Source organism: Lytechinus pictus, chromosome 17 (genome assembly GCF_037042905.1).
Source record: "Lytechinus pictus isolate F3 Inbred chromosome 17, Lp3.0, whole genome shotgun sequence".
In the NCBI taxonomy this organism is placed as follows: Eukaryota; Metazoa; Echinodermata; class Echinoidea; order Temnopleuroida; family Toxopneustidae; genus Lytechinus; species Lytechinus pictus.
In genome coordinates, this window is record NC_087261.1 from 16,072,011 (window position 1) to 16,144,099 (window position 72,089).

At 36.6% G+C, this 72,089-nt stretch overlaps 2 protein-coding genes across 2 annotated transcripts; one reads left to right on the forward strand and one right to left on the reverse strand.

The window, feature by feature from the left end:
* The first annotated feature begins 16,210 nt into the window (after positions 1–16,210).
* LOC129279785 (neurocalcin homolog) lies at positions 16,211–40,053 on the forward strand. Its single transcript, XM_064112384.1, has 4 exons — positions 16,211–16,442; positions 27,495–27,813; positions 31,659–31,927; positions 33,582–40,053. The coding sequence occupies exons 2-4, from the start codon at positions 27,705–27,707 to the stop codon at positions 33,786–33,788; spliced, it is 585 nt and encodes a 194-aa protein (XP_063968454.1). The 5' UTR covers positions 16,211–16,442; positions 27,495–27,704; the 3' UTR covers positions 33,789–40,053.
* An 8,153-nt stretch (positions 40,054–48,206) lies between these two features.
* On the reverse strand, positions 48,207–56,441 carry LOC129280658 (patched domain-containing protein 3-like). Its single transcript, XM_054916677.2, has 4 exons — positions 55,752–56,441; positions 53,793–54,221; positions 52,970–53,273; positions 48,207–52,556 (listed from the first exon to the last, which is right to left on the reverse strand). The coding sequence occupies exons 1-4, from the start codon at positions 56,055–56,057 to the stop codon at positions 50,827–50,829; spliced, it is 2,769 nt and encodes a 922-aa protein (XP_054772652.2). The 5' UTR covers positions 56,058–56,441; the 3' UTR covers positions 48,207–50,826.
* Positions 56,442–72,089: the final 15,648 nt, after the last annotated feature.

The following is a 72,089-nucleotide window of genomic DNA, read 5'->3' on the forward strand; positions in this document are numbered from 1 at the left end:
ATTGCTGAGAAATGAGCAAAATAAGCACAGAATTTCATCAAATGTTGGGTATTTTTCAAAGCAATATTAATACTCTGTTCCACATGCTTTTCTGTGTTAGTGATCATCAGAATTATCGGGTTTGAGCTAAAAAAAGCCTAAGATTTCATGATTTTACAAAGACAAGTTTTCATGAATGTACCAGATCTCGATGTATGATAATATTTTGATAATTAACCTTGATTTAAAAGACTTTCTCATGAAATAATTGTTTGTTGCAACTACTACCTTTAAACTCCTTTACCATAATAATTCTAAGATGCATTGTATTCAGCATTTTCCGATCACTTTCAAGCCCTTTCATCCCCAGTGCAATCTCATTTTGTATTGCTTTATTGTATATCTTTACCTCAGAAGATTTGTGTGAACACAACTATTGATTGGTAAATTGGTTAATACATGGATGAAGGTCTAGGGGATTGTGCAAATGTTGAAATTGTCAAACTAGTTTATGGCATTAGGTTGCATTCAAGGGAGAATTCAATATGGTATACTGATACTACTGTAATGCAATAGTATCAGTTTTGCAGATGTACATGCCAACCTATGTGAAAGACCATCTGTTCGATTAGAATGTGAAAATAATACGTATTGACCTGTCATTAATCAAAATTATCTAGATGACCTATCAAATGCATATAGCTTCATGAACTGTGCAACAATAAAAGCAAATATGGAATATATATACATGTATATGTATCAGAAGAATTAAATAATATTGAGATATGGTCTGTCTGCAGCACAAGAAATGCGTAGCTGTTTCTTTTCAACTTTTGTTATTTTTGTTTATAGGTTTCTAAAGGGAATAAATCTTTTATAAATGTGGTAAACCTCAGATCAATAATGCAGAAATAGATTACTTTTTATGATAAAATTGACCACAGAGTATTATATATAGGCCTATACTAGTGTATTATGTGCCATATGATTCGGGGAAAAATGGGTAATTGCTCAGTATAACTTGCAACATATTTCTGTGTAGCGCTTGATAGAAATATCATTCTGATGTATCAAGCTCTGCATTCATTAGAAGCAGAATATTATTATTTGAAAGGGATTCAGTTTATATTAACTATGGGTTATTATTCCTCAGAGGTACACACAGGGCTCCACACTAACCCTTTTTTTCTACTGATCTAACCTGTTCATATCGGATCAGTAGTTACAGAGTTTTTCCATTTTTTACTGGTCCGAAACTAAAATTAAAAAAAAAACATACAAACAAACAGTACGCACACACACACACACACCCACTCACACACAAACACCCACTCACACACAAGATAATGCATGAGGGCCTTTTCTTTGTAAAGATGCCAGAGTCATTCTTAACATTTGCAAAAGAGGAGAAAATACCATGTGTAATCAATTTGATATATTTTTACCGGTCATGTCAGACCAGTTAATCTGGCTATTTCTGAAAAGGCCTGACAGCAATTTTTACTGGTCTGGGACCGTCGGACTGGCGCCAGTGTCGCATACTGCATCACGCATTTTCAGTGATTTTCGGCACTACTCGGTTTCCAGCTAGCTCTTATTTCAAATGTATGATTATATAGATAAACTTTCATAAATTCGACCATCCTGTCAAATATTCCCCCAAGTAAGTAGTCTTTTTGATCAGTGGCCCTGTAACACAAAGCTTATCAATCATCGTAGAAGAATATCTTTACAATTGATTGAATTGACTAAAACAATGTACAATCAATCATGAAAATCAGGCGTATGATCAATCGCTAATTTTTGTGTTACAGGACACTGATTACATCAGTAGTTAGCGTACGCAGGATTTTTTAAGGGGGGGTTCAAGCTGAATGAAGTGTTGACAACCACCCCCCCCCAAAAAAAAGGTCTTCACCATCAATTTTAGGTCGTTTCCTACCCCCAAAAAAATTGACAAGCAAAAAAAGGAATGAAAGGTTTTCACCAAAAATTATACGTCGTTTCGAACCTACAAAAAAAGATCTTCAAAAATTTTGTGGGGGGGGGGGGGTTGGGTATCAGAAAAGCTGAATGAAGTGTTGACACCCCCCCCCCAAAAAAAAAAAGGTCTTCACCACTAATTTTAAGTTCGTTTCCTACAAAAAAAAAAGGTTTTCACCAAAAAATATACATCGTTTGGTACCTTCCAAAAAAAATTTGACAAGAAAAAAAAGTGTCTTCAAAATTTTTTAGGGGGGTTGGGTATCAGAAAATTTAAGGGGGGTCGAACTCCTGTAACCACCCCCTTGCGTTCGCCACTGGATTACATGTAGGCATACACTTATATATATGCAAAACATTTTTTATACCCATTCTCAGTCGATATCTAAATAGATTTCTGTGATCCCATTGCTTCAGCTTTATAGGGAAAGTGATTATTTTCCCTCTATATATCTAATACAGTGTTAACTAATATGCTTATAACTCTTTAAAGTTGTCATTATTGTTGCAGCAGCTTTTAAGCCACTGATAAGCTCAGATGAATCCAGTCTGACTTATAAAGGTTTGCAATAGTGATTAGAGTATTAGCAGCAAGACAGTATTTTTAGATCCTGAATGAAGTTAAATAATACCTATAATTTATATATAAAAAAAGAATCTCTATTGAAATTATTGATCACTGCCAGTATACCTGAATTTGGCTTTAGAAAAAAACCTATGTTTTTATTTCTTTCTATTTCTTCCTGATATCAATTTCAAATTTAATTTGGTTTGCCCTTCCAGTGAAGTGTACTGTAAGTGCTACAATTGAGTGTCAAGGTGACTTTCAAGGTGGCTTACACGATGACCCTGGAGATCATGTGAAGTCCTAGAAATGGCTTTGATATACTGGCATGAAGTTTATTAGGTCTAAGGGTCCAATAATCTAATGAAATTTGGTTTGATCAGTATTGATTAGTTGATACTTATTGGATTAGATAGGTTCTCAAATGCACTTTATCCATAACTGTACTTCGGTAACGATTTTTATTTTCAACAACTTGCCATTTATCGAACTGCATTTAGATAGAAGTATGGCTATGCACTGTAAGAATACACATAAAGCTGGTGTACAGATGGGGGAGTTTGGGTGTCCATGGACCCCAAAAATGATAACGACTTAGAAAAAAAGAAAAAGAAAAGGGTGAAATAAGATATTTTCAGAGTGCTATGTCAAAATCTGACAAGAAATTAAATTTTGTATTAAGGTCAAAAATACCTTTTTGAAAGATATATTTAAGAATGGTTTTATTTTGAAATCATTTTATTGCTTATTATTTTAAGTTGATCATTTGGCAGTATAAAATTAACAAAATGAATATTGATCTTAAAATGACTGAATTATTGTACCTGTATTTATTCTTATGAGTATGAAAGTTGTGTGTGATAATGTGACACTTGTCTGTGTCATGATGACACCCTCTTTACTTTCTCATTTCCAGCATACTTTCACCCCTCATTAGTTTATTATTCGTAATACTGTAGCATAACGAGTTGTGTAACTTATTTAAGAGGGTGGTATTTTTGTTGTTATGTGAAAACTTTGAGAAGTACGTCAGTTCGCTAGGAGCTGCGATGAGGTGCTGTTGTGAATTTAGTTAGCTCTGATCACAGTAACACTTTTACCGTAATAAATAATCTAGAAATCTAGAAATAATCTTTTCCGAGGCTTATTGTTATTATTTATTACTCCAGATTTAGCTCGAGCTGCCTTTCAGCGCTCAGTGTATTTCAAGGAATTAATCCTGCTGGGTACCTATTCACCTCACCAGGGTTGAGTGCAGCACAATGTGGGTAAATTTCTTGCTGAAGGAAATCATATGACTGGGATTTGAATCACGTCCCTCTGAGTGAAAGACATTTGTGGTAACCACTAGACCACGGCGCCCCCACCATCCAAAAATCTCTCCATTTGCTAGTGCTAGTGCATGATTCTATATTTTAGAGAGATATGAGAGGAATAGAGGTGTATCACATTGCAGAATAGACTGTTGCCAGATAATCTGCCCCAAAAGAGGTACAGTACATAAGTGAAGAGAAGCGTGGACTGGGTGCTGACGACTGCAAGATGAAAGAACGATACTCCTGCATACAATAGCTTTGCCTTTTTCTTGCTATGGACTAGCTAAACTGAAGATATTGTATTCATTTGTTTTCTAGGTCTTGTCTAAACTAGACTTGGCATTTAACATGCAGTTACTATATAGTAGCTCCATGCATGTAAAAAGAAAGTGGACTTTGCTTGTTGAAAAGAAGTTCGACTCCAATATTTTAGATATTATTCATTTATTTTGTATTGTGTGTGTATATGTAAAAAATGACAAAAAAATCCTGATATCATTTTCCAGAGTCTAGAAACTGCCATTGCTTCTGAGTGTACAGAGAGAAGATAACCAATTCAGCAATATTGTTGCATTATTGTACTATACTCTAGGGAAAAATTACATGTGAAAGACTCAAAAGAGCCCTGTAAAAGTAATAGATTGCTGGAAAATCCCCATTCATTGCAGTGTTAAAGCTTTTCCAATGTTGCAGGTTTACACATTAGATTGTAAAAAGTAGCCCCCGAAAATAAAAAAAGAAAAGATTATTTGCCTGCTTATACTCTACCTCCGCTATAATACACGTCCATGTATCACATTAATAAAACATCACTGGATATCAATTATTAAAAGTAGAGCAGATATCTATGATATTATTGCCATCAACGGGGTCGTTCCTCCTTGAAAGGATTCGCAGATGAAGTACCCTCTCGCTCTTTGATGTGATTTATGGCCATGTAGTCAACAAGGCAAGAGTAATAAACCCTGCTTGAAATATGAATGTGATGAAGGAGTTTTAGGTGGCTGACGTGACCCATTATGTGTGGGACTGACACCAGGGAATGAGTAGCTGACGCACATGCAAGTATGAGGGACTGACGCCTTCTGTGGCTGAAATTCTTACGATCAGGTGGATCCTGGGGGAGGGGGCACAAGGGATGCCCCCCCCCCCTTCGAACGTAATCCATCATGTAAATAATCTATTTGTAAGAGAATCATCATCTGTGCCCCTTTTTTTCTCAAAGTTGCATGCTCTTTATAAATGCCCTCTCTGATTCAAAGTCCAGAATCTGCCACAATTACATTACAATACAAAACATGTCAGATGTCGTCATTTGGATTTTTAGTTGTAAAATTCTGAACCCTTTGGACAACTGCTGTTAATTAGGCTACATTATGTTTAATGTAATTCAAAACAATTTAAAAACTTGTGGTATTTTCCACCTTCTCTGATGTCAAGGAAGGGGAAAAAATGTACTTTTGGTTAAATTATATCAAGAAATGAGGGACAAAAATGATACATTTTCATCCATTGGACAGGGACATTCCATATACTAGATTAACATTGCGTGACTAACCGAGAGTCCTTTTTGCTCAAATAAACTACAATTATGTACAGAATGAGGGAGAAGTAGAGTAAATGTATGGTGTGCATGAACAGAAGATAAAAAGCAACTACTAGATATAATTGCACCATATATGCTGAAATAAATGTTATCCACAATTTTGAATTGGTTTTCATGTGCAACTTTCGCCATATACACTGCAAATGTGCCAATGTATTAAAGAAAAGATTACATAAGTATTCGAACAAAACCTCTTGCATGTGATATTGTACAATCCAACAAAGGAAAACAACAAAGCTAGATTACATTATTATGAAAAGCATACCATCGGTTGGTTTGGTGTCATTTTTTGTTGTTGTGACTTTATAGGATTTGTTCCAAGCCAACCAATCAATCCTGCTAATTTCATAGCACTTTGTTATGTCCGCTAAGCGAGGGCAGCACATTGGCAGAGAAGTGTGAAAAGCATGTACATACACTCTAAAGAAGGCCTTTCACCTCCGGGCATCCCTGTATGGTCACAGGTGCATATTGGTGGGAGCAATCAAGGCTTGAAATCCCCAATCATAAATAACTTCCATTAATCACTTGCAATTTCCGACAGTGCATTCAATCAAGTCTCTTTCAGGGGAAGTTCACCTGAATGTAAAGTGGGTTTTAAGAAAAACAGAAGAAGAGTGTATGTTGAGAGGTATTGTGCCTCAGTGGAAACACCTCTGGACTTTGAACCACAAGGTCTGGGGTTCAAATCCCACTGCAGTCTGCAGCACTTGTGTCATTTTGCAAAGCCCACCCACAGTGCATTTTGACCAAGATGTGTTCAATTTTTTTTCTCTCCATTTTCATGATTTCAGCTAGAAAACAATCCAAATTAATTAACGTCATTCAAATATTCAAGAATCCTTTCTACATTTGTTTCTCCTTGCAGGATTTTCTTGGAATAATAATCTTGGAATAATATTTGCTTGGACTCAGAAGAAACTTTCAACAGTGGGCAACGGTACTCCCTGCATCATCCAGTTGGTGAGTTTACATTAAAACGGCTGAAATTTAAAGGGCAAGTCTGGCCCAGCAGAAAGCTTGTTTGAATAGAAAGTGAAAATCAAATTGCTGATTGCTGTATTGCTGAAAATTCAATTAAAATTCAAAGTATTTAAAATAGTTATATGCACATCCTGGTCAATATGCAAATGAGAGAAGAGGTGATGTTAGACTGTATCCACTCACCTCCATTTGCTCAGGGCCATCTAACTTTTTAGTTCGTAAGGCCATCATTTCATAGGCAACTTTCAAGCTATAGTGTATAAATTTCAGATTTTGGGGTCACATACCCTAATCTGAATGCCCTCTCCCCTGTTATTTTGGTGTATGTCTATTAATATTTTTAGATTCAATGCGCCAGAAATCTCCCCCAGAAATCACCTTTTCTTTGAAACGCTGGTCGTTATTTTCCTGACCATACACATTGTTAATTGGCCTACACCTGCTTTGTTCTTTTTCCGTTTGGTCTAATTGCCATTTAGCCTATTTTCATTTTTTGTCTCACCTGCATAGCAGAGTGAGACTACTAGTATATGCGCCGCTTTTCCGACGGCGGAGGCGGCGTCAACATCAAATCTTAACCGAAGGTTAGGTTTTTAAATGACGGCATAGAAAGTGTATGGTCCTAGTTCATAAAAACTTGGACATAAGGTTTACTAATCAAGTATTACTGAACATCCTGCCCGAGTTTCAGGTCACATGACCAGGGTCAAAGGGCATTTAGGGTCAATGACCATGTTGGGGGAGTCAATATCGAAATCTTAACCTACTGTAAGGTAAAGTTTTTAAAATGTCATAACTTAGAAAGTATGTGGACCTAGTTCATGAAATTGGCCATAAGGGTAATCAAATATAACTTGAATATCCTGCCTGAGTTTCAAGTCACATGACTAAGGTCAAAGGTCATTGAGGGTCAATGAACTTTGGCCAAGTTGGGGGCAATAGTTGAATTACCATCATAACTTTTGAAAGTTTATGGATCTGATTCATAAAACTTGGACATCCTGTGCGAGTTTCAGGTCACGTAACCAAGGTCAAAGGTAATTTAAGCCTTAAAGGTCAATGAACTTTGGCCAAATTGGGGGTATTTGTTGAATTACATGTACCATCATAACTTTGGAAGTTTATGGATCTGATTCATAAAACTTGGACATAAGAGTAATCAAGTATCACGGAACATCCTGTGCGAGTTTCAGGTTACATGACCAAGGTCAAAGGTCATTTTAGCCTTAAAGGTCAATGAACTTTGGCCAAATTGGGGGTATTTGTTGAATTACATGTACCATCATAACTTTGGAAGTTTATGGATCTGATTCATAAAACTTGGACATAATAGTAATCAAGTATCACTGAACATCCTGTGCGAGTTTCAGGTTACATGACCAAGGTCAAAGGTCATTTTAGCCTTAAAGGTCAGTGAACTTTGGCCAAATTGGGGGTATTTGTTGTTACCATCATAACTTTGAAAGTTTATGGATCTGATTCATAAAACTTAGACAAGTAATCAAGTATCACTGAACATCCTGAGTGGAATATGCCATTGGGCTACAGCATGCACACCTTAATTGGGCTAGAGTTGTTTGGTTTGGTTTCTGTTTCTGTTCGGGTAACTCCCGTAGGAACTCGGCGAAGCATGAAAGCTGCATCAATGCCAAGCTGGTAACCAATTACCATTTTACGTCTAGGTTTTAAATCAGTCATGGTGGCTGACCGTTAAAGATGACAGAACTATTCTTGTGCCTTTTTGGCTATAGTAGAGATAACGGCAGATCTGGGATTTGAACTCACAACCTTTCAATCATGAGTCCAGTGCTCTAACCACTAGACCTCATGACCCGTTCAGACCACACTTCAAATAAAAATTAGAAAATGTGCAGTTTACACAAATGAAGTGATGGTGATAATTAATAGGGACTTTAATAGGACAAAAGTGTTGTTCTTGTTCACTAATTATGGACAAAGACCTTCCAGCTGTTCATTGTCATGATGGGCATTTTATATACATGTACATTTACTGTATACTTGAATCCGTCATGCGTCATTGAAGCGAAAAATCAGGGCTATTAAGATATAGTCTGCTGTGCAAACCCTTCACCCGAGTTACGGGTCTGAATGTGCAGCCTACTCATGCCTTGTGTACTGAAGACCCTCTTGCTCAAGTCTTGTATGTGCTAGTCTTTGCAGGGAGACGCACTTGCTGATCAAAGTTTCAATCAGGGTCTGTGCCTGCAGACTAATTAATACCCCTTTCATAGTGCCCTCTTCATTTTTCACCGGCGAACTTCGCCGGCGAACTTCTCCGCCTCGCATTCCTCACTTCCCCGGCGAAGAAAAAAATGTACCCTTTCGCACTGACATTTCTTCCCGGGCGAAAGTCAACGGGCGATTGCAGAACAAACGAAAGAAAATTGTCAACATTACTTCTAACCTATTACAAAAAGGTATCAAAAAATTAATTACAACATATTTTGGAAGTATTACGATAAAAACAAACAATATCACCTTGTTTTTATATCTTAGCGCATTTTATACATGTAAAAAGTGCTTTTTAATAAATATTGTTAGTAAAAAAAAAAAAATGTTCGAGGGTATCTACTTGGCCATAGCATTCAGCTGAGCTTGCAACTATCGCGCGCGGAATCTCGGTGCAGGGGACTTTGGGAGATAAAAAAATTGACCTCTGACGTCATTAAAGAGGATAAGTTCTCCGGTTTGCTTTCATACTGGCCTTTTCACCGGCGAACTTCACCGGTGAAACAGTTTCGCCGGCGAAGTTCTCCACCTCTAGAGGTGGAGAAGTTCACCGGCGAACTTCACCGGTGAAGTTCTCCTGTGTACCTTTCATACTGGACACTTTCCCCTTCGCTGGCGAACTTCGCCGGTGAAGTTCGCCGGTGAAAGGCGCAATATGAAAGGGGTATAAGATAAATGAGGGGGAGGAAACCAGAATCAGTAACAAGATTCAGTAGTCTACAGGTTTACGCTTTCGGCAAATTTCTTTTTGTCCAGTGGTTATACTTTCAGCTGATGTTTGCTTTGATATTTAATTTCAAATAATATTTTATCTACCCTGCATTGGACAGTTTTGCATGAAAAAAAAGCAATCACCAATGATGAAAATTATGCATTATGCTGCAAGATAAATATTGCCTTTTTATGAACAATAGACAACTAACAATTATAAATGGAATAGCTGTGAAAATATAGCTCTGCTGCGAAGAGGAGAGATGACACCCACGGGCTTGAATAAAGTTGGCTGTGCAGCCTGTGTGTGAAGTGACAGTTATCAAATTGTTTTCATTAGCAGTGCAGAGGTTGTTTAGATTGGCACCTTCACACCACCCAAATCACAAAAAATTGATAAATGTGACCTACCACCCCAAAACCACCAATAAGTCGCCAGGTAAGGTTCTCTGTCAATAGCCCAAATGATAAATCCAAAAATTAATATAATAGCTTATCTGGAAGAGCAATTGTTCTTCTTCATACTGTAAAAATTTGAAGTCGTGAAGGTGAATAAAAGAAAAGATACAAGATTTTCTTGGACTCTAATTTATCAGACTGCTTGTAAGTTTCATTGAGATTACACCGTATGCACATCTCATGCTTGAGTGAACCCCAAACTTCAAACCTTGTTTTCTCCTTATTTTTTAAGCTCTTGCTGAATTTCCTCTGCATTCAATCAAGTACTTGTAATGGTTATTGTTGGTCAATATTAACATATTATATGTCATTTTAAAGCTTAGGAAATGAATTTTCAAGCTCAATAAAAATCTCAATATTCATTTTGGTCAACTTATTGTTGGTTTTGGGTTGACAGGTCACAAATGAAAGGATTTATTGAAATCATCATGTTACTTTTTACAACCTACTATCAGAATCTGCAAGATTAGGTATAAGCTGTAACATTGCAGCGAAGTGGGATTTTCCAGGGATCTTTTTTCATTTTTACAGCGCTTTTTCTGAGCATTTCGAACCCCTACGCATTTTCCCCCTGATGAACATGAATTACAAGTAAAAAGAATCACAAGACATTAATCATTTATATAACATTTACAGACATCATGAGGTAATTTTTGCATTGCTCTCAAATTCAATATTGAAAAATAGAAAAATATCAAATGCTATGAATGAGATTTAGGTCCACCTGTCAGCTATATGTACATGTAAATGAAAAAAAAACATACACACCACAAATTTAGATATAAAGCATTTAATCAAACAAGAAAGCACTTGTTACAAGAACTTGTTTAGGACTCTAAAATCCTGACAATTATACCCCTTTCATAAACCCAATAAAACATATCCTCCAATTAGCCGCCTAAGAGTAATGCGGATAAATCAATAAAAATTGCGTTCACAAACTCCATAAATTATTTTTACGAGCGCCCGTCCTGAAAAAGGCAGATAATCGTCATGACAACTGGACACGCCCCCTCCAATGCGGTTGTGTTGGAAAAGGGTGACCTTGTGACCGCACCATGGCAATTATCCGCATTATTTGGAAATACGTTCATAAACTCAAAATCTTGTCCCGATGCCGCTATTATGCGGATAATAGCAGCATCAGAATAATGCGGATAACTCTTGTCCTCCTCTGATTTTACGACCAAATTATGCTGCTATTAGCCGCATAATTGTGTTTTATTGGGTTTATGAAAGGGGTATTACACTACGTGGACAGGTTAAAATTTTCATAGTCGTGAGTCAGGAACAAGGCCCACATTCCCATACAATTTGCATAGGATGCACAATCTTCTTAATACCTAAAACTGCATAAGTTTTTTAACTTTATCCACACTGAAGATACGACTACCATGAAAAAAATCTGTGTGGAAGTTTTTACCTTGAAAAATACCTAATTATTTTGGGGTATTTTCTTTCAGAAGTATTACTTTGCTTTACACTCCAGTTGGCAAAATATTTGGTAATTCTTGTGAGTGGATGGGTGTGAAAGCACGTGTTGACTGCGTAATGGGCAACGCATCTTCGTTGTAACATATTCTAACGTCTGGAGGGAGAAGATGCTACGAGACACGCAGTCTGACATTTCATAGCCTTCTCATGTTTCCAGCATAGCCCGATACACCGGGAATCGTGTTACCCATGTTATGACAAGCTGACAGGACAATTTTGATTTCATCGGAGCAGTTTGGACTTATGAAGTGTTCTTTTTTTCTTTATTTTCATCCTCTTCTTCCTTTTTCTTTCTCTGTTATTTTTTTCTGTTTTATGATTTTTTTTCCTTGTCCTCCTCTATTCCCCCTTTTTTTTTTCCCCAATTCTCTTTCTGTCCTTTTCTTTTTATAACATGTGCACGTGTAATTTTGATCTTCTCCTCCACTGCCTTTTTCTTCTCTTGTCCAGACTCCTTCTCGTCCTACCTGTAGTGCCGATACGGTGGACTGAGTCCTGGGCCCGTCTCACAAAGAGTTACGATCGATCCAATCAATCGTAACTCTATGGAAATCCATCAGTGTCATAATTTTTTCTACAGGAAATTTGTGAAATGTCCTTTCTAAACAAACAAGAAGACACCAAATTGTCGAGAAATCAATTACGGTAACACATTCATATCTTGAACAAATTTTGAACAAACATGCATTTTATATGTTGACTTTGCTGGCTTTCCATAGTTGCGATTGATCGGATCAATTGCAACTCCTTGTAGGGCCCCTGGTTGTAATAATACAATGTAGCTCTTGCGTCATTAGTTCGGACTATAGTCCACCGTTCCACGCCTTTTTCATGCCCAATACAATGGGTATAAGTCCTTTCTCCACTCTGTCAACCATTCATTATGTAATCAAGAAAGTTTTTGAGAATAGAATAATGAGGGTTAAAGTTATACCCAGTAAAAAGGCTGCTTGTAACTCACTGTTTACTACAGTATATGAACCATACTGTAAACAGCCATGCTTCATTTATTAAGAATTGAATATTAAAAATCAAACTTTGTTGTTAAAGATTTTAAACACTTGTGTAAACTGTTTAAACAACTACTGTAAGGTTCATAAAGTAAACAACGTTGTATAAAAATACTAAACAGTGTTTCTATAGTGTGAATACAAAAATGATTAGAAGTTTCATATTCGTAATTGAAGTTTTTCAAAGGAGTTGCATCCTTTCGTCACTCAAAAATAACCTTTCAGATTCCTCGCCCTGTTCTCATGGACCCTACTAAGAAGGGTCTATGCTGTAATGAAGGAACTTATATGCTTTTCACACTGTATTTCCTTAACCCCATACTATCTTTATTTGGATTCACACTGTCTTTCTTAATACTATTTGCTTAGCGGGGTTAACGCCTTATACCCCGGACTATCACACAGCTCATGAATATTGATGATTTTACCATACATAGCGTGACTAACTCGCTAATGCTTAGCCACACTTTTCCTTAGCCCAGTTTCGTTTCGCACTGCATCTCTTAGCACCGCAGTCATGGTGCTAGCACCACAGTAAGCCAGGTAACTCTGCTTTTTTGCAGGGCCAGATAGTACGGTACTATTTACCGTGCTAGCCAACTTTGCTAAAACGTAGTGTGAAAACGAAGTGGGCTATAAAGCTTAACCCCGTGAAATTGGTGGGGCTAAGACCCCCTTAGCCCTACCCCACCTATTTCCCGAGGTGAAGGAAAAAAAGTGCAGTGTGAAAGGCATACATAGAATTGGATTAACGATAGTTAGTATTGGACCTGCATACATTATCTTCCTGTGGGGAGAGAGAGAGATGGACAGACAAGGAAACAACCAGACAATCATTCATACGCCTGGGAATGCCAAGCATTCGTGAAATGCATATGGTCGTAATTGCCAGGCGGTGATTACTGGACGGATACCTCGTGGAATGCACCCGAGGAAGAGTCACCGAGTAGACACTCCACGGGGACGTCATTTCACGGGGGACGTCGTCCGTCACTCCGTAGGGACGTAGATTTAATTTTTGGGGTGATGTGACGGTCAAGCAAAAGTTATCTATCGGGGAAGGAGCAGATGAATGATCCATACATACATACCTGTCGTGCATAAAACTGTATGCAGAGCTTTGCAATAGTTCTCTGTACATGCCTATATATAGTGTATTAAATGTAAATTTCAGTTGTGGTAATGTCGGGCCTGAATCGTTTCGTTTATTTTGAAAAATGTTCACAAAAGGTTAGGGTTATAAGGCAGGTTTAAGAAACTTTAAAAAACCTTCCCAGAAAATTGCTGAAATTTCATATTTCACATCATTACAATGTCATGAAATGCCCTCTATTTGCCATGTTATTTCTGTGAGATTGGTTGATTAGTTGGAAACTATCAAGATAATGAAGAATATTCCCTTCTTTTTTTTTGTGCTCTGAAAGATCATTTTCAGTTGATGTCACACTCGGTTTTATACCGGTACCTATATTAAAGTCTACATCTGGGATCACAATATGTACATTATCAATTTGAACTTGTATTGCTAAATAATTTTTTATTGCGGCGATAAACTGAAAGATCATTTTCAGTTGATGTTACACTCTGTTAACCTATATTATTAAAGTCTGCATCTCGGATCACAATATGTACATGTACAATATCAAATTGAGCTTAATTTTTTTATTGTGGCAATACATTAACCCAAGCTTAGCCATAAATCATGATAGAATATGGAATCCAATCTAAAAGAATTGACCCACCGCCATGTGTACGAATTTTGCACATTTTTGTAGGTTGAAATCATGAAAGTATTTTATTTTAAGGCCTACACGTAGATGTAGATATGCATGGAAAGGTGTGCAGCATCTAGTATCGAAATTCAAATTCTCAAAGGACTGCCTGGAGTAATTCCTAAAATTAATATCATACATGTTTAGTCTATCAAGTTCAATCGAGTTCACATCTTGATCTTGATAGTTCACAACAACAGGGTGTACAAAAATCTATTCCTTGCAGGCAATTCTATTTATTTTATTTTATTTTATTTTATTATTATCATTATTATTATCATCATCATCATCATCATCATCATCATCATCATCATCATCATTATTATTATTATTATTTATTTATTTATTTATTTATTCATTTTTTTTTTTTTTTGGGGGGGGCTTCTTTTCATAGCTGTCTGCCTAAATCTGCAACTTTGGGTAAGCTTTAATAACATTGCATTGAATGGATATTTCAGGGCTTTGTTTTTTTTAGTTTCCAGGGCTCTTTTTAGCATTTTGGGGGCTTAATTGCCCCCAGCCCCCTTGAATTTTTTTTTCCTGATTCCTTGTTAACTTGGAGAGGGCTTGAATCTGTGAAAATGATGAAGATAAACAAGATTGAAATCGATCATTCTGGTATGAATGAAATTATAAAATAACATGTTTCTAAACCTTCTGTACTGGCATAAATGAAGTAGGAGATAATTGGTACCTGCATAGAAACGATCTGTAGATCTACATGTAGAGATGAATCTAGAAAATTTTGTACATCACTAATCCATGAAGTACTAATAGTACCGTAAGTAACGGTGTATTAACCGCACCTTTTTCTCGGCGGGATATAAGCAAAAGTCGGGGGTGCGGTTTATACACGGTGACGGGTCTGAGCCCGCCCGCGTAGCCACTCCCGAACATGTAAGAAGTCTGCCAGTTCACAACACATCGAGTGGCCGGCCGTAGCCCTCCAGTGCAATGTCGTTTAGAGGGGTATGAGCCGCGGGTAATGGGTAGCGATTATTATGATCTTATGATCAAATACTGTCGTAACAAATGCACCCACCTTCATGACACTAATTTCGACTTTATTCTCGATTCAAAGCAGCGAAGTTCCCTGGCTAAGTTCATAGTGACGCCAAGCATTCTCGGTAATAATTTGTCACAGCTGAGCGAGAGCCAAGAGCTAGCTTGCGTTGTATTTTGGTTTTAGTGCGACTTAAGCTGGCGCTATTCATTTAATTTAACCCCTCAAAGTCCCGTTTCGCGCCAGCTTATTTTTTTCTTTCCCGTTTGCTTTTCATAAGATACCATGTACACCGTGCACCACGCACGATAGAGACGGCACGAAGCCGTCAAACAACTGGAAAAAATACAAATTTCTTTGTTTCTTGAACCTTCCTGTAATCCCGTATCCAAAATTCATGCTAAGACATCGAATGCTAGACAAATTCTGAAAGTGATTGTGAGGTTGTGATGCAAGAAATGTGAAAGACACAGATCACAATTTGATAAGATGTACTGGTAGTGGTACCGTATCGAAGTTTGAAATGTACATGTACAAGAAAGGCAGTGCTGTGTGTGTGTACACTGTGACTGTGAGGTGAGTGAGTGTGTAAATTGCCAATATTGGCGGGACCTTTCTTTCTTGCTAACATTTGTAGATGAATTGATCAAGAACAGCAGATTTCTGCATACTGGTAATCTCTTTGAATACTTTGAAATCTTTAACTTAGTTTTTGTTTCTTCGTACCTCAAATATGCATGTAAATGTGAGGATTTTTTTTTTTTTTTTTTTTTTTTTTTTTTTTTTTTTTTTTTTAGTCCAAAGTTGGGGGTGCGGTTTATACACGGGTGCGGTTAATACACCGTTACTTACGGTACTTATTATTGACCAGGCATAATCCCTTATTATTTCCTCCCTGACCCTGGTTAATTAATGTGTTCCACTGCCAGTAATACTGCCATACACCATTGCACATACACAGATCAGGACATGTGTGAGCACTATGACTGAGGTGACTCGCAAACCATACACACCTCTTTGGCTTCTGTGTGTTATACACAGAATTATACACAGATTTTGTTCATTCACATTGCCTTGTACATGTAAACACACAGATTAATATTTTTTGGTACACTACACGTGCATTCAAGCAAATAGCACTCTTCGTGTTTTTGTGCATGTACGAAACAGAAGAAAAGGAAAATTATACTCTCTCCTGCCAGGTCTTGCATTGCAGCTCTGCTCCAAATTAGTGTTTACATATTTTTTCACCTCGTATGTTTGTCAACAACAGGATATACTCCTCTGCTTTTCCGCTAGTGATTGCTTTTGTAAGTCATCCAACCTTGGTTTTATCTGGATTCTAAACGACAGGAAAAATAAAATTAAAATCAGATCGATATTTGAGCTTGATGATCATTCCACAGTGCAGAGAGTAGGGGATCTTCTGACAGGTTAGGGTACTCTGAATATATTATAGAAAATATTGAATTGATTTGAATGTTCTGGTTCCTGTAATATTGCAGCCTAGCTGGAGTGTTCAACATTGAATATAATCTGTATATGTACACCAGCCTTTGAATAACGTGGGACTGTACAGTGCAGTGCAGTCTGACTGTAGCCAGGATTCAGGTTTGTGCAAAAACCTCATATAATATCGGGTACATGTTTTCTTGCTGTTCACAGAAGGGACTTATTCAATATTTTGTTCATTCTTATTGTGGTAATGCCTGTTTTTTTAATGATTTTATCGTACAATTAGTATGACCACATTGATTTGTCTTTTTCTTTTAATGAAAAATGTTAAAAGCTGGGCAGTTCCACGGTCACGGAGTGACATTCAGAAATTTTTTTTTGCATTCAAACAAAGATATCGGCCATATTTGAATAGTTATTTGCCAAGAAATAGTACCTGACAGTAGTTGCTGAAACCCACTTTTCAAAATAATAACATTTGTTATTTTGATCCACTGAATTAATGAGATATGAATATTCATAAACATGGCTACGGAGTGATGCAAAATGGACATGCATATTTGAGGAGAAAACATATTGCTCGAACTCTGTGAATTGCTATCATAATTTTGATTTATTGATTGGATTCTATGTTGTTCTAGCTTTAAAATGCTGCATTACATTAAGAAATTGGTGTATTATTTCATTAATTACAAAACGTAAACCCATACCTGGTTACGGAGTGACGGTTACGGAGTGACATCAGAAATATCCACTCAACGTAAAATGAACTTATATTTTAAAATTTATGTTTGATATGATGTAAAATGATGACCTTCAGATTATCCAAAAGAAAATTTTACAAAACAAGCAATAGTTTTCTGTTAAATTGAAATTAAGTAAAAAACAATATATGTAGTCCCATGTTTTTTCTTGTATGGTTTGGATTCTCCTATAAGGAGATGCGTAAGAAAAAAAAATTGTGGCTAATTATGTTCCCCTCTTGTATTTATGAAATTCCATATGAGTTTTGATAGAAAAATTTGATCCAGATTTGAAATAGAACCAATATAAATTTTTGGAAAATGTCCACTTTTGCTTGGAATTGCCCAGCTGGTAAAATGGTAAATGACCTGGCCTGGGGCCTACATGTACATATCGGCAATGTACGTTTTTTTCTACAAATCGGATGCATCCGAGAAGGAATCAATAATGGTACGCCAAGCTTCGCGATTTGACATGAGAGTTGGTAAATCATATAACAAATTATTTGTATCCCTACGTACAGTGTATGCAATCAACAAAATTGAAGGTCTCCTTCCTCTTGTTTTTTGAGGGAGGCTGTTCATCTTTCTGTCTGTCCGGTAACTTTTCCTTGTAAATGCGATAATTTCAGTTTAACTTAAAATAACGTAGGCTCATGTAATTTGGTGTGTATATTAAATACTAGCATGGATCCCATGAAGCCTTTTGATTTTGAGGTCCAAAGGTCAAGGTCTTAGTGACATGTTTTCATCTTACCCTTCTGCATTGTAAACGCGATAACTTCAGTTTAACTTAACCTAGGCTCATATAATTTGGTGTGTATAATACTAGCATGGATCCCAGGAAGCCTATTGATTTTGAGGTCTAAAGGTCAAGGTCACGGTGACATGTTTTTATCTTACCCTAACTGCAGTCCTTGTAAATCTGATAACTTCAGTTTATCTTAACCTAGGCTCATATAATGGTGTGTTTGATACTAGCATACAGTAGCTCCAAAGAATTCTATGATTTTGAGGTCAGAAGGTCAAAGGTGAAGTCGCCACCTTCCACTTTTCTCGCTTGACCAATAACTCCATTTTCCACGTTACAGGCGGGTGTTTTGTATGTGCTCGCCTTAGCGACACTCTTGTTACACAAAACAGAGAAAGAGCATTTTTTGTCTCACCTGCATAGCAGAGTGAGACTATAGGCGCCGCTTTTCCGACGGCGGCGGCGGCGGCGGCGACGGCGACGGCGGCGGCGGCGTCAACACCAAATCTTAACCTGAGGTTAAGTTTTTGAAATGACAGCATAACTTAGAAAGTATATGGACCTAGTTCATGAAACTTGGCCATAAGGTTAATCAAGTATTACTGAACATCCTGCCTGAGTTTCATGTCACATGACCAAGGTCAAAGGTCATTTAGGGTCAATGAACTTAGACCATGTTGGGGGAATCAACATCAAAATCTTAACCTAAGGTTAAGTTTTTGAAATGTCATCATAACTTAGAAAATATATGGACCTAGTTCATGAAACTTATACATAAGGTTAATCAAGTATCAATGAACATCCTGCTTGAGTTTCACATCACATGACCAAGGTCAAAGGTCATTTAGGGTCAATGAACTTTGGCCGAATTGGGGGTATCTGTTGAATTACCATCATAACTTTGAAAGTTTATGGATCTGATTCATGAAACTTGGACATAATAGTAATCAAGTATTACTGAACATCCTGTGCAAGTTTCAGGTCACATGATCAAGGTCAAAGGTCATTTAGGGTCAATGAACTTTGGCCAAATTGGGGTATTTGTTGAATTACAGCCATAAATTTGAAAGTGTGTTGGTCTAGTTCATAAAACTTGGACATAATAGTAATCAAGTATCACTGAACATCCTGTGCAAGTTTCAGGTCACATGATCAAGGTCAAAGGTCATGTTAAGGTCAAAGAACTTTGGCCACGTTGGGGGTATTTGTTGAATTGCCATCATATCTCTATAAGTGTATTGGTCTAGTTCATAAAACGTGGAAATAAGAGTAACCAAGTATCACTGAACATCTTGTGCGAGTTATAGTAGTTTTCAAAATCAGCACTGCTGCTATATTGAATCGCGTGATGCAGGTGAGACGGCCAGAGGCATTCCACTTGTCTTTATAAAATGGCAAACAGAAACACTCGTCTTAAAAAACGTTTTACACGGAAGTCTGCTAGTGCGTGCAACGTCAATCTCGCTGTGCGCACCTTTTTTGCACTGCAGTGTGTACATACTGTGCGAGAAAGTTGAACGTCCTGTGACACTTTTGTTTGGTCTACATCGCGATACTTGAAATATTAAATACACCTATTTTGTAATCACTTTTTAACATGTGCACAATGGAAGATCATTGACCATGGGCCAGCCCTTTCCTAGAAAGCCCCTCTGCAGTAGTGATTTGCACCTTGTGTGAGAAAAGGGAGAGATCTATCTTGTTTTATTCTGTGAATTAGCATGTCAATTCAAAGGAGACAATATAAACGCTACAATTTGATTAATCATACATCTTGTATAAAAAATTATAGCTGCTTTTGCCATCATTATAACTAGGCCTGACTTGAAACGGATATTTCAATATTCGGATACCCGACACTGAAAACTGGACGGCGGACGGGTATTTGAAATTTTATCCTGAAATATAAAAAATAATATCCATTTGCACTTATTAGAGTTATATTTAATATTATCAGTTATATTTGAGTTTTGAACCTATCCGATGATGGAGAGAGTCAGCGTGCGCTAATTAAAATATTTATGAAAACCACAAAATTACGAGAAGCTGAATATTTTGGGTTGAATCTGTTTTGCAATCGGATTTGACAAATGTGAGTTAGCGTGAGGCTACTCGGGCTACGGCTACAAATGTAGATCGTATGACTGTGTAAGCTATTAGTAAATGACTATTATTTGAGTTATACAAGTCGGGCCTAGTTACGATCCCATTTAATGGTTGCGAGAGTATGTGTGTTTATTTTTTAGGTCCGATCAAATGAAATAAGATGCAATGAATTTGACCGAGGCGAGTGTAAGTGCGAGTCTACTATAACTAAAAGTCTAAAACCAGACAGGCCTACATGTACATCATTCAGCTCACGCACGTGCTGTCCTGTCTGGACGTGTCTGGAGTGAATCGTCCGATATATATTTGGTCACATTACACTCGCTCCACCTTCAAATGGGATCGTACTTGGAATATTTTCATTTTCATGTCGGGTTTCCTCCCCATTCCCCAAATTATAGCCAAGCTTCTCATTTCTCAACTTCTGAAACATAATCACACTTCTAACAAAGATTCAAGACAAGATTTAATCACAGTAACAGTAACTAATCACTTACATTCATCACCAGTAAGTTTTACTGCAAAACACGTCGATTCACAACCGACCACATACTCGGCGGGCGCACATCATAAACCTTTCTGGCACGATACCGCCTTTTAAGTATTAATTGTTGTTTATGTGATGATGGATATCAAAATTTATAGTGGATATGCCATTTAAACTGAAATAAAGGAAAATGTGTGTTTTGTAATTTATATATTTAAATATTAATTCATGAAAGAGATTTTCAATTGACAATTATCATTCTTTCATAATTCTCATCATTCATCGCTATCATCTTCACCAATCTTGATAATCATTTAAAATCATTTTCACTAGCCATCACTCATCATCATCGTTATTCATTTCAGTTTCACTCTCATTATCATTCATCACAAAGTCCGTTATTATCATAATCACCAGTAAATCAGTATCATAATAATTGACAGTACACATTAAAACATAGTTTCATAGTTTCAAAAATAATCATCTTCATTGGTAACCAAAGTTGCTGTGAGAAAAAGTAGAATTCATTTTGCATTTGATGAATAAATTACAAGAAACAACATGACACACCCGAGTAACCCGATCAACATTTATTTGACGCTTACATGTAAATGGTTTCAAATTATCTTCATTCTTCACTCGCATTGAAAGTCGAGGTAAGAAAATATACGATGAGTTACGCATTTGAAATCATCAAAACAAGACGGGAAAGAAAAACGATCTTAAGCGACACCATAGTGAAATCGCCATCGTTGTCAGAACGGAACTTCACTCCATTCACGGACGGTCATGCTCCAAAACTGATATAAGGTCATGTTTCAAAACTGATATAAAAACGATGGTTTTCGGCGGGAATATATTACCAAAGAAGATTAATTGATACTGGTGATTATATTGGCGACTAAAACTTATAAATTTTGTTGGTGAGTCTTACTGAATTTAATGAGTTTTTGTGACAGGAAAGTGGTGAATCAGTTCATGTCCACGGATACCCGAACCCGAAAAATGAAAACCGTTATCCGTCCACGCGGGCGGAAACCGTTCGGATATCCGTTTGGTGGCAGCACTAATTATAACAAATAGGAATAATATTGATAGTAGGGGAGACCGGGGTTAGTTGGAACATTTTTGACAAAAATGGCTGTAAAATCCAAATAGATTTTATTCGAGAAACAATCAATATATCAGCTTGAAGCATATATCTAAGGGCTTCAAATGCATAAAAATGTTAACTCTATTATGGTTACGGAAAAAATCCACCTTGAACAAGACCATCGCAAACGTTCCAACTTACCCCAATACGTGGTAAGTTGGAACATGGTAAGGGGTAAGTTGGAACACTGCATGGTCGATTAAGAATTATACTAAAACTACTTAAAATTGTAATTTTACATGGTTTTTTTAATAGCCTATTTGCTTTATTTTTTCAAGTTCAAAATATTTGAAGTGTGGATTTGTTGAACTTTTTGTTTTCTATTATACAGCCACTCACGCAAGCAGACTGTGTAGTAGAATTCCGCATATTTGGGTGCGTTTGATTTTACATGCAATAAGTGTACTATCAGCAATGTTATGTACTTCTGCATCAAATTTTCAAGACAAAAATTAATTGTTTATATTTTTTTCATTAATTAATTATGCAAATAAGCATATGAAATTTGCCCTAAATGTGTGTTTTTTTTTTTTAAGTTTTGCCTTTTTGGTGAGAGTATCAATTTTCACATTTATAACAAATATCCACCAAAAATTGCAAAAAATATAATTTCTTATGTATTTTTTGTTTTTTTATTTGTATTTCTTTGTTTTTTCCGATGAACTTTGTCGGGACTCTTTTTCGATCATAAATAGCATAAAATAAATCTATTTGAACCAACAAAAGTAAAAATAATCATACATTTATGACTATTGGTTGAAAACACAATTTGCATTGACCTTGTACATGGAATCACGTTTTTGAGCAATTTTGGGTCCGACATGCACATTTATACAAAATGTTCATGTTTGGTCTCAAATGATGCGCAAGATTTGAAAGTAAAAAGTCAGCGAGCAGTGTAGTAAAAAAAATTCACGCGACGGTGTAGTGACCAAATTTCTTGAGGGGGGCTCAAATTGACCACCCCCAGTTTGATAAGGGTTAATATTGCATTAGGGGCCTACAATAAGCCTTAAATGCACACTCAGACCTAACTGATAAACAAAACAAGCATGGTATACAATACATGTTCAGAAGAGTGTGAAATACTTTATATATTTTTATTCATAATTATGTTTGGGGTAAGTTGAACATGTTCCAACTAGCCCCTTCAATTTTGTTCCAACTAACCCCGGAGGCCCATTTGACGTTTATAAGCTTACAGCACAAAAAAGGGACTTCACCATGGCATATTAATAACCTCATTTTGTAGCTTGGTACAAGTGTCTATCATACCCCAAACTGGCCAACTTGATCTATTAAACTTCTCTGAAATAATAAAACATTTCTGAAAGAGAAAAAATTACTCAGAAGGTCAAAAAACAAGAATTCCTTTCTAACTTCACCAGGCTTGTTGCACATGTGTTGTCTGTAATATGGTGGATGGCTGTTGATAATGACAATAAATTGAGGGCAGTATTGCAGAAATTTATATAAAGACGTTAAAGAAAATTACAATGTTTCAACTTTCCCCGCATTTCAACTAACCCCGGTCTCCCCTACATGTACATGTGGTACATTGTAAATTGCGAGGAAATTGTGCAAGTTTTCAATATTTTACAAAATGTCAAATTGACAATTGACTTACATGTAAGTATGTCGCAATGAATATTTTTCCCCTAATAATAGCTTACTTCCTTCCTTTTTGTGCCATGCAGGTGGTTTAGAAATTTGTAAAACGGAAAAGCAACTCATGTTTTATTGCTCTAGTCTAGATGAATTTGATATCTGGCACAGTGTCATTTTTTTGTGGTTTTCAAAGGCAAAATGTTCATTGTGAAATAATGCAAAATGAGAAATAAAGCAGTTTGCTGGAGTAATTTTCTATTATAAATCACCAGCGTTCGAGCTAGACCCATTTTAATGATCGGCGCTATTTCACGGCATTACAAAGCATTTTTATGTTGAGTTAGCGGTCTTAAAGCCAAAAGTAAAGGAACATCAATGTAATACAATCTGACATTAGCAAAATTTAGCAAATTCTTGAAAATAAACAAAAATGCAATATAAGAATATTCAAAAATGCAAATAAAACAAGATTAAAGATGGAAATAAAAGCAATTTCTCTTTTCATACTACACTGTACATGAGGATACTTATTATGATAAGCCTGTATACATGTACATCCCTTTAATCACATGTTCATTGATTTACATGTACATTATGCAGGGCCCTGCAATAACCCTTTTTATCTACTGGTCCAACCTGTTCATGTCAGACCAGTAGATACCCAGTTTTTCACTTTTCTTGCTGGTCCGATATAAAATAAAGTATAAAATGAAAAAACTGTTTCTGTCATTTTATATATGAATACTTTCCATGTTAAGTTTCCTTTTGACTATAAGTTAACATGATAATATGAACCATGGACAATTGTTGTTGCGGCATTTATTTTTGCCCCCACTGATACATTTATTGAGCATTCTATTTTATTTAGTAATTCATGCCCGCCTCCCCGCTCACGTCTCCCTCTCTTGTTCCCTTTCCTTCTCTTCTTTTCTCTGCCCTTTCCTTTGTATTGTTTGTTGTATTGTTTTTTTTGTCTATAGGCATATCCCGCCACAAGCCTCAGCTTTTAGGGTATACGCCTTCTTCTTTAAACCCAACATGTACATATTTATATTCTTCATAACAAATAGATTTTTGTATGAATTAATGTTGACGAAAAATGTATATTGAAATTGAAGAAAATAAATGTTTACTTGAATTGAATTGAATGAACATCAGTCCTTTCACCGGAAGTGATCAAATTTTTTTACCGTCTACGGTTATATCAGACTTATCAGCATAAATTTGGAGAATTAATAGATTGTATCATGGTTGATTCGGAGTAAGGGCGTGTTCATACTTCCACTTTTCAGGCTAGAATCAGCTTTTTCATACGTGATTAGTCCAAAACATGGTTGCGTCCATGCTTACATTAAATTTAAACGACGTTTCAGAACGCCGATTCTGTCTCCGCAATGGAAGCATAAACACCCCCTCAGGGAATAGTTTTGCTTGACAAATTTGAATAGCATTTTTGGTTATAATAGAAAAGCTCTCAACTAAGTAATGTACAGTCCTATGTAAAAATATGCTATACAAAAGACTTAATGTCTAGCAGTCTTTCAAAAATGTTGAGCAAATTGCGATGCGATATCAGAAAAATTTCCTGTGTATACAAACCATAATTTGCATCTGTGCTGCAGTGCATTGTTCAATAGGTATACATTTTAGACAGTGATCTGAGTTTAATAATTTAACCATTTTCATTTTTCTGATGGACTTTATTTTTAGGTCTTATGTTTTTTTTTTATGTATACATGGTTTCCTATTTACCAAAATCTTGTTATTATTTTGGTAGGAATTTTGTGAAGATGGCATTTCTAATTTGGTTAGAAAAAATGCTTAATTATCGCATTTCTTGCAGTGTATGACCTGGGCCCCATCTTACAAAGAGTTGCGATTGATCCGATTAATCGCAACTATGGAAAGTCAGCAACGTCAACATCTAAAATTACATGTTTGTTCAAAATATTTTCTAGAAATGATCAATATATTCACTGTTTTCTTGACAGTTCAATATGCTTCTCTTTGTTTTCAAAGGACATTGAGCCAATTTCCTACAGGAAAATTATGACATTGATTGATTTCCATATACTTGATCTGATCAATCGTAACTCTTTGTGAGACAAGGCCCAGGGCTCTGTAACAAAAAGGTTTGCAATCAATCGCTAAATACCAATGTACAATCAAGATCATCATTGCTTGCGCACTCTGTTTGAAATACTGACCGGGAGCCAATCAGTGCGGTTCTTTCATATTTGCAATTCATCACGAGTCCAGATGTAGGGAAAACAACTTAATGATTGATTGATTTAAAGCTGAAATTACTTTGCAACAAGCAATGATTGCATTAGATAGTCTTCAAGATCAAGTGGTACAATATCATGCTCCAGTACATGTACATGAACATGTAGATTGATGTTATAATTATGCAAACTATTAAAGGTTTAATGCCATTAGAAAAAAAAAAGATTATGCAATGTTCATGTACGCTGAATAGCCAGCACACTCAAGATTCACAATGCAGATATGCACATGTGGGAACTTGTATTATCATTGCTTGGAAAAAGACTATCTATTTGGCACATACATTTAATTTTTATACAGGAAAAAACACAAAGGCATGTAGTCTTTTGATTCTTTTCTGATCTAAAGATCATTATTTCATTACCACAGCTGGAATCCATAAGTTTTCGTCAAAGCAAATTATTCTGTGGTTGCGCTATTTACTTACATGTAGTAACTGGAATTGAATTCCGATATTAAGGATATAAAGACCTTACTGAGTAAATTGTGATGCAAATATTTGTTTTCGATTGTGGCATGATTACCCAGGGCTTTCAGTTTTTCATCCTGTTTTGGTTTGCACGATTAATAAAAAAGCTGTAAGAGTAGAATTTGAATTTCACAGCAGATTTGTCTTTCTATGTAAGGACCCTTGAATTACTGATATGCTTTTCACACTGCACATATTTTCCTTACCCCCTGGAAATTGGTTGGGCTAAGGGGTCTTAGCCACCCGTATCCCGGGGTTAAGCTTAGCCCACTTCGGTTTCACACTACGTTTTAGCAAAGTGGGCTAGCGCGGTAAATAGCACGGTTCTATCTGGCCCTGCAAAAAAGCAGGGTAAGCGGGATTATTGCATTGCTAGCATTACAATCGCATTGCTACATGTATTAAAGAGATGCAGTGTGAAACAAAACCGAGCCAAAGGAGAAGTGGGGCTAAGCATTAGCCCATCACAAAAGTCAAAATGGCACATTAATCACGTTCTGTTAGGCAAAATCATCCTTATTCATGAGCTCTGCGATAGTCCGGGGTTAAGACGTTAACCCTGGCTAAGCAAATAGACTAGTAGTATGGGGTTATGAAAGACAGTGTGAAACCAAAAAGAGATAGTATGGGGTTAAGGAAATGCAGTGTGTAAAGCATATCAGTCAGAAAGGTGTATAACACTCAGTCATAGTACCTGCAGACGCCCACCTCTGGGTCCCGTCTAGTTACAACGTAGAGTTGTGATTGATCCAATCAACTGAAACTATGGAAATCCATCATTCTCATAATTTTTCTTGCAGGAAATTTACACATTATATCCTTTGTAAACAAAGAAGAAGCACACTGAATTGTCAAGAAAAATACATCATGATCTGAAAATATTTTGAACAAACGTTCATTTTAGATGTTGGCTTTGCTGGCTTTCCATATTTGTGGTTGATCGGATCAATCACAATTCTTTGTAAGACGGGACCCTGGTTCGCGTTTACAAAAATGTGATCTTCCTGTTTCCTAGATCATCCTTTGGATCAAGTTAATATGAAATGATCAAACTTAGCGAAACAATCATGATGTCATGGATGAGTTTGATTATTTTCAAGAAGAAATTAACAGATAAAGAGGGGGGCATGATAAGCAGTATTGAAAATTAAAATTAATTTTGAACAGCTTTATACATGTATATTCCTTTTTAAATATCAAGAAATTTAGGTTATGCTGGATTAAAAAGTGTCTTTAAAAAGTAATTAATTTTAACATAATTTGGCTTTCTTTTATAATTTTTCATGTCTATTTTCTGCTTACAGACCATAAATAATACAAGCTTTCTTGGAAGAAAACATCAAATATTGGAAGGATTCTAGAAATTTGGCCACCCATTGAGCCAGCCAACCTGCAGCATCTGTACCAAGCGAGGGCAGTAGATATAGGAAGTAGACTGCACAGAAGAGGGGGAGAGACGGACAGGCGGAGGGGGACGCGATTCGTGGAGTGACAGAGCGGCAAACTAGCGGAAGATGGGTAAACAGAATAGTAAATTGAGGCCAGAGATGCTGACAGATTTAAGGGAAAACACAGAATTCAACGAACACGAGCTACAAGAATGGTATAAAGGATTTCTAAAAGGTAAGCAGCATTCATGGGTGAGTTGTCATTTGTTCTCACTCAAATTTGGCTACATGTTTAATTGACACTTTTATGCCCTACGTTTTCAAAGATAAGTAGCACAAATTAGTGACTTAAAATGTGTATAGCAAAACCAAAGTAAAAAGGCATTTCTCAGGATTGTTAACCGTTCACCTCATCTGCGTTCAGTGCAGTGGAATGTGGGTACATGTCTTGCTGAAGGAAAACATGCCAGGGCTGGGATTCGAACCCACGTCCCTCTGATTGAAAAACAAGTCATAACCACTAGACCACAACAACCCCATCATACCTACTCTTTTTCTTTCTCTCATACACTCTCCCCACCCCCTCTACTTCTCGCTCCGTCTCTCTATCTCTCTCTCCCTCTTTATCTCTTCATCTGATTGAAAAACAAGTCGTAACCACTAGACCACAACACCCCCATCATACCAACTCTTTTTCTTTCTCTCATACACTCCCTCCCCCCCCCCCCCCCGTTTACTTCTCGCTCTGTCTCTCTCCCTCTTCCTTCATCTATTTCTTACACTTGCTCTCTATTTCTTTCTCTAACTCACTCCATTAATTCCATATCTCTGTTTTTTAATCTCTTTCTCTCCACCCATCTCTTCATTCCCCCCCCCCCCCCCATTCCAACCTCCTCTTTCCATCTCTACTAAATGTAGTATTGAGTGCACCCTAATAGAGATGGAATGAATATGATACTGGAGGCAAGGCCCCCAGTGATTGATGCTTAAATAGATGAAGGGTGCGCAGAATAATGCACAAGGCAAAATTCAAATTCATTCTGCTGCACATCTCATATTATTACAATTAGCATAACCTTTTCTTTGTCATTCCATTTTAGTACATACATGTACATATACTGTACATATATGGTTTATATTAATTTGGTTTTCAAGCAGTTGATATGCATCACATGGGTTAAACCCGTTGGCCCGTATTCTGAAGTCAGGTTTAACTTTAGACCATGGTCTAACTCTGTGCCAAAATTATGGGAAGCCAAAACTCAAAAATTATGCTTATATTGTATATTTCTTATAGTTACTGTTTTGTTTCCCGTTGCTTTCATAATGAAAGAAATATTTCAGTAATCATTCTGAGACGGTTATAAATGATTTGAGCGTCATATGAGTTAATAATAATAATAATGATAGTCAGTTCTTGTATAGCGCATAACACATTATGAATAACGTCTCTATGCGCTTCCAAAGGACTTGGATATTATTACCCTGGCTGTAGCTCAAGCAGCTTTTACGCGCAATTAATAAATTGAACATGTACTAATAGAGATTTGTGTTCCAATTGGCTCTCCATAGTTAAACCACAACTTTCAGCCAGGGTTTAATTTAAACCAGAGTTCAGAATATGGGCCATTTGGTCTACTACTACATGTATCAGCTGGTCTTATTGCCAATTTGCCATTCGGTCTACACTACTCGTGACTCGTGGACTACGACCCACATGTTCAAATGCCAAGTTATTTTTGGTCGAATTTCTACTTTTGAAATTTTGTAATTTTACTTTTACTCATGAAAATTTGGCTCATAACAGTTTATCTATCCATATACAATGTACGTGTACATGTAGATTGTCTGGTGTTAGAGCAAGGGGGTATTTTTTTCCTAAAAGGGGGAAGTCCACCTTAAAAAATATACAAAACCCCACACATGTACATGTATGTGCATGTAATCACAATCAGAGACACCCACATCCAGTGTTATTAAAGATCTATTAATTAGCTTAATAGGAATATTTGCTTTCAACAGTACCTCTTAATATAGGATCCCACATTGTTACGTTGTCAGACGCTGACGCCATCTACACAAATATGACCATCTCAGTGTGTAATTTCCTCTCTTCTGCATTGTACTCTGTATCATATATGATTATTAATTTTTCTTTTCCCTTAATCCGCTTTCTCTCTCTCTCTCTCTTTCTATTCATTAACTCTGGAGCTTAGATTTTTAATTTATCTAATCTACTGATCTTTTATTTTTTCCCTCTTCCTTCTCTTTTTTTGTTGCCCTCGACCTTCATCGTCTTATCTTCTTTTCCTTCTCCCCATCCCCTTTTCCTTTACTTCTTCCTCTCCTGCTTCGTCTTCTCCTTCTTCTTCCCCTCTCTCTTCACTCTCCTCCTTTTCTTCCTTTTTTTTCTAATCCTTGTCATCCTTCCTGTCCTGATTTCTGTGCTGGCTCCTTTTCATTTTCTTCTTTCTCCTTGTCCTCCTCTCATCTTCACTACCCCTTCTCTTTCTCCTTCTTTTTCTCCGGCTCCTTCCTCTTTTCCTGCCCCTTACTCCTTCTCTCCTCTTCTTCCTTGCTTTATCTTCCTTCACTTTCTTTCTTTCCTCCTCCTCTTTTTCTCCTCATTTTTTGTTGTCTTAATCTATTTCTTACAGTACAGTGCAGCGCATCACTTTTTGTTGTTCCGCCATTATCAATTGTTGTCATGCTGTGTATTTTTCCCATGATGATGTTTCTTTCATTTTATACATGCACATGTAGTTTCCCTCCTTTATCATGATATATAATATAAATAATAATAATATACTTATTTATATAGTGCAGAAACTATGTGCATTCTTCTGCGCTGCAATTAAGAGCTTGCAAAATGCTTAAGAACAAATCTAGAAAAAGGGGAAAAAGAAATGTACATGTATGGGAATTATTTGAACTGATAGGTTTTTAGTCTAAGTTTGAACATTTCTACTGATGGACAGGATCTTGTGATATGATATGAAAACTATTGGTTTGTATAAATAATGTAGCTGTTTAATAACTTAACTTATTTCTCCATTGCATAAGTCCTTTTGACCAATAGTAACAAATTTTATTACAGACCAAAAAAAGGCAGAATGCCGCAGGATAGCCACAATTCCATTCAAAGTCTGTTTTCACAATTTTCATTTTCTTCTTGTAATAATATTTGATTTTGTCACTCTGACCTATGTATGGAGCAGAATCCAATTAAACTCATGCAGTGGGCTGCACAGCGCTGCAGTGAAAACTAATATAACAGCGTTACCGTCCCTCCTATGGGGGAAGATGTTTGTAATAATAATGACAGGACCTATCTGCGACCTTCTTTTATTGTTTTGATTAATAGATAATAAATTGAGTTGGCATCTCGGCAAGGGTTGCGTGACAGAAGAGAGGGCTTGATCTTAAATACATTGTAATTGGTTTGTACATGACAGTAATTACAGGGGCCTCGATTTTTTCTCCATCAGCCAATATCTACAGGCATCTCTTTCTCTTTTCCTCTCTCTGTCTTTTTCTCTCTCTCTTCATAAGATAAAAAAACTAACAAGATATGCTAGTTACATGTATGTTTTATTATTATTTTTGCTTTGAGTGTGTAATTTTCACTGTTATTTTTCTTTCTCAGTACATTGACGTATCAATGAAGACTGAGGGGGTGTTGCAAGAAAATATTTGCGATCAATTGCAAATATTCTTTTGCAATTTTACAACTGATAGATCAAAGTTAGCTGTAGCAAATGAGATTAAACTTCTTGTTTCAAGGAGCAACTTAGCAATCAATCACTAATTTTCAATTAACTGCAAGACATATGATTGATTAAGGGACCAAAAATTGACTTGCAATTGATCACAAGTTTCTTGCAACACCCCATAAGTGGATGTTGCAAGAAAATATTCGCAATCAATTATTTAAGTCAAGTTCTTGCATACACATAATTTTTGTGTGTGTGTGTGTGGCATGATTTAATTTGGATTTGAAAATGCTGGTTTGGGCTTGTATGATCATGAATGAAACGATAAATAACAATTCCTTATCTTTGATTTTTTTCTTGTCATCAGACTGTCCCAGTGGACACCTAACCGTTGAGGAATTTAAGAAGATTTACGGCAACTTTTTCCCCTACGGCGATGCCTCGAAGTTCGCCGAGCACGTATTCCGCACATTCGACTCGAACAACGACGGAACGATCGACTTCCGTGAGTTCATATGTGCCCTGAGTGTGACGTCACGGGGGAAGCTGGAAGAGAAACTCAAATGGGCCTTCAGTATGTACGACTTAGATGGCAACGGATATATATCAAGACAGGAAATGCTAGAAATCGTTAGGGTAAGAATTAAGTGGTAATGTTATATGATCATAATGATGATACATGTAATAGCAATACTCGGAGCTTGTATAGCGCATATCACGTTATACAAATAGCAGATATGCTTTAATTTGATAGTACAAAATTTCGCATCGGGGTGGATATTATTTGCTGGCCCAAGGCTTTGTGAAAAGCACTGGCAGTACTGGCGGGCGCGTCGTGGTCTAGTGGTTCTGACTCTCGCCTTTCAAACAGAGGGTCGTGGGTTCGAATCCTAACCATGGCGTGTTTTCCTTCAGCAAGAAATTTATCCGCACTGTGCTGCACTCGACCCAGGTGAGGTGAATGGGTACCCGGCAGGATTAATTCCTTGCATGCACTGAGCGCTGGTAATGGTAGCCTCTTGTTGAGGCCCTGGCGGCTACTTCCCGAGCGAAGCACCGCGGAGATCGATAATCGACACAAATTGGAATAGCATGAAAGATGACATTTTTTCCATATCCTGTGGGTAGATTTACAAACACATCTCGTCCTTTTAGTGCAGATTTAATTTCATCGACCTGCAAATCCTTAAATCGGTCAATATTCAGCATTTTAGAGGCATATTCAATGCTCTTTGATATTTCGTCGTCACTCTTCGCCAAGAATCCACGGGTCGCCATTCAAGATGAGCTCATGAATATTCAATATGACGTCATAGCAGCCCGCGCTCTCATTGGATGAATTTCACCGACCAGTTTTTGGTCGGAATATTGGTAAAAACAATAAAAAACAAAAGAAAGTCGGTGAAATTCGGCTCAGATGTCAAGAGGCCCTGGCTCTGCTTCGCTATATCCCTCGCTTCGTTCGGGAAGCAGCCGCCAGGGCCTCGACAAGAGGCTACGGTGATGGTAGCTCGAGCTGAAGCCGAGGTAATAATAGCAGCGCTTTGTATCCTCAGGCAAAAGGCGCTTTATAAATACAGCTATTATTATTATTACCAGTAACCTATTTAGGGTTCAACCAAGAAGACGTAAAAAATAGGGACAAAAAAATGAAAGTAAAGAAGAAAGAGAATAATAAAAAAAGGAGAGGAAGGAGATTAAGAAGAAAAAAAAAGATGTAAAAAAAAGGTGTAAAAGTTAATTGCCTAGGTTATTGCTACAAATCAAGCTATTTACCGAATAACACAGTGCTCAGGGAACTATACAAAATATAGTAGATATGCAAAAATGATTGTGGATAGATGTTAACATGGCTTGCATGTTCATGGCATTGGTGTGTTTCATAATTCATGCTCCAGTAAGGTTTCTTATAGGCTTGTTTGTTGACTGTTTTTTCCAAAACGTACAAAATGACTCAGGCCATGAATGAAAATTGAAAACCTAGAAAAAAAAAATCATTTAACTGAATAATGAACCCCCGCTGCAGGGAAGATAACAATTAATGTGATTGGTTGACTCATATCTCAGGAATAATGCAAAGCTGTGATGCCACAACATGGGCGCAGTTTTTGCGCAGGTATTTTGAAACACTCAAATTGCAAATATTCATGGTTTTTTAAAGTTTTGGTTATAAAATGAATAAGAATGGATGGTTTAATTTATCGCTCTTGTTTTTCTATTTCACCCCCCCCCCTCTCTCTCTGCTCCTATTTCTTTGTCTTGTATCAATTTAAACACTTCTAACTTCCAGGCAATTTACAAGATGGTCGGCACGGTGATGAAGATGCCGGAGGACGAGTCGACGCCGGAGAAGAGGACGGACAAGATCTTCCGACAGATGGACGAAAACCTAGACGGCAAACTCTCCCTTGGTGAATTCATCAAGGGCGCAAAACAGGACCCCTCGATAGTACGGCTCCTCCAATGTGACCCAAGCGGGAGCGCGGTCACAAAGTGAGGCCGTGCCCCTATCCCCCCTTCTGTAAATAAACAAAGTATGGTAGCTGAGAGGAGAAGATGTTAAAAGAAAAAAGAAATGAGGTTCGAATTCTGCGAGGAAGGATTGGGAATGGAATGTTTGGTTTGACGTAGGAGGGAGCCCTTTGTTGACTAACTCATGATTTAAGATATGGTGTAATAGCCAGTTGGAGGTTAACTTAGGGAACAGGATGGTTGAACTAACAGATTGGTGGTTTCGTGGGGGCGATAGAGTTGAGAGAGGAAGGCCATTTTCTTTCATACGATTCCTTCTCACCAACTTGTGAAAGCCTTTTTATTGTAATATTCCATCAAGTAATATCATCTGAGAATGTCTGCTCTACTTGTAAGAACTCAAGTGATCAGGGGTACGTTTCACAGGGGAACTTTGCCAGTCTGATAACTTCCATAACAACCCTGATTTTGATTGGCTGATGCATCCTGTTGCCATGGGAAATTACCATAATGGCAAAGTTACTGTTATGATAACTCTCTATATTAAACAGGTCACAGAGAATTTTCACAAAATGTTGCTTGGTAATTCTCAACCCAATGTGTTCTTTACCCACTGCAAAATCTAATAAAAAAAAACATGTTACTATTAAAATTAATTATTGGTTCGAAAGCAAGTAATGTACGCCCTTTGATATGTATACACTGTATCATTGTATTGAGATCCCTCCTACTCTAATTAGAAATTAAGATCAAGTATAAAATATATGCCTAAACAGTAGATATTCTGTCATCATATGTATGTATCAATATGGTAGAATGGTGTCTTCAAATTACAAACTATAAAATAATTATCAATCATGTCTATTAGAGAGGTTTCAACTAAAATAAGTAGCGATATGTCACTTTTTGTATCATAAACTCATAATTTCCGATTTGAGGTTTTTAAGTACCTATTTAGAGATCTTTGTGGGTATATTTTTTTCCAAACGTATGTTTTTAATCCTTGCAGTCTAGGTTTTGAAAATTTCTAAATAGTGGCTGATTATTCAAACTTTTTATTGATAACATGACTAAAGAGAACCAGTGAATGGTTTTTTGTGTTTGTCTTTTTTACCTGGAGTTTTGCCACATACTGTATATCGTTAGATAAGGCAGCACAGATGTAAATATAGCTTGTATAAAAAAAAAGATGTCAGCTTACATTCTATAATGAATACTTTTTTAAATGTGCATTACCATCTCTAGTAATAGAATGTTGTAAAGTTAAACTTTATGGGCGATTCCATACGTGTCGTACGGGACATTTTGACAACTAGTTTCCTAGCCGAATTCTCGGGCAATAAAATATTCTTTTTTGTCAATGATAAAGCTATAGTGGGTTGTCATGTGAAAATCTAATAACCAACACAAAAAAATTGATTATGGGTAAATTATTGGTGAAAATGTTGTGTGTCGTACGGGACGCAGAAATGTCCCGAACGACACGCAACATTTTAAGCTCTAATTCACCTATGGACAACATATTTTTGTTGGTTGTCAGTTTTTTGCATGTCTACCCAGTTGTACTTTGATATTACCACAAAGCAAATTGGAAGTTCTTCGTTCGTTTGGACAGCAGGTTGAAAAATGTTGTGAAAATGGCTGATTTTTCTAGTATGGAATCGCCCTTATGGGGTTTGTTTTTTTCTTGTTTGTTTTACATTTTGGGAGATAGTCCAAGCAATCAGCTGTGTCAGTCAATTATCACTTTCATTGTCATTGCCATCGTCATTTAAATAGTTATCATCCCTATCATCATGACCATCATCGTCGTCGTCATCATCATCATCGTTGTCATGGTCTAGTGGTTCAGACTCGTGTCTTTCAATCAGAGGGGTCGTAAGTTGGAATCATAGCAGTGACGTGTTTTCCTTCTGCAAGAATTTTACCCACATTGTGCTGCACCCAACCCGGGTGAGATCAATGGATTCTCTGTGAGAAACGGCAGCTTGAGCTGAAGCCATGGTAATAATGACAGTGGACCTTGGAATAGATTATATCTAGATAAAGCCTATTATTATCATCATCATCCTCTTCATCTTCACTATCTTTATTGTCATTGTCATCATCATCACCATCGTCATTACATGTCATCATCTTCATGTAGATAATTTTATTTTCCATCTAATAAAACTTTTTTTTAAAGAAATTGAATGGACCTGACAAGCCTTATATGAGGCTAGCCTCTAGTATATGCTGCTGAACACCTGCATCTACTTTCTTCCTGAAAAGAGACATACTCTGTTTTTAATCTTTTTTAAAATCTCTCTCCTTCGATTTTTAAAAATTCAGTATGGTAATGCAACATATCTTTTGAAGCACAAGTGACAAAAAAGTAGCGTTTTAGAAAGCGACCAAATTCAAAGATGACCCGTCTCCATTTTCTGTAGGTATTCAGAAGTTGACCAAATCCATTTTTATTGCAAACTTCCATGGCATGTTTGACCTTGTCTTGTTAATATGTTTGTATGATCACGTGAATGCAGTGATGGATTTAAAACCCTCTGACGACAAAGGGCGTGCCTTTTGAGTAGATCTACACAAGGAATTTATTTTTCAAATGGCTAATTTGAAAATTTATCCAGACATTTCACAAATCATTCCATGTTCAGCTTTTGTCAAAGCTTTATTTCTCACCCAACAAACAAGAGCCAGATGAATTTTCAAAGGTAGTATGTCATTTTGAAAGTTGCGTAGAAGACCATCCCCATGTTCACTAAGGAGGTATAACCCCCCCCCCCCCCCGCCACTCACCGCAGCAAAGATAAAAAAAAAAAATCACTTATTCTGCTGGTAATTCAATCATAATAAGCCAGTTCACGGTTAGCTCATGATCAACTTTTTTCAAAATGACCTTTGTGATTTTTCATTAGGATAAGCACTATCATTTTCAAATGTAGATGTTGCGTAAGCTTTACCGGCAGAGTATTTAAATTCTAAGAACAAAAGGCATCGTATAGACCAGGTGACTAGAATAGTACATCAGGGATAAAGTTTGGAAATCTGTTTTATTGTCTGCCTTTGGCACATTTGACTACTGTTTAGGCTACTGTCAAATACCAGTGATTATGAAGGCGCTATTTATTACTCTTCAGCTTGGATGTGATAAAATGAATATTCTGAAAGGAATACATGAATAATCATCAAATCACAAATGCCTATGTTAGTGAATTTGAAAGCCACCTTCATGGTTTATCTCAAATGAACTTTTTCTGCTCGTGCCCAGTTTACAACCGTGAACAGGCTTATTCAATCCTGGTGGTCGGACTGCAATGGCCCAAGCTTTCTATTAAGGCCAAGTGGCAAGTTATTCATCAAGGTATGTAGGATTTTGTGATGATTGTACCGCCGCGATGTTTTTCAGCTGGAATGGTATTCTTGTCTTGCCTGCTGCTGCGCTGGGTCACTCGCATGGACTGCATGCTCTTGGGCACCGTGAGGAGTGTATGGCAAACCTCATTTTTTGTTGCCTTTTTAGATCATCAGTTATATCTATTTCATACAAAATTCTGGTATTGTTGATGATACACTCGGACATATATGGTACACCTTTCAGTAAACTGCTCGTCAAATTATCCCCATATAGTAGGTCATTTACAAGGTCCGTTTATACTAGGTCATTTCCATCCATCCAAAATAAATAGTCTCACTGGTGATGTTCAAGTTGAATGGCTACCATCTCTAATATACCCTTTGACAGTCCAAACTGTGCGCTTGAGAAGATAACCATGCACAAATGTAACTTACAATATATGATCTGCCATTGACACATTCCAAGCATTCAAGTTTGATGCCATTAATGGTCATTTAAACACAATCTGTTTCCTTTTTCATGTAAACTATTATGATGCGACACAAAGTAGTAAATAACTGCTCTCGGAACAATAGCAAAGAAGATAGAAATGCTTGCATTTCAAAAGATGTCTAGATTAACGACAGACAAAAGCTCACTTGTGCGCAACTGTAGTTTGAACTTACAGGCCCATATTGTCAAAAGAGGTTTCAATTGTAGCATGGTACGAAACAATCGACTAGGCAGTTTTGTGTACAAAATTATGCTTGTTCCATCTTGCACACTAAGAAAAATCCAATTACAAATGTACGCTTTTTACAAAGGGTGCTAGATTGAGTAAATTCTTGAATGAATGAATATGATAATAAAAAATCTGCATAAACCAGGGTTATTGTGCCATGGTCCGATTGAACTCTCTTATAAGAATATTGGTCAAAGTGAGTATTTGTTAGGTTAAAAAGTGTTGATTGTACTCATCCATGCATCGCATACATGTATAGCAATTAATGCTGTAAATTTCCTTCTTTGCATCAAATCAAGAGCCCCCCCCCCCCTATTTTTTAACACCTCTTTAGATAGATTTTTAATATCAACGGGCCAAGTGCATCGCTCAGGCTAGATATCAATATGTTATGATTATGTGTCCTGTTGGAATTTCTATTTTATATTGTTTGTGTGAAATCTAGAGAAATGTGCAATTTTGTCGGTATTTCTCCCCCTTATATACTGGGAGACGTACTGGAATATTCAGGGCCTTTTTGCATAAAGCGTCACAACTGATCATGTGACTGATTTCTACGATTGATTGCATTGATTATTGCGTATAATCAGTCGTAAATATCACACCCACATTTATGTAAAGGGGGCCCTGCTGTTTGTTTTCGAGGAATGTATTGTCTAGTCTCCACTTCAGGCATTTATGCTGCATTTTTCTTCTCTCCTTGCTCTTGTATTTTTTTTATTCATTTTTTTAAATAACATCATCTATGAGAAATATGAGTGCCCCAAAATGGTTGAAGATACATTAGATTGAGGTCTTGAACTGCAGTGATATGAAGAAAAAAGCATTTTTGTTTTAAGAATTGCAATAGACCAATCTTCTTGTTGGAAAAGGTAGACTATTAAAGCTACATTCTTGCTTTTATAGGGTAGGATTGACCAATTTTGCCATTCCCCTTCAGTGATATACTTTTTATATGATTCTTTTGACCCTTCAAATTACATAAGAAAGAAAATTATCTTACAATTGCACAAACATGAACAGAACAAGATAAAAATTTGTACAATGTAAATATCTTATGTGTATATTTTTTTTCAATAGCTATCTTATTCATTGTCAAATTATATAGAAACTTTTAAGCAATGCAAGCTGTCATTAGAAGAAGACATTAACTTTTGCTCAATAAATGAAGGAGAATATTACAATTGTCACTTGACATTGGTCTGGCAAGAAAAAAAAGGTATGGCGTATGCATAGGATTTTTATACATGTTGGGTTTTTTTTGTGATGAATATTTTTGAAATGGATTTCTGTTTGATCTTTCTCAAATAAGTTTATATCCATCTTGGGGATATCTTTCTACAGCTTTTATGTCGTTCAGTGTTTTCTTAAGTGCCAAGTTTTTTCTTGTTATTTCCAATTTTTCCTTGTCTTGTCAGTTAAAAAAAAAAATCAAAATTCTTTTCATATTTTAAAAAGGGGCTGAAGGGAGATTGATCTATATTATGGTAGATATTTAACCTTATGATTTGTAATTTCTTGTTTATATTGTATTCAACAAAATAAGGAATGCATTTATTCCATATATGGTTTCCTTTGCCATTTCAAATGCTGATTTTAAAATACTCAAATTATTGAATTATAAGGATATTGATTGGCATCATTTGCTGATTAATGCCATAAGATCTTTTCCAATTTAAATTAAATGTTTACATAAGTACAAATTCTTGTGAAAAGGGAAGAGCAGGGCCCTGTCTCACAAAGAGTTACGATTGATCCAATCAATCGTAGCTCTATGGAAATCCATCAGTGTCATAATTTTTTTCTGCGAAAAATTTGCACAATGTCCTTTGTATGCAAAGAGAAGCGCAGTAAAATTTCAAGAAAACAATGAATGCATGAATATATATCATAGCTAGAAAATATTTTGAACAAACATGCATGATAGATGTTGACATTGCTGGCCCTCCATAGTTGCGATTGATCAGATCAATCGTAACTCTTTGTCAGACAGGGCCCAGATATTCATCAGATCACTCGCAACTCTTTGATGTTCTTGCTTTTGTTTTGTATTGTTGCTTACTGAACGTGAACTGTTCATTTACTGGGGAAAAAATCATTATGAAAGTATTGTTGAGTCGTAATTTGTAAGGATGAGTTTAGACTTGAACAAATGATTAAGTTGTCTGCTGGCCTGGCATCTTTTTGTTCTTGGAATGACCCAATGGGTGATTTCAATTTTCGTGTTGGGCTTAAAAGTGTTAGTGTTGGGTTGATTGTTACACCAACACTGCACCAAACTTGGAATGAACTTGAATCCAGTGCTGGGCCTCACTGGGTGTTTCGAATCATTATGGTGTCAAATCTCAAAGTTCAATCCAGTGTTGGAATTTTGGAATGCAGTCAACATTGAGCTTTTAACACCAACACTAACACCAAACTGGAAATCACCTGTTGATTGAAAGAATGTTGGTAGTTGTATTAAACCTCTGCTCATTAATCTACAGTGTAATTGATAAAAAAAAAAGTAATATGTTATGCATATCTGTAGTTTCTGGTGAATAGGATTTAGCGCTGCTTGGTCTTTATCATGCATTGCATACTATCAATGAAGTTTCTTTGTCATTTACCAGTTGGTTTAATTACTGATTACCAGTTGGTCTAATTTGCTAAATACCAGTTGGTGTAATTGCTTTTTACCAGTTGTCTAGTTCCAATTTATTACTTGGTCTTATTAGCACTTACCACTTGGGTCTATATACATGTATCCGCCCTTTACCAATTGGTCTAGTTGCCAATTACCACTCGGTCTAATTGTTATTTACCAGTTGGTCTAATTGCCAATTACCACTTGGTCTAATTGTTATTTACCAATTGGTCTAGTTGCCAATTACCACTTGGTCTAATTGTTATTTACCAATTGGTCTAGTTGCCAATTACCACTTGGTCTAATTGTTATTTACCAATTGGTCAAGTTGCCATTTACCACTTGGTCTAATTGTTATTTACCAATTGGTCTAGTTGCCATTTACCACTTGGTCTAATTGTTATTTTCCAATTGGTCTAGTTGCCATTTACCACTTGGTCTAATTGTTATTTACCAATTGGTCTAGTTGCCATTTACCACTTGGTCTAATTGTTATTTACCAATTGGTCTAGTTGCCATTTACCACTTGGTCTAATTGTTATTTACCAATTGGTCTAGTTGCCATTTACCACTTGGTCTAATTGTTATTTACCAATTGGTCTAGTTGCCATTTACCACTTGGTCTAATTGTTATTTACCAATTGGTCTAGTTGCCATTTACCACTTGGTTTAGTTGCCATTTACCATTTAGTCTTATTGCCAAGTTCTGTCATGAAAAGGGGGATATAGTGTTTTATAGAGTACATTGAGAACCAATGGGTCAAGTAAAGTAGTCATAGCAAACCTTTCTTATAAAACAAGATTAGAAAAATGCATTTAATCTTAGCTTGTATCTGAAGCAGATCGGAATAGTGTAATCTTGTACTTGCAATTTGAAGAAGAAAAAAACAGAAACCAACTTTCGATTTTGATGAGAAATTTACCAGCTACCATTACATTTATATCAGTTGTAAGTATAGCTTAATATTTTAATGATACCTTTAAAATCATTTTTTGTGTGTATTATTGAATCAAAATGATATAGAATCACAACATTTACAAGGAATTGGTAGAAGATCACATAAAGCAGAATGACTGGTGTCCCTATCCACCCTGTTTTGAAAAAAAATATGCAACATAGTTTATCAATTTTATGCAAAATGAGGCACATTCTAGTGAGACTTGGTACCCCAATCCATTTAAGAACCAGGCATATGTATTTGGGAAGGGTCCAGGAGGCAGAGTGTCACGTACATTTGTCCTCATCTTCCGCTTGGCCAGATCTGCAATGAGAGCCGAGATATGCACTCTAGAAAACACCAGTCATTTTAACCCCATATAAGTCAACGATGCACATTTAGGGCATGTTTTAAACCGAAAGCAAGGTTTATGAGATATGGCTAAGCAGAAAGTAATTTTGATTTAGACAAACGTACATGTAGTCCTCCGCCTCCTGGGAAAATTCCATCTATTTTCCCCATGAAGTGAAATTAAAAAAACACCTTTTTTTTACAAACTAATTTAGAATGGTGTTGATGCATAGTCCTCTGCAAACCCAAATCAAGGTATCCTTAGAATACTTTCAAGTAATATGACATTCCTGGTCATTGATTTGGTATTTTTCTCATTAAATTTAGGTTTCCTTTTTTTGTTTTAAATTCAAGTCCAAAATATAACTGGTTCTCGCAGTGTTTATGCCTGATGTATCATACATTAATGCTAAAAGTTATGCTCTTCAAGTATCTGCTTATATAATGTCTTTTCACTAATTAAATATAAATATATATATATATATTTCTACATTTGAGCTTTATGCATTGCGGGCAACGGCCTTGTGCGGGTACATGCTATGAGGTCTGGTGCATCGTGTTTAGAAGGTCGTTAATAGCAACAGTGAATTTTACTGGGTGTGCTCGTATTTTGGGGGAAGGGGGCGGGTGTTGATATGGTTTTCTTCTCTTTCTTTTGTATATTGTATATTGCCTGTCTTGTATAAACTTTGAAGAATATTAAGATTAATTGTGTTCTCATCTGTAATCTACTTCTCTCTTTTCTTTGTGAGTGGTTTATCTTTCCCTCTTTCTTGTTATGAGAACTATTTATGTTAATTGAATATGAATACAAATTAAAAAAATATGAATATTCATAATGGTGAAGTGTTTGCTATTGTTTCTTTGTGTTTGCATAGAGTTGTTAAGGCATTATGAAGTGTAATTTTAATTCAATTGACGTTGATGATTTCATTACTTTTCATTATTTCCACAAAATTAAAATATATACAAAGCAATATACAAATATATTTTAAAATATTGGTGGACCAAGTGAAAGCTCATCAGGCTTGTTTGGATGGCCCAAAATGATGTTCATAAGCATACAAAATACATAATATGATAATGATGATGATGATAGTGATGATGGTGGTGATGATGATGGTGATGATGGTGATGGTGATGATGATGATAATGAAAAAAGATGGGGATGATGATCATCATCATCATTTTAATGATAGTGATGATGGCGAATACAATGATGATGATGCTGCTGCTGCTGCCGATGATGAAGATGATGATGGTGATGATTATGATGGTGATGATAGTGATGATGATGATGATGTTGATGATGATATTGCTGATGATGGTGACGATGGTAATAATGATAGTGATGATGGTGATGCTGACGGTGATGACGGAGATGATGATGATAATGATAGTGATGATGGCGAATACAATGATGATGCTGCTGCTGCTGCCGATGATGATGATGGTGATGATTATGATGGTGATGATAGTGATTATGATGATGACGATGATGATATTGCTGATGATGGTGACGTAAGTGATGATGATAGTGATGATGGTGATGATGATGGTGATGCTGACGGTGATGACGGAGATGATGATGATGATCTGATGATGGTGATGATGGTGGTGGTGGTTATATGGTCGTAATAATGATGAATCACCAAAGTGGTTTACGGTACACCATGTGCAAAGTCCTAGAAAGGACTGGGATAAAAGTGGATATAGGTAGAAGTGAATGGAGAGGCGAGAAAGAGGAGGTTAGAAAGTACAGTATCTTTTGGAATTGAGTATTCCTTAAAAAGACTGCAAACCAGAAGGAAGACTGGTTTACATTCCTTTTTACCACACTTCATTCCGAAGGATACATGGGGGTGATTTCAAGTACGGTGTTGAATTTTGGATTGCTTCCCTAGCTCAAAAAATTAATCAGATCTTGTAAAACTGATCCAGATCACATTATTAACATCTCAACAACTAGTGAGTGACTTTTCGGCAACATCTTCATGTTATGTTTGGTGTTATAATCGTGTAAAAATTGACCTAACACCAACACCAAAAGGTCAACACTGAACTTGAAATCACCCACGGTGTACCGTAAACGACTCCCATAATAATGTTCATACCACCGTGCAAACCTTCAAACATCATCTGATAATGATGATGAAATGTGGTGGTGGGGTGATTGCAGCGATGAATGATGGTGGTAATGATGGTGATAGTGGTGGCAGGGGCGTCGATCCATTTTTCAGATTGGGGGGGGGTGGCAAAATCATGAATCAACTTTCCAAATAAGGCGCTCGATCACACAAACAAACAAACTCACACACACACACATATGCATATATATATATATATGACTCACGAGGTGGAGACATGCACATATCCCACCAACAAATTAATGTGAGCGCGAAGCGCGAGCTGAAATTTCTTTATATTCTGACCTGAAAGCTTGATATTCTAAGCATTTTTGGTACCAATAGCTAAGATGGTTATCTAAAAAAAAACACTAAATGCGAGCGCGTAGCGCGAGCTGAAAATTTTGATATTTCGATCTGAAAAAATTGAGTTTAATGGACGTTTTTAATAAAGAACAAGATATAAATATCCAACAAAAGATTATTGCAAATCGAAGCGGGAGTTCTTTTGAGGTTTAGAACTGAAAACGGGACATTCTATTCACCTATTTAATCATGAAAAGTATGGGTTTTTGCTACAGAAACGATGCGAGCGCGAAGCGCGAGCTGAAATTTTTTTATATTCCAATCTGAAAAGCGGACATTTTGAGCACGATTTTAATTAAAGAACGAGTTGTGTATCTCAATCTCGCTTACTGATTTCTGTGTAACATTACAATCTTCTTTTATTTTTGGCACATGTGGAATTATTGGGGGGGGGGGGGGGGGCAAAACGATATGTTTGCCCCCCAATATTTTCATTGTATAATGTATGTAATCAACAAAAGATGGCGCTATTCCACAAAGATGTACTTTAGCGATTGCAAGTTTTGATGACCGATTAACTAAGACTGTATTGTATGTTTAATTGAACTGTAATTCATTCTCAATTTATATTCTCTCAAATCGCATGGTTTCCTTAATGATAACTGATAGTTATTCATTACATTTAGATATAAGATTTATAAATATTGGACTAATCATTAACCAACCAAGCATCTCTAATTATGAGATTTGTTCTCCAACATAAAAGAAAAAGGGTTTATCTGATGAGAGATGTCGGATGAGGACAGGAGGGGGGATGTGTATAAAGAGGACAATAAAACAAGGCTATTGTCCGTCAGCATCACAATCACCACAGCAAAAATAGCGATAATCATCATCATCAGCAGTAGCAGCATCGTCATCATTGTATTCGTCATCATCATTATCACTATGATGATGATCATCACCATCCTACTCCTCAGCATATCTTTCATCATCATCCTCATCATAATCATCACCGTCGTCATCATCATCATCTCCATCTTCTTCTCCTTCATCATCATCATCATCATAATCATCACAACCAGCATCATCACAATCATCCTCCTCCTCATCATCATCATCACCGTCGTCATCATAATCATCATTATTATCATCATCCCCATCGTCTTCTTCATCATCAACATCATCATCATTATCATCATCATCATAATCATCATTATTATTACCATCTTCATCCTCCTCCTCCTCATCATCATCATCACCGTCGTCATCATAATCACCATCATTATCATCATTCCCATCTTCTTCATCATCATCATCATCATCACCGTCGTCATCATCATCATCCCCATCTTCTTCTCCTTCATCATCATCATCATCATCAAAATCATCCCAACCAGGATCATCACAATCATCATCATCAGCAGTAGCAGCATCGTCATCATTGTATTCGTCATCATCATTATCACTTTCAACAAAATGATGATGATCATCATCACCATCCTAATCCTCAGCATCATATCTCTCATCATCATCATCATCATCATCATAATCATCATCATCATAATCATCATTATTATTACCATCTTCATCCTCCTCCTCATCATCATCATCATCACCGTCGTCATCATCATCACCATCATTATCATCATCCCCATCTTCTTCATCATCATCATCATAATCATCACCATCTCCATCCTCCTCCTCCTCCACCTCATCATCATCACCGTCGTCATCATCATCATCCCCATCTTCTTCTCCTTCATCATCATCATCATCATCAAAATCATCTCAACCAGCATCATCACAATCATCCTCCTCCTCATCATCATCATCATAATCATCATTATTATTACCATCTTCATCCTCCTCCTCCTCATCATCATTATCACCGTCGTCATCCTCATCACCATCATCACCATCATTATCATCATCCCCATCTTCTTCATCATCATCATCACCATCTTCATCATCCTCCTCCTCCTCCACCTCATCATCATCACCGTCGTCATCATCATCATGATCATCATCAAAATCATCCCAACCAGCATCATCACAATCATCATCATCAGCAGTAGCAGCATCGTCATCATTGTATTCGTCATCATCATTATCACTATCAACAAAATGATGATGATCATCATCACCATCCTAATCCTCAGCATCATATCTCTCATCATCATCATCATCATCATCATAATCATCATTGTTATTACCATCTTCATCATCCTCATCATCATCACCGTCGTCGTCATCATCATCACCATCATTATCATCATCCCCATCTTCTTCATCATCATCATAATCATCCCAACCAGCATCATCACAATCATCAGTAGCAGCATCGTCATCATTGTATTCGCCATCATCATTATCACTATCAGCAAAATGATGATGATCATCATTACTATCCTACTCCTCAGCATCATATCTTTCATCACCATCATCTTTCATCATCATAGTCATCATCATCACCATCATTATCATCCCCATCTTCATCATCATCATCATCATCGTCGTCGTCGTCGTCATCATCATCATCACCACCATCATCACAAACATCCTCTCTTACACGATCACCGTCATCCGAAAGCTAAGTTATAAAACGCGTTCTTTAGTTCATAAAAACAGAAAGAAACCATTGTTATCGATTTACACAAGAATATATCATTTTATTTCTATATCTCTCGATTCTCAAAGACAATAAAAAATACAATCTTATTGATCGCTCTCAATCTACAAGCCTTCGCTATTCCAAATAAACACCCCGAGTTATGCACATTTACATGTAAACAAAACTTAAATAATTGATATTTTTGGTCGTTGTATTTTTGTAATGCGGAATTAGAATTTCCTTCACTCAGCATAAAATATATTAATTAAAAAAAAAAAATCACCGGATCTATATTGAACAATATGCACATATATCTTTCAAATTTAGCAATAATTGATATTAAAAGGGCCATAATGATGCAATTGATTATTTCGATATTGTTTTGGTCGTATTTTTCTCTCGCATCATCAACATGCTATTTCCAAGCGAATTAACTGAAAAAAATATGAATTAAATGAAAAAAATATTGGAATTATCATGTAGTACTGATCATGATGGGAAATGTTATCGATTTAAATTCAAAACAAGTCATGTGATTACATAACATAACACCTTCAGCAAAGAAAAATTAAGTATTAATCACTGGCTGAGAGCAAAACGTAAATGAAAATAATATCAAAATTCTTGATAACAAAATTGGTCAAATCTTGGAAAGAGAAAAGAATAAATGTAATACACAGCTAATGCGTAACGCAATTTAGCACCATAATTATATGACAATATTTCATAAATACAGCAGTTATGCAGTCGCAATTTCGAAATTACGAGCAAATGTGAACAAAATAGTTTAAAATTTTCTCCAAACCAGGAAAAAAGGAGTTCCCTTTTCATGAGAAAAAAGAGTATACTGCAATATAAATAGTTTTCTTCCATTCGAATATAATTTTCTTATCTATTAAATCACATACTTTGATTTAAATGGTAATGTCGTTCTAATGATAATTTCAACCCGTAGATTACGGCCCTTCAATGCAAGAAATATGATGAACTAATTTCTGAGCCAGACACTGTTGTAATTTCATTTAAGCAGATGTATACACTTATTTTCAATATTTTTTAAAGAATATGGTATGTCATTCTACTGTTCTACATAATTTTCACTCGGCGGAATTTGGTTTCAAAGTCTCACCTGATTTCGTTTAAATTGACCACTACAACGAAAGTATACTTAACATGCTGGAATGTTAATATTAACCCCTTTTTAAACTTAATAACACTCAATTTTAAAATATACCACAAAAACAATAATCGCAATAAAACATGAAGGGGTGTTATCATATTTTTTAAAATGAACGTCTAAATCTAGCAATTGCACATATTTCAACATTTCCTTGAGATGAACATATAACGATATAAATGTATGAGGCCAACCGAAATAAAATATTGTGAAATAAACGTCAAAATAATTAATAATAAAGCAATAAACGCATAAACGGTTTAACCTGTACCGACAATGGCTTTTGAAAGTCCTAGCAGTATTACCATACACTGATAGCATAACGTTCAATGCCGTTTAAGCGATACTGGAGTTTTATTCTACTTCCGACCCCCCGAAAATTCTCCCTTTCGCCTAATAGTCTGCTGTGCAAACCCTTCACTCGAGTTAAGGGTCTGAATGGCAGCCTACTCATGCCTACAGCAAGTTTTGTATGAGCTAGTCTTTGCGTGGAGACACACTTGTTGATCAAAGTTTCAATCAGAGTCTGTGCCTGCAGACTATTCGCCCGACGCCAAAAACCTTCTGGGTTTATCTTAAACCTAACCTAACCGATCTGACATCAACCTTATCTGTCAACCTCTCCTTGTGTATCTTAATCCGTGTAAAGTCCATTTAAACACTGACAGAAACTTGATAAGATATTCCTTTGTATATTGTCTCAACTCGTCTCATTTCTGGTTAAATCCGAAAAATAAACACGTGGATGTCAGATGATGATGCAAAATCGTCGACAATATATATATACTGCAAAGGGAAACTCCTATTGGGGAACTCGATTCACGGCAATTCAGTAAACATGTAAATGGATAAACTAACATGGCAACGATCTTACGATTTAGAGTATTATCACAATGACACGGAGACGCCGGGTGAATGCACTTTTCGTTCGGAATTGCAACACGATTTAATTCCCATTGTTCTTTGAAGTCGAAAACTTAAGTCGGAAATTTGAAACTCAGCAAAACTAATGGAGAATTACATTGCCAACATTAATTTTCTTTTAGAATCTGAGGATTTGCCTTTCACGGGGGGGGGGGGGGGGTGTAGTTGCGGGAGAGGGGTCCTCTTCTGAAAGTAAGTAGATAATAGCTTGAGATCCAATATGGCAAATATTCCATCTGACTTACCAATTGTACAGGAGATCCATACTTAATTTCAATGCAACAATAAAGATGAAACGAACCATTTTCCATGAATGAAACAACGTCTAATGGACTAATTTTCATGATGAAAAACATGACAACATGAAACCCTTATCAACCTATAACCCTGCTTTAAGCGGAGATACCACATCAATGGTATGCAAAATAAGGTAGCCTGGAAAGTTAAAAGTCTGGACAACTTTGTCTGTTTTTTCCCATAACCTTGCTTAAGAATTAAAAGACGTTACGCATTTTAAAATCTAAGGTGGTCGCTCCATCATTTTGAATGACGAAAATGACTGTGAACACTTGTTTTGATAGACTTATGCCCCGCTCCGACTTTTTTTGAAGTCTTTCGGGACTATTTGCTTTGGCTTTGAAATGATCTGGCCGAAGTAAAGCGCAGAGACAAAATTCGAGTTTGTGATACTTTTGACAGAATGGTATTCAATCCATATATATCTGTCATTGTGAAATGACACGAATGGAGAAAAATGTATATTTAATACAATTGTGAGGAATATGCCAACCAGTCTTCCGAACACATGCCGGGAGTGTCGAATAAAAGTCTCAGCGAAAGACGTGTGTCAGACTTTCAATTTCGAAACGCATGAATGTGGCCTTTTATGAAAGCAAGACTTTAAAATGATCCAAATGACTTATGAAACGCAGCATTTGGCATAATTTATGCAGCTTCGACATATTATACACAGTCCTTCAAATAATTCTTTTCCGAAACACTTGCTGTACATCTTTTCATGAATTGTTGCACCATGATCATGGTGGTGTCACACTGGCAAAAGCGACTCCATTCCGATCAAAACTATTGCGTTATTTCAAATTACATACCATTGGTCGATTCGGAGTCCCTTCTGCTGGTGTGACGGACTGCGAGTTCGCGACTTAGGCAACATCTGATAGGAGCACTAGGTAGAGACCCTGGTACCAGAATTAGCCCCCCTTTTCAGTTTTAAGTCCAATGCACACAGGTTGTAAAGGTTGATAATTCTACCCATTCATTTGAAAACCCTCATGCGACCCATTCACGCATACAGGATTTATCTTTATAAAAGATGCAGCGAATCGCTTTTCCATTTCAATTTCGAATACCTTGTACGTTATGAAAGTCGTTATCAAAGTATGATATCTTCAACGAATCGCAGAAGAATATTGCATTGTGTAGCCGTTATAATACAAGTCCTAAACCATTAGGCTCACCTGCATCATAAAATGACTATGGTCATTGGTAACAATACCAATGGAATCGCTCTTTCGTTAAACAATCCAGAATTCACTTTCGATGTTGGATTGTGAGGTATTTTTTGTGTGGAAGGTTCAATATTCTACCTTACCTTGGAAAAAAAAACAGCAGCCGATACGGCGCTGATGACCATTGAATAATTGCTCCGCCATAACGAGAAGCAATCCCTTCAATGGTTATGATGATTTCTACTACAACTTGGATCAGAAAATCATCTCTGATCAGCATAGTAGCACATCGAGTATATTCGTAGTTATTGCATCGTAAACAATTACATAAAAATCTAACAACCATATCGCCATGTTATCTGATATATTATAATGGAAACAAAATATAGAGGCACTTGGGAGTTAGATTCGAATATACCACTTCTCACAGGTGTGTGTCCGATGGAAGTGGTGCTTTCGTCATACGGTGCTGACTTTGGTTTCGACGACGACAAACTCGTTGTCAGGGGCCGCCGCTATAACGGGGGGTTCTAACATATAGTTCACGTAAATATTGCATTGGTCAATGTCTTTCTTTTCGACCTCTACCTCTCGTTCTGTTTCTCTTAAGTGATTCCGCGGGATGAAGTTCCCGAGGAATGATAGGATTACTGGTAAGAAGACGAGGCCGTGGAGAGCCCCGAATGACATGGCTAGGAAAAGAGTTTTAAAGAATGTCCTGAAGAGGTATGTTGGAGCTGTTGCCAAGGGACTCAGAGCGATCATCGACGATAAGGCTCCTTGGGCGATGGGCATGCCGACAGCGAAGAGAGCGGCGATGGCGCGTTTGTTGGGATCCTCATCTGGAGCGGACACGAATGAATACGTGATGTGAGCAGAGAAGTCGACACTGAACCCGATGCAGAGGATGATGTTGATGACGGAGACGGTGTCGAGGTTGACGCCCCAGAGCGACATGTACCCAATGACGGCAGCGTCGATGCTGATGGCGCAAAGGGTGACGAAGATGGCACAGATCGGGTGCGGGATCATGATTAAAGACACAATCATCATGCACGCCATCGCGATACCCAACGTCTGGAACAAGTTTGGCATCGTCCCGACGTACTGGTCATAGACCACGAACATTGGATGGAACGTGACGATGTCAAAGGGAGATTCAGTGGCGATGTCCCGGACCTCCAACATCATGTCACGCTTTTGCATTGCGCTGTTCATGTTGCGAGATGTTACCAAGAAACGGGAAGCTTTGATGTCGACCGCGGTAATGTTGTCCGCAGCGTACTCGAACGCGATGTCGAGTTCGAATTCCTTGAAGCGATAATCCTTCAAGAATTTGTGTTGGAGTATTGTGAGGAATGTTTCCTTATCAAGTTCGCTGGTTTGGAAGATAGCTTGAAGGTACTGTGCATAAACGCGCAACCAGGAAACAGTTATCTCGCTACCGTGAAAAAGATCCGTCGCTTCAATCTCAGCGAGCGTTTCGTTTAGCGAGTCCTGCGCGGACTTATTCCAGTAATCCACCTGTTCTGTGACCGCTACGCTCACGACAGGGCCATACTCGCTGAAGTAGTCTTCAAATTCCTTGTAGAATCTCCACGTAGGTGAGCCATCTCTGGCCAAGTTCCGAAGCTTCAATCCTTGAGTAATGTTCATGCAGCCATAGATAGCTCCGCAAATGTAAGCAATGAATATCCCCATCGCAATTACCTTCATCCATCTCCTCATCAGGAACGGAGCGTAGTAGTCTCTGAATAGAACCATGATCGGGTGGATGATGTGGCCTTCGGGCTTCCTGCACTTGGAGTCCGGCTGCGGCACACCACCAGCGCAGAAGATCATATACAGCTTGTTGGGCGACTCTTCCTTCGAGAGAACCTTCTTGCAGGTGTAGCAGTGAAGATTCTTTGCCTCCCGCTCGCCGGTAAACGCCATGCAGGAGCCGAAGAAGGTTATCTGGTAGAAGTAGGCGAAGAACATGGCCACCCCGGCGTAGATGCAGAATGCTCGGATGGCCGGCAAGGAGATGGAAGCGCCGATGATGAAGGCAAGGATTGTTGTGAGGTTGGTGATGGTGATGGAGACGGCTGCTTCGGAGTAGGTCTTGCCCATCCGCTCGTGTACCGGAAGGTAGATGCTCATCTGGCGCCAACCCGCGATCATGATAAACATGTTGTCAACGCCGACACCTGATGGAATAGAACAAAAAAGAAAGTTCAGCAACATTTCTGGTTTATGACGTATGAAGGGGGGGGGGGGTGGTTAAGTTTTTTGCTTTTATAAAGAAAATCTTAAACGTCAGGAGTATCTCGTGGAGGAACAAAATATCTAAAGGAATTTAACGATTGAATTTTCTCATTCTTCACATAATCACCATGTTCATAATGTCTGTTATATATATTTTTTCCTCTTCCGTTTATCCATCCTTCACTTGCTCCACTCTTCTTTCTTTATTCTACTCATCCATGACACTAGCACCTTAACATGGGTGTAAACTGATTAGCATAGTCTTCTATGAACACCGGTGATGAAGAGTGAATACCAGTGTTGAAGTTTTGACACCAATGAGATGAACCTCTCCCATTCATTTAAATCAACTCACCGATGATGAGGAAGGGCATCAGCGATACAATTTCATTGAACTCGATCCTGCAATAGCTCAGGAACCCGATGGAGGAGACGATGGCCAGCGACGCCGAGATGACCCCGATCAACCCCAACCATGGTTTCGACTGCACCCAGTCTCTCATGATACACGAACCGACAGCGAACAGGACGAGCATGCAGAACGTGGCGATGAAGAGAGGTATGACACGCTTGCTCGCTTCGCCGACCTCGTCCGCCAGTCCGAAGCTGGTCTCGTAAGAGATGACGATGTGCTCGGCGGATTCGGCGAATTTGTCCACCTAATTTAAAACAACGAAACAAAGAGTTAACCAATAACCATTACAAATAGAAACACTACATATTTAAGTTAGATTATGCGTCTCAAATATCTACCTGAACCAAGATTAATAACCAATGGACTTTGAAAAAAAAAATGATTTCCTTTATAAACTGATGCAGTTTTTATCACATATATAGTTATTAGAATCATCAATAACGAGTCACTTACATAATATGTTCAAGCAGAAATATCCAATTATGATTGTGCCTCGAAATACAGTTTTTTTTTTTTTGGGGGGGGGCATTGAGATTTTGATATAATTATCATCTATATAATATTGATAATCTTAACATTTGCTGAGTCTTTTCAGACTTTCGTGGATATCTTTTCTCCTCAATCCAATGCAAATAAAGTCATTGTTGATATCGGTCTTTGCCGACATTTCAGTTAAAACGGGCAAGATGCTTTCAATGTGACAAGTGTATTTCCCTAAATATAATATGCCTATTATCATAGCTCATAATCGATTAATATTCACCTCTTGGATGAAGTGTTCCTCCCACTCATACGCCAGCTCTTCCGCTTCATGTGTTTCTCGAGTGATGGTATAAATGAGCAGCATCGCCCTAGCTATTTTGATGACATCGGTGCCGGGGTACAGATCCACCCCTCCCAGCTGATTCCCCACGAAGACCCGGCCCTCGTGGGGCGGGGGCAGCGGGACGAAAGGGAAGGTCAAATTCATATAGTCCATCGTCTCCACGTGATCACGTAACAATGACATGAGCAGGTTGTCATGGCAAACGTGCAGCCATGTTTGGCAGAGGTGGTCATAGCTGTAATCTGTGAGGTTGTTGGTGAATGTGAAGGTTCTGATGAGTTCGTCCAGGTGGGCGATCTCCCGGAAGGCCGCTGTCGAGAGGACGTTGCCATCCTTCTTCTCCCTGATGATGATGCTACCACGAGTCTGTACAAAAAAGGAATGTAATAACAAATATATCCAGAGGGCATATGTATAGCACATGTATCCACCTTGTTAGGTGCTCAAGGCGGCCTAATGTTACCCCGGCTAAGCTCGGCAACCGATTCCGGTGCTCGCAGCTTTTTAAAGAATTACTTCCTGCCGGTACCCATTACCTCACCTGGGATGTGGGTAAATTTCTTGCTGAATGAAAGCGCGCCATGGCTGGGAATCGAACCCACGTCCCTAAGACTGAAAGACGAGAGTCATTACCATTAGACCACGACACCCCCACAAAAATTATTTGAATCTGAAACACAGAAGCAACCATATCCCACATTGAAATACTTGTGGTAACGCTTTGAAAAAATTATAATACATGTATAAGTAAAGGGAAGTAGTATACCTTCAAAGGTAATTTCCTCTAACATTGGGCCAGCGAGATTCACGATTACGTTTATATCATTTAAACCAGAAATGGATAGTTATATTGGAGACCAATCTCTTCATACCGATAAGTAAATGAAATACCACTCACAGTTTAAACCATGCATAATTTAACACATGGGCGGAAAATGGATATTCAATGAAGTCATACGATGAACTAGATATTATCAACTGTAAAACGATAAACGATAATCTCTGATTTTTAATTCAATCTACATTTATGATTTAGCTGACGAGACTGTTTAAACTGCAATATAGTACCAGGCAGAATACCATTCCTTTTCTGACATTGTTATCGAAAATTATAAGTTCAACTTGAAAATAGAATCGGACTTTGAATACAATCATGTTAAACAATACCATGAAAATATTAAATTCAACAATTTTAATTTTTGCGCAAATGACGGCAATTTCGTTTTGGTGTCTACGAAAGTATCTTTAATGTTGATTATACATGCAGATCGGCGACCAGGATATAGGATATTTTATATGTTCAGGGATACAAATTTAGCATTGATTATGCTAATATTCAACAATTCAAAATCATTTGGCGATTTTTTTAAAATTCATTTATTCAATCAACTTTCAGTAAAAAGATGCATATAAAGTAACACAATAATCAACAGACAGAGAGGACAGCAAGACAAGCGAAAGAGTTAGAGTTTGAACTTTGTCGCCTCGAAAAAGCACACAATTTTAGCACTAATTATGCGACATATACATGTATATTTTCATTTCAATCATAACAAGAATAGACAAGATAATTGAAATTGATATATCTAAGAGCAAAAATTGTGCCAACTTTGTATAATTGGTGACATTGTTGTTGTTGTTGTTGTAGTAGTAGTTGTTATCATGTTCATGTCGGTTTCGATCCGTTAGGCGATATAAGACGTCGGAATTTATTAATCAAAACCATTATCTCCATCTGTCTCAGAGATACTTTTAGTGTAAGACAAGTTATATCACATATTTGTCATTAGGCTCAGAAGCGCTCTTAGCCCATCCATTAAATTTTTTAAATACAAAATAGTACAAAAAAGTACAATACTTTATATTAAAAAAGAGACGTACTACAATGGTTCTTACCTGGCGATCGATCAGCTCTCTATTTGGCAAAAACTCCGTCTCATTATCCCCAGATTGGAAGTAGGTCTTAAAGACTTCACCATCTGCTTTACCAGGGCTCCCAGTCGGCGTGAAGAGGTAGACGACGTCGTCTTGGATAACCAGGAGAGTTAAACCGTGAATGCACACGATGGCGACCGCCAGTGGCATCAGGAGGAAGAAGATACGATGTCGGGAAACGAGCTTGCCGAGCTTGTAGAACGCCGATGTCATCGCGTGGTCGATGCATCGGTATTTTGGTTGGTCATTGTCTTTCTCGCCGTACATGGTGATTGATATATCCGCTTATTTCCTCGACATAAACATTAAACCGATTCTTTTCTCCAGTATCGTGCAGAACCTGGAGTTGGAGACAGGTCAGCAAGTCGTTGGTGGTAAAGCTCCCGCGGTGTCCAGCGTTCCGTCGATCTTCGAGTCTCGTTTCAGACTAATTTTTGGAGTCTCGGCAGCTGCTGGTGGCGCGTAAACTCTTCAGCAAACAGTTCACGTCGACTTGTAACGAAACGAAAGGAGTCTCAGTGGGATTGGTCATTGATGACGTAACAGAATAAGACTGACCAATCAGAGAACATGTATTATTTCAGCAAGGAGATAGCAGACGACAAGATAGATACGGATTCAAGACGAGAGGCTTGTCTTTGTATATATATCTGTAAAGATAAAAGAAAGATTCCATAAAAGCACAGGCTTACTTTACAAGTGATGATAGGGGCATAATAAATAAGATTGAATGCATGACAGTGCAATGCAGGTATAAATGAATTTATGATTAATTTATTCAATTGTTCGGGCCTTCTTGTAAGCTACTCAAAGCTTTCCCGTATAAAATTGAGAACGAGAAGAAGAAAACAAAGTAATAAGATGGAGAAGAAACAGAAGGAGAAGAGGAGGAAGAAGAAGAAGGAGAAGAAGAAGAAGGAGGAGGAGGAGAAGGAGGAGGAGGAAAAATGAGGAGGCAGAGAAGAAGACGACGACGACGAAGATGATGATGAAGTAAAAGAAACAAAAAGAAGCAGAAAAACAAGCAAGAAGAACAAAAAGATATCAACAACGGGCAAGAAGAATAAGAGGGGTGAGGAGGAATAATGACAAACTGCGGAAATAAAACAAAATAAAATAACAAAGAAGAAAGAAACAAGAAATTAAGAATCATAAAAATTAGTTATCAATTCTCAATAACTGACAGGCGCAGAGCGGTGACGTAATATGTCACGTGATTACCAGGTGAACATATGTACTTGAAACCAAGGATTAGATATCAATATCCCAGGTAAATAATTCACGACTAATTATTGCAAGTTTGTAAAAGAATTATTCTCTTGAATCGATCAAGGACCATACAATCTAAATGCATGCATGATGAGAAAAGGGTTCAAAAGTACATACTGTTTTGCTCATCACATGCACGTTGTCCCAACTCGTACAAACTTTGTCTTTTTGTTAGGTTTCGATTCCAAGCGAAAGAATCACCATTATTCCAGTAACCACTAACCACTAGCCCCTCATCATCCAACCCCTCTCTCTCCCTCTCTCTAACGCACACGCACCATCTTTCATTTTTTAGCTCTCTTTCCCTGAAATTTTACCAGACTGACTATTGCCAGTCTCAACTTAACAAAATATCCTTTCTTTACATTTAATTCATTATGATGTCCATATATAAAAAAAACCCCAAAATATGTAAAGAAATAAATGAATACAAGAAATCAAAACGAGTTAAATCCCACGGTGAAAGTCTATAATCTTAAATATAAATGTTTAAAATTATATTAAATACTATTACTACCAGCTACAGGTCCTATATAGTTGATGGCTATGACTGTCATAAAATTATTAGAACAGCGCGTTATTGTACTCTGATCGTGGTTATTTATAAACCAACGTAAACGGAGAGACTAGGGGTTAAATATTAATTTATTTCTATAGCTTTGTGAGGCTGTTACACCTGACATTTTAGGCAGCGTATGCCGACATACGTATATAGGCTATTGCACGCGGTTAACTTAAACCCATTCCTTGATATCAATCCTTAACAAAAGACAATTCTTGATATTAAAAAAAAGAAAAGAAAATATAATTTCAAAAATGAAAGGAAAGAACATTTAACAAAAAGAAAAAAAAAAGAAAAGGAAGGGAGAAAAGAAAAAAAGGAAAGAAAAGAAAAGAACATAGAATATTTAAAAAAAAATAAAAAAAAAGGAAGAGGAAATGATTGAAAAAAAACACACAAAAAATATTAAAGAAGTTATCAATATGTTTTAAAAATCTTTGGCAAAATAATCAACTATTTGCCAAGGAAAGAAGAAGAAGAAGAAGTAGAAGGAGAAGAAGATGAAGAAGAAGAAGAAGAAGAAGAAAAAGAGAAGGAAAAGAATGAATGAAAAAAAAAGAAATTCGCCGGCTAAAACTTTCTGGGGTCCGTATGCACAAAGCTTAACAATCATCATATAATATTTTTTTACGATTGATTCCATCGACTATACAATGTACAATCAATTTATAAAAATGAATGGTCCGATCGATTGCTGTTACGGGACCCTGGTATGACTGCCCCCTTGAGCACCTGCGTTAATACCCATTCTTTATTATCTTCTGAAATATTAATATCTAATGATCTTCGTACCGGCCTGTGCACGGAAGGAAATATTCAGCAGACAAGGAGAAAAATTGAAAAATGAAATTTCTTTCAATTTTTCGTGGATAGACAACATGGAATGTGGTTCATTTTATTTCAAGAGTTAAAATACTATAAATTTCTCTGTAAGTTCGGTATCAATATAAATGACGCACGCCATCGTTTTTTTTTTTCTACCAATTTTCATAAAATGATTGAGGAAATAATTTCATCTTGACAGAAGATGTTCAGGGGTGACGGAAACTTTCAAAAATAACTCTGTGCGACAGCGACGTCAATTGTGACAGGATATCAAAAGGTATCTTTAAATAGTTGTAGAAAAAAAAAGACATGTGATAAAATAGAATACGCCAAAAGTGTCAGGGACCCAGGATAGCATAACTGTTACTTTAAATGTTTTTAGATAATGATTATTCTATATTGGATTAACCTTAAATTTCTATTTGATTCATATTACTCTGTATTATGTTTTAATGAAATGAAAAAAAAATCAAGAATTATTTTTATTTAGCAACAAAAAAAAGGTTCCCTTTATTACATCCATTTTTTTTTTGGGGGGGGGGGTGGGCAGAAACACCAAACATCTTACTTATTTTTCTTCCCCCACACTCATCATGATCCATCTAGGAATATAAGATGGAGAGGGAAATCAAGCATTCAATATTGGGAAGGGGTGCTCTCATTTAAAATTTACAAGCAGTATACACCGTAAAAAAATATTGGGTAAAATTTTAACCAGCAGGAGGGTAATTATGTGTCCAAACAATTTTTTTTTTTTTTTTTTGGGGGGGGGGGTATTTTACCTAGTGCGGGAAGCATATTGTCCAGTAAGGTTAAAAATTAAGCAGCAATTACTTTGGAATGGGCAAAATCGCAACTATGGACGGCCAGCAACGTCAACATCTATTATGCATGTTTGTTCAAAATATTTTCTAGCTATGATGTACATTTATGCATTCATTGTTTTCTTGAAAATTCACTGCGCTGCTCTTTGCATACAAAGGACATTGTGCAAATTTTTCGTAGAAAAAAAAATATGACACTGATGGATTTCCATAGAGTTACGATTGATCGGATCAATCGTAACTATTTTTTTTTGTAAGACGGGGTCCTGATGTCTCATCCCGGTCTACCATTTTGCCGGTCTGCGGATTGGGCAAGGAAGGAGCGCACTTTTATAGCTACCAAAATCACGCGGTACAAATCCTTTAATTAAATAAAACCCAAAGTTCGATTAACAGACATCTAAAACAATGCGTGGTCATACTGAACTGTCATGTTCTTTGAAAACCGCAAAATTGCCAGCTCATCTTCTTTCTGGTCATTTCAGATTAAACATAAATCTGACTTGGCTTTTCATGTTAACACTCAATCCAAGTATGAAGAGTCAAGGACGACTAAAAAAAGATACTTCGATCACAACTCTTCTATCTTTAATCTTGAAAACAAATCTTTAAATTCTCCATGACGTTAGATTATGATGTAGAAACACGTTTTACAAACTTCTCCACCATGATGATTATTTTACCCCCCAAAAAAATATTTTTCAGCTATACACAATTACAATGATTATTATATTCAATTTAAATTTTTGATTCCATCTAGTATATAAAAAAAAATGAAAATGACATGTGCGATACCAGGTATCAACCAGGTATCAACATTACATTAGTTATATCCTATGCCTATAGACATGATAGATGGGGTTGGGTGGGGGGGGGGGGGCTTGAGGCACTGGCCAACACCACAATATTGTATTCAAGGAGTACCTCCTTGGTATAGCAACATTTCATCTGACGATATGGATAGAACTTGCCAGAAATCATGCAGACGCTTAAAAGAGAGTGCACAGTGAACTCTATAATCTTTCGACTAACCTAACACACGCGGGTTAATGGGAGATCTATTCCTCATTGGCACAATTATAGAAATTATTATCAGAGATAGTGGTGCTATTCACAGGACGTTGCTCCCATGTATATCAATCGACAATCGGAACATGGTAAATATTTGAAGAGATAAAATAGAAATATGTCAACATTCGGTTTTGTTATTGCGAATTTATACGATAAGAATGATATAGATAATCTATGAACATAATTATTTCGACAACCAAGCCGCAAAATGACCTACAATTATCATGATTATGACATTATGATATTTTAGTGGATTTCTTAATGAGAGTACCGGAAAAAAAGAAGCTTTATTAAATACAGTGAAACTAACCCATATCTTTTACTCTGTGGCACATAATCTTGAGTTTTTAAAGCATTTAATTATGGTTAGGCCAATCATTATTACAATCGTCGTCGTTCTCCTCCTCCTCCTCCTCCCATCTTCCTCCTTCTTCTTCTTCTTACTACTACTATTATTATTATATCATTGTTATTATTATTATTATTATTATCATTAGTATTAATATTATTATTATTATTATTATTATTATCATCATCATCATCATCAACATCATCACTCTTATCCCCATCATCTTTATCATCATACCAAGACCTAAAACATACATGTCGTGTGACATGCTACATTATACCCAGCCAAAATACAAAACATCACTGAATACTTAAAAACAAAGTGGTGTTAAAACTGACACCAGTTGGTTTTAATAGAGGACCACACCCTGAGATGTTAAAATTACACCCTAGAGATTGAACATAACCCCAAAGGGCCTTATTCTGAAGTCAGGTTTAACTTAGACCATGGTCTAACTCTGTGCTAAAATTATAGGGAGCCAAAAGTTCAAAAATTATGTTTCTATTGTATATTTCTTATGTTTAATATTTTGCTTTCATTATGAAGAAAGAATACTTCAAAATACTAAATGACTATTATTCCCAGATTCTTATGAACAATTTGGGTGTCATATGAGTTGATCGATTGGATGTGTACTATTAGGAATTTGTGCCCCAATTGGCTCTCCATACTTAAATCACAACTTTAAACCAGGGTTTAATTAAACCCAGGTTCAGAATACGGGCCAAAGAGTGTAAATGTAACAACCAAAGGTGTTGTAATAACACCTATAGGTGTTAAATTAACACTGTCATATTAACACCGGTGTAAAATAACTGGTGTGGTCCTCTATGTACACCGGTTAACACCAAAGTTTTTGCTGTGTATAGATAAAGTTAGAGAATAATAATTTAACATCTTCAGATAATCCCATTCTCTACCCCTTCCATGTAAACATAAAATTTGATAAAAGTAAAAAAAAAAAATAGTAATAATATTTACCTCCAAGGGTAAAGGAACTGGAATAACACCATATGTTATTATCTGCATGGTTAAAGGGGGTTATCGGTTGGACTTTAACCATCTCAGAAGCAGAAGGGCTGTTTTGACGAACTTTCATTTATCAAAAATAAAAAAAAACCACGTGACACGATGAGGTACCAATTCGAGATGATCATTAAGCGCCCTGTTACACAAACGGGTTACAATCAATCGCAGTATGGCAATATAGCCAGTCACAACGATGGCTGTCTTTCGCAAATGTTTCAAGAAAAAAATACCTAAGATACAATTTTGTATGTTTACGCAACGTTGTGTCACGATGTCCACTTCATTTTGGTTTTCCTATAAGACAGAATGGTTTTAATTTGATTTTACTCACAGTTGTGATTTTGAGTATAGTGTCTTGAAATGCGAATGATTTAGAATGTTAGAAAATGGTATTCTATTGAAAGTTGCAATCCACACCCAATGTTTCACTCCTTATACCAAGTTGAACAATGGCACGAGTGCATGACTTCATCAAGCGACAGTCAAGGATCAATGCTATCATAATAAAACAAATAATGCACACCACTCATGAGTAAAAGAAATTAAACTTTTATTTTAAACTGTCCAAAACTCATTAGCCTCGTCTTGTGTGTTTCACCATGGACCTATAGGTCCATGGTTTCACACTGTTTCAGTTACCATCGGGCAAATAATTATACTAATGCCCTTGGTAATGTGTATTGTCTATATATTATTGACCGAGACTATTTAAATTAAGTCACACGAGTTGCAAGAATAATTTGCAATTTCCACATTTTGTTTGCTTAACGAAAAGGGGTTTGAACGAGAACTTGAGAAAAAATGAATTAAAAAAAAGCTCCTATATACGATTCTGAAGTATTCCATTTCATGGAGCCAATACAATTTCAAGTATTGTCGATTGTCATGAAACAATATAAGACATCATTTCAGACGTATAACGATGATATCCTATGGTGACATCACGCCATCATATTGAATTGCCTCGCTTACAGACTGGATCTATATTTTCATGTTTTGTCTGTGAAATAAAAAACAAGATTTGAATTTTCTACAAATATGTATTAAAAAGAAACACTTCCCAAATCAGTTGGAATAACCAAGTTTTACTTCAAACTTTAAACATTTTGTCAATCTATACCAATAATATTCTATTTATTTGTCAGTATTATGTATATTTTTTTCTTTTCATTTTGAAAATCCTACTTTGTTAACATATGCCACGAGGAGAAAAGTATTTTCGATATGTGGCCATGCACGTATGATTTCATTTTCTTAATTTCTTTTTGACGAAGACTAATAAATTAAGCACCATTGAAATACGACATTATGGTGAAGCGGTACTAAAAAAAATGAAAAATTTGCCGGCATAAAATATAAATCAACGTATTTTTCGGCTATTAAAAAGGGATATCCTGAAGCCTAACTTCTTAAAGGAAGACTATTCGGGGGCACGCAAACTCTTCATCCATGTTCAAAGTCCACAGAGTTAGGTGAAAACAGGACATTATTTTTCTCGCAAGAGCATGATGGTTAGAGATTAACTCATTAACTGATAGTATAATTAAAGAACAAACAACAAGCAACTCGAATCGGGCATTGGAAGTTTGGTCATATCGGACACTGGCATCAGAATATTATCTCGTGGAAAAGGGTCAAAAGTTTACTCGATTTCATAAGAGCTTTTAAAGTTGAGTTCGTCGAACTTTACCAATATCATGTATAAAAACTGTTAAAAATAATTTAAACAACGATGTTTACTATGTGAATCGCACAGTAGTTGTTTAAACAGTTTAAACAAGTGTTTAAAATCTTAAAGAACCATGTACAAATTATTGATAATTAAATATTTGAATTTAAACTTTGTTGTTTAAGATTTTAAACACTTGTTTAAAATGCTTGAACAAATACTGTACGATTCATATCGTAAACAGCGTTGTTTCAATTATTTTTAATAGCGACACGACATTCTCCTGCGATATTTGCTTCTGCATTAATATCTCAGAGGGCCTGACAGGGTTACAATAGAGTTAACGATTCTTGTTCAGAATATTATATTGATATCTCCATGCCTACGATTATATGCCTAACTCTATTTGACGATTCTCAGTATATAACACTTACATGAATCAATAGCATACTGGCATGGGTCGTATATGGTTTGTTGATAACGTATTATTTAATTATCAAATTCAGCTAATTGATTTAAGGACCTTTTAGAGTTTCAGTTTTATGTTTGTAAAGTAGCGGGGTTTTATGACTGAACTGGGAACCGCCGCGTTCATCATGTTCATGCATAAGCGACTAATTTCAAAACAGATTTGAATGAGAAAATTTAGAATGAATTTAATTATTCATTCATTATGCACATTAGCACTTCATTTGCATTTGCTAGAGCTTCCATTTTTTGTCAACTTAAAAAAAAACATATCTCGTTTGCTATGAGTAATTGTTTAAAACTAATTTTAAAGTTATCTTTGCTCTGAAACTATATCATGTCTTCACAAATCAATATCCGAACACTCTTTAGCATGTTTACAACTATGGATGCTATTTGGACCTTCCATTATTTTCTTTCATTTTTTATATTATTCGACACATTCAACAAGTCGGCCAATAAATGGGTGAAAAACACATGCAAGATCACCTAGATTACATTACACCACTGGCGGATCTGGGGGGGGGGGGGGTGGCAAAGCCGGCCCGTGCCCCCCCTCTTTTGAGAGGCACAATGAAAATTTGTTATGTAAATATGCGGTTAAAGCAGAAGTGTGCCCCCCCCCTTAGAAATTGTCGACTTTTTTTTTTTTTTTTTTGCTTGTCAAATTTTCCTCGGGAAATTGTGCCCCCCTTTTGGAAAATCCTGGATCTGCCCCTGCATTACACACCAATCACTGTCACTTTTATTCAGTCCTTTGAGTTTAAAAATGGGCTACTGCGAAGGAGATTATCTATGAAATATTAAAAAATTCGTTGGTAAGTCAATTGGATTTAAAAGTATACTTGTTACCGGGTAGTCTTATGCTTGTCCTTTGCTGTCGTCAAAACATGGTTTACGTTGATCGCCCGGTGTTCGGCAATAGCGCCCGCTTTCGATCAAATGCCATACATTATCAGACGGCGAAAACTTGGACCCCATCCATGAAAAGAAAACTGAATGTATATATAATCATTATTCATTGACTGGTGGGGGGTCTTAAAGAAACCTGGCGTGGGTCCCAGTCTTAAGCAATAAATAATTCAAGAGTCTATAGATGAGAAGAAGTTGAAAAAGGTGAACAAATATTTGGCCGGCGTCTGGCTGTCAAAGAGCGGTTTCCCCCTCCAGATTTGGACCGGTATTTTGTTTTTGGGGAATACCTCTTGGATTGATCAGTACGAACATGGTATACCTCTTGAAGCACATCCGAGGGTGGGGGAAGATAAAAAGTTTAAAAGTCTGTATCAAACTTATTGCGTTTGAAGTTAAGACAACAAAACTAAGATCTTGAAAGTGGTGAAGTATCGTACGGGGCACCAAACTCGATGCACAAACCGCACCTTTCGATTTGGCATTAACAGTTTCCAATATAGCCAAATTGTTGGGCTATTTTGATATAGTATGTATCAAGTAGCAAAAGTTTATTCGACGTGTACAATCAAGGAGATATCACTCTATCTCCTTGGTACAATCAAGGCACATAATTGAGCTCTATGATTTGGGAAAAAATGTCCTAGGTTATGTCATTATTCAATAAAAATGATCAAGACCACGGTATGTGAATATTGTTCAGATTATATTCTAACAATAGTAATATTATTGTCCGAGATTACCCCCACCCCTCTCTCGATCTCGAAAGGAAAGAGTCCTCGCAAAACAGATTTTTACAATAACGGATTTTATATGATGGCGTTTCTATGTAGAACCGAACGATAAAAAATAACATAACATTCGTGTAGCCATAACATATTTTGTTAAAATGCATATCAAGCTAGAAGTCATCTACTTAGATTTCTTATGTGTATTAGAAGCGTTTCATCCGGTCTGGTACATTCCAAATCAAACGTTATTCATTAAATTTCACACTTAATTAAAGTTGTCAATCCGCATATTTCCATAATCGCCATAAATAGATCCAACGTCATACAGGAACTTGAATACCGTCGCAATAAAAATTATTGATACAACAATCGAAGCGACCTTAATTTATTTACATTGCCAATCATGGGTGACGATAGCAAATAAGTAATGCAACGTACTATTGTTTTATACAAAAAAGGGAAAAAATATTGGGTGTATGGATATTCGTGCGAGGCGTGGTAATATTTTGTTTGTATATTATATGTTTGCTTGTTGATCGATGATTCGGAATATATTTCATCGTAATGACTATAATTTAAGGAGAGAAGAAGGAGATGATTCAGCAGGAGGAAAAGGGAGAAGAAGTAGAAGGAGAAAAGAAGAAGAATAAAAAGAAGAAGGAGAAGAAGGAGGAGGAGGAGGAGGAGGAGGAGAAGAAAAAAGAAGAAGAAGAAGAAAAGAAGAAGAAGAAGGAAAATAAGAAGAAGGAGGAGGAGGAGAAGAAAAAAGATGAAGAAGAATTAAGAAGAAGAAGAAGAAGAAGGAGGAGGAGAAGAAGAAGTAGAAGGAGAAGGTGAAGAAGAAGAGAAGATGAAGAAGAAGAAAAAGAAAGAAGGAGCAGCCCCTATATAGTCCTACACTGTCCCCGCAGGAGCTCTCCCCTGCACCCGCATAGGAAACCTTTGATTTAATTCATAATGTAATATCTGCCCTCGGTCTTTTGCTGAAATTCATCGTGTTCAGCTCTACAAATGCACATAATTATACAGACATAGAAATATGAGAGATCATCACTTTTATCACAATAGACCGATACCACTGTTATCGAAAGGAGATCAAGGTGACCTTCGCAAGAAAACACCATGCATCGTCACTGCATCGGGCAGAAAAGTTTGTTGAACCACAAAAGTTCGTTCGGATCGGTAATTGCTGGCGAGCAGAAATTGACTAGTCTATGAAGTGAACCCTTGGACGGTTTTATTTATGTAATATTCTGCTCAGGCTATGGATACGGCTGAAAATTATGGACTTTATTTGTAAAAATATATTCTAAAATAATACACGGACAGATTCTGAAATATCTATACTAAATAATAGACAGAAAATATGTTTAATACTCTATTAGGGTCTTTGTAAATCAGCCTAAATTTTATGAACAATGCAAGCGAGCAAAGGATAATGCATACGATACAATATTTATGTCGGAGAGAGAACAATTGAATTAGAGCCTGCACTTAACTGATTACAGGTCAGTAGAGAAGAAAAAAAAAGAGTTCAAGAGAAAACAGAATAATGACAATAAGGCTCGCAATATTCATCTCAGACATATTTCGGATAGTTAGGTTTTAATATAACAAGCATGTTTATATAATGCGCAGTTTTATTACTTATGATAAACATACCTATGATAGATTGTGAAATTTGGTGTTTAAGGCGGAAGTTCATTCGAATAGAAAGAGAAAACACAAGCATGACACTGAGAATTCGATCAAAATCTAATGTAAAGTAACAAAGTTGTGATATTTTGAATTGTAATTTGGTTTTTTTAACGAAACAATTATTATGCACCATGATGTGCAAATTAGACTGTTGGCGATGTCACCAAATGATTTAGTTTGTATCTTATTGTGTAAAATTATTCAATTTTTAAAAATTTGAGTAACGAAGACCTTCACTGATATGTTGCAACAATGATAATTCAACATGAATAAAAAATTTGTTTCCCATCATAATGACGATAAAAATGATATATTTCATATTTCATACACTGAAAGAAAAAGAAGAAATTATCAGCTTTCTCACTTACATGAATGGAATGTGTATATACCTATATAAAGTTGAGCAAAAGTTAGAAATTGTATAACTTTCTTATTTTACATCCTATTTCGATGAAATTTTCAGCATTATTCTTTTGGTTTTTTTTTAAATCTTTTATTCAAATCAAGTGAAGTGTATATTAATATCAACCTGAGACACTGTGGCGTACTTTCCTTCGGCAAGACATTCATCCATATTTTGCTGAGCTCAACCCAAGTGAGGTGAATGTGCACCTGCCACAGTATTATATTAGACCGGAAAGAGACACAGCATTTGGCTTGAAATTGCTTCTAATAATTTCCCAGTAATAACACAATTTCTTCAAGTAATGAATCATTTGGCACAATGTTTTATTATGTACGAACTCACTACTACAATCTTTAAAGGACAAGTCCATCCCAACAAAAAAGTTGATTTGAATAAAAAGTGAGAAATCCAGCATAACACTGCAAATGTCATCAAAATCAGATGTAAAATAAGAAGGTTATGACACTTAATTTCTCCCCGTTGTCCTGTAAAACAAAGTTTTATTACTGCCTGAACATGTGGTATTACCACTGTTTTAACATTAATTGTTCACTCAAGTTGGTCCTTATTGTCAAATCTGTAAAAATTGACATATTGTATAATTCAAACAATAAAAAACAAAAGAAATAGTGAGTGAGGGACATCATCGACTAGCTCACTTGCATGTCACTGAGTTGCGCATGAAACTGTTTTGTGAAAAAAAATCATCGAAGATTAAATTTGTCATAACATTCTTATTTTACATCCGATTTCGATGGAGATTTTAGCGTTATGCTTGTCTGATTTTTTTTCTATTGATCAAAAATCAACATTTTTCTAGGATATGGACTTGACTTTTAATCACCAGATCATCCAATGTGAAACAAGATTTGAGTCATCATCGAACACAATCTGTAGAACATCTTATAGTTACAGGATATCATCAGATCGACGGGGGGGGGGGGGGGTAATAATATGCTCATGTTTGTTATGTCTAACAATCAATAAACGATTTGTCAATATTTTACAGTATGACTAAAGATTAATTTGAAAAAAAAAAAAAATCACAAAATCTTCATCTCATTGCGGATACCATGGACCAACAACAGACGTCAGAGAGTTGTATTACGTTTGGCGCGGTACAGTGGCAAGCACCCAGGGCACTAATAGCAAACCTGGATGAATAAATTTCCACGTCAGAATTTTAGATATAGCTTGCTCGCAGAGGAGGTGCAAGGAGAGGTATATAATTCATATAAAGGTTTGAGTGTGCATGGTGGCTGGAACAATCTCATTTAGACATGACTTTGACGCTTTTGATGTAAATGAGCTAGAATAATGCAAGTATCAATAACCCACCATAATCAAAACACAAAGGCCTTCTATCGTGTCCATGTAGAAAGCAAGGATAAACCTGTTAACCTCACCTGTACTCTCCGATTTTAAAAAAAAAAACCCAACCTGTTAGTTGATTTAAAAGAACCTACCAACGGTTGGTTAAAGCAAGATTGTAGTATGCAAAATGATTTATTTAACCAACATTTATTGAAGATGGAACGTTTTGTAATGAGGGAAAGAAATGAAATTCAAGGGCTTTGGGCAAATCCAAATTAATTCTTTACCAGGGGCGGCCAAAAAAAAGTTCCCCGTAGGAAAACAATGTATTTTCTTTTTTGGAAATTGAAATGTGCCCTATTTCAAAATGACTGTGATTTTTGATGAATCATTTCAATAAAAAATTAAATATAACAAATTATATACCCTGTTTGAGGTAAAACATTATACATTTCAAGTTGGAAAATCACTTTATTTTTGCTCGCTCTTCGCGCTCGCATCAATTATTGTAAAGTAAGGTACTCATCCTGTTCACAAAAATGCAGAAAAATAACACCTAAATACAATGTATATCTTATCAATCAGAAATCACTTCCAAAAGTATGCTCAACTTAATTACTACAAAACACACAACTACTTCACTCAGATGATAATCTCATGGTGAAAATATCCGTTTGCACCAAAATGCTCATTTTATAATTATAAGTGCCCTTTTTGGCTTTGCCTCCCCCCCCAAAAAAAAAAAAAAATTATATACGTCCCAACGCCCCAGGCCTGTCCTTTAAAATTGATGTTCTAAATGCGAGTCACTTTGATAATTATTATACAACCTTTCATACTTTTCATCACGGCGAGACGACCTTCATTTTTAGCAGATTTTGCCAGAAGATATATTTCAACATGCACATCGTTCATCTTTATTCATAATATTCATTTTGATTTCTAATTAGTGTAGGTGCATGCTTCTAATGAATAAGTCCGAAGGGTAGTGGTTTCTTGAAATTATCAATGTTCATTATTAATCATTCATTCCTCATTACATGAATTTTCTGACTACTTTGTGAAAAATGTATAAAATGACGTTGACTATATAGCTTTCGTAAATTAGAAATCAAATGAATACACTCGGATACGAGGTGAATTTGAAATAATTATTCCAGACTATATGAAGAAATTATACGATTTAGTTGATTCTGTACTAATTCATATTGTAAAACGATAATAAATCAAGAAATTCAGCACTTTGATTGAGTGAAATTAGTAAATACGATATAACGTACCCTCACATTCTTTCACTCACTATTTGTCCATTTTTGTTTAATTTTCCCACAATTCTGTTTGCCCTTTACAGTGTGAAGGGAAAGTCCCGGAGCGCACCCGATATCCCATACGCTCAAAGCTATTATACAGATAATCGACCAATGTACTTCACCCCAAACAGGCTGGTTTCTGGGGGTTGGTCTAAATTGGATTTCTCACTGGGATTTCACTTTACGCCAGGCCCCAAAATACCCATCCTCTTAAGACCAAGTTAGAGGCCAAAATGGGTTAATCATTCGTGGCCGAGAGAGAAAAAAGAATCGAAAAATCTAGGTCGTTAACTATTTCATCTTCAGTGTTCTCTGAACCTCCGGATGAGTCTTTAAACTTGGGAACAGAAAATCGATCGGATCATTGTTTATTAATCTAATATGACACTCATAAAGAGGTCTTGAGCACGAATGATTAAAAAATAATACATCCTCCCCTCATGTTTTATCAACATTATGTATACAGAATAACAGGAGTCAAGCTATTGGTATAGTTCCAAAACATGCGAAAGGAATATGCGAAAGGTTAAAACAAAAAATGTCATCTCAATTCCAATTACAATTTATTCATAGCTTTTTTGTTTGATGTCCCTCAATGATATCACATTATGACCTTGTGATATTAATGAAACAAGATATTTCAATTATCATAATGTACTAATAACGCTTTAATGAGGCCTATCATTCATTTACCATGTTTATTCACGTTTGCTTAATGTTTTCTTTGAAAATATGCCCATTGGAGGGGTACACATAGGTTATGTGCCTAAACTGACGATTATGAATAAACTATATACACTGCAAAAAATCCGGTGTTGATTTAACACCAGCCCGGAATCTATATATGTCCACACCAAAGAAGTGTTAAACAACACCAGTTTCGTTTTGGTCTAACACCAGATAGGTGTTTATACAACACCAATTAGTATTAAAACAGCATCGGTTTGATTCCAAACTGGTGTTGTTTCAATACTTCTCTGGTGTGGACATTATATAGATTCCGGGCTGGTGTTAAATTCAACACCGGAGTTTTTGCAGTGCGGCCTCTCCCACCCCCCCCCCCCCCATCTCTCTCTCATTTTGATATTCATAGTCACGCACATTCGGAGCTAGCAGCTCTCACAAATTAAACAGTCCTTGAATTGCAATTACACTTTAGCACCGAAGCCCATCTGAGCTCTACACAAAATCAATACAGATCACCTGACACGAAAACATGGCAATGTACGTCCATTTCTTTCAACATTCTTAGGCTCACCAGATCAACATGTCCACCTCCTCCGCCTAAACATAATCACTCAGAGAAGAACAATAACCACACAGTCAATAAATAGTAATTCCCTTACCAATCTCTTACCGCAGCAGAATATATATCACATCAGCTTGAAGGGTAACGCGTTTGAAACCTCAAACAAGCCAAGACATCATACCTTGCGCAATTACACAAAAAAGTTGCACAATCCAACACTTTCGAGCCCCTCTGCCACCATGGTTATTCTTTGAAATAATCAATCTTCAATAAATCCAATCCACATTTTGCTTCTTTTCCCGACAAAATCCATCCATCCTACTTGACGAAGTTCACATCAGCAGTAGATCGTTTATGTTGACGTTTTACGGCGGTCCGTGCGATTACACTCTGAGATCGGCGACTGCGCGATATAGAGATCGGTATTCCTGTCGCCTGCTCGCTGAATTCATTGCTTTTATTTTCTTTGCCGCTCACATGCAGCTAGATCGCGCGGATGTAAATGTAAACAAATTGTACCTCAAGAGACCAGGCGATTGAAAGACTTGATCTCGTTTTGGAATTTTATTGGCTACGATAAATATCAATGCGGAGCGTTGCTCTGGTTTATTAT

Bases quoted from the DNA above. Each gene is read 5' to 3' on its own strand.
- LOC129279785 (XM_064112384.1), top strand. From the start codon at position 27,705: ATGGGTAAACAGAATAGTAAATTGAGGCCAGAGATGCTGACAGATTTA. The intron at 27,814-31,658 runs GTAAGCAGCATT...TCTTGTCATCAG, and splicing joins GTATAAAGGATTTCTAAAAG to ACTGTCCCAGTGGACACCTA. The intron at 31,928-33,581 runs GTAAGAATTAAG...TCTAACTTCCAG, and splicing joins AAATGCTAGAAATCGTTAGG to GCAATTTACAAGATGGTCGG.
- LOC129280658 (XM_054916677.2), bottom strand. From the start codon at position 56,057: ATGTACGGCGAGAAAGACAATGACCAACCAAAATACCGATGCATCGAC. The intron at 54,222-55,751 runs GTAAGAACCATT...TTTTTTGTACAG, and splicing joins GAGAGCTGATCGATCGCCAG to ACTCGTGGTAGCATCATCAT. The intron at 53,274-53,792 runs GTGAATATTAAT...GTTTTAAATTAG, and splicing joins AGGAACACTTCATCCAAGAG to GTGGACAAATTCGCCGAATC.